The sequence below is a fragment of the Cetorhinus maximus genome, unplaced genomic scaffold (genome assembly GCF_964194155.1).
Source record: "Cetorhinus maximus unplaced genomic scaffold, sCetMax3.hap1.1 HAP1_SCAFFOLD_1127, whole genome shotgun sequence".
NCBI classification, from domain to species: domain Eukaryota; kingdom Metazoa; phylum Chordata; class Chondrichthyes; order Lamniformes; family Cetorhinidae; genus Cetorhinus; species Cetorhinus maximus.
In genome coordinates this window covers 31,570-103,314 of record NW_027597069.1, presented here as the reverse complement: position 1 = coordinate 103,314, position 71,745 = coordinate 31,570, and the positions used below count along the sequence as shown (strand labels likewise).

Here is a 71,745-nt window from a genome sequence, read left to right as displayed (position 1 = left end):
GAGATAGGGTGAGTTGTAGGGGCTGGAGGAGGTTACAGAGATAGGGAGGGTTGTAGGGGCTGGAGGAGGTTACAGAGATAGGGTGGGAGAGGCTGGAGGAAATTTCAGAGATAGGGAGGATTGTAGGGGCTTGAGGAGGTTGCAGAGATAGGGAGGGATGTAGGGGCTGGAGGAGGTTACATAGATAAAAAGGGAGGGTTGTAGGGGCTGGAGGACGTTACAGAGATAGGGAGGGTTGTAGAACTGGAGGAGGTTACAGAGATAGGGAGGGATGTAGGGGCTGGAGGAGGTTACATAGATAAAAAGGGAGGGTTGTAGAGGCTGGAGGAGGTTACAGAGATATGGAGGGTTGTAGGGGGCTGGAGGAGGTTACAGAGATAGGTAGGTTTGTAGGGGCTGGAGGAGGTTAGAGAGATAGGGAGCGATGTAGTGGCTGGAGGAGGTTACAGAGATAGGGAGCGTTGTAGGGGCTGGAGAGGTTACAGAGATAAGGAAGGATGGAGTGGCTGGAGGAGGTTACAAAGATAGGAAGGGATGTATGGGCTCGAGAGGTTACAGAGATAGGGAGGGTAGTAGGGGCTGGAGGAGGTTACAGAGATAGGGACGGTGAAGGGGCTGGAGGAGGTTACACAGATAGGGAGGGTTGTAGAACTGAAGGAGTTTACAGAGATAGGGAGGGTTGTAGGGGCTGGAGGAGGTTACAGAGATAGGGAGGGATGTAGGGGCTGGAGGAGGTTACAGAGATAGGGAGGGATGTAGGGCTGGAGGAGGTTACATAGATAAAAAGGGAGTGTTGTAGGGGCTGGAGGAGGTTACAGAGATAGGGAGGGTTGTAGGGGGCTGGAGGTGGTTACAGATAGGGAGGGTTGTAGGTGCTGGACGAGGTTACAGAGATAGGGAGGGATGTAGGGGCTGGAGGAGGTTACATAGATAGGGAGCGTTGAAGGGACTGGAGAGGTTAGAGAGATAGGGAAGGATGGAGGGGCTGGAGGAGGTTACAGAGATACAGAGGGTTTAAGGGGCTGGAGGAGGTTACAGAGATAGGGAGGGTGGTAGGGGCTGGAGGAGGTTACAGAGATAGGTAGGGATGTATGGGCTCGAGAGGTTACAGAGATAGGGAGGGTTGTAGGGGCTGGAGGAGGTTACAGAGATAGGGAGCGTTGTAGAACTGGTGGAGGTTACAGAGATAGGGAGGGATGTAGGGGCTGGAGGAGGTTACATAGATAAAAAGGGAGGGTTGTAGAGGCTGGAGGAGGTTACAGAGAAAGGGAGGGTTGTAGGGGGCTGGAGGAGGTTAGAGAGATAGGGACGGTTGAAGGGGCTGGAGGAGGTTACAGAGATAGGGAGGGTTGTAGAACTGGAGGAGGTTACAGAGATAGGGAGGGATGTAGGGGCTGGAGGAGGTTACATAGATAAAAAGGGAGGGTTGTAGCGGGCTGGAGGAGGTTACAGAGATAGGGAGCATTGTAGGGGCTGGAGGAGGTTACAGAGATAGGGAGGGTTGCAGGGGCTGGAGGAGCTTACACGGATAGGGAGCATTGTAGGGGCTGGAGGAGGTTACAGAGATAGTGAGGGTTGTAGGAGCTGGAGGAGGTTACAGAGATAGGGAGTGTTGTGGGGGCTGGAGGAGGTTACAGAGATAGGGAGTGTGGTAGAGCCTGGAGGGGGTTACAGAGATAGGGAGTGTGGTAGGGCCTGGAGGAGATTACAGAGTTAGGGAGGGTTGTAGGGGCTGGAGGAGGTTACAGAGATAGGAAGGATTGTAGGGGCTGGAGGAGGTTACAGAGATAGGGAGGGTTGTAGGGGCTGGAATAGGTTACAGAGATAGGGAGTGTGGTAGGACCTGGAGGAGGTTACAGAGATAGGGAGGGTTATAGGGGCTGGAGGAGATTACAGAGAAAGGAAGGATTGTAGGGGCTGGAGGAGTTTACAGAGATAGGGATGGTTGCAGAGGCTGGAGGAGGTTACAGTGATTGGGAGGGGCGTAGGGACTGGAAGATGTGACAGGGATAGAGTGGGTTGCAGAGGCTGGAGGAGGTTACAGAGATAGGGAGTGTAGTGAGGGCTGGAGGGGGTAACAGAGATAGGGAGCATAGTAGGGGCTGGAGGAGGTTACAGAGATAGGGAGAGTTGTAGGGGCTGGAGGAGGTTAGAGAGATAGGGAGTGTTGCAGAGGCTGGAGGAAATTTCAGAGATGGGGAGGATTGTAGGGGCTGGAGGAGGTTACAGAGATAGGGAGCATTGAAGGGGCTGGAGGAGGTTACAGAGATAGGGAGGATTGTAGGGGCTGGAGGAGGTTACAGTGATAGGGAGGATTGTAGTGGCTGGAGGAGGTTACAGAGATAGGGAGGATTGTAGGTGCTGGCGGAGGTTACAGAGATATGGAGGTTTGTAGGTGCTGGAGGATTTTACAGAGATAGGGAGGATTGCAGAGGCTGGCGGAAGTTACAGAGATAGGGAGGGTTGCAGAGGCTGGTGGAGGTTACAGAAATAGGGGGGGTTGCAGAGGCTAGCGGAGGTTACAGAGATAGGGAGCATTGCAGAGGCTGGAGGAGGTTACAGAGATAGGGAAGATTGCAGAGGCTGGAAGAAGCTATGGAGATGGGGAGGTTTGTGGGCACTGGATGAGGTTACAGACAGAGTGAACGTTGTTACTGTACTGACGCAGCACTGCACTGTCACAGGGTCAGGAATGCGGAGGGGGTGCCATACTGTCGAAGGCGTAGCGCTGAGGGTGTGCTGCATTGCTGGAGGGAACGTTGTGAGAAATCTCCTTTGCAAACCGATTGGTCTCCTTTTTGTTTTTAGGTTGTTTATGTGGCTGGGAATGCTGCTGAATGCATCCACATTCTTGTAATCAAGCCAATGTTCGGTCAGAAACCTTCACTGGTGAAAATCGAGACTAACAAGAAACTATCCGACGAGATTACTTATATCGTTTAAAAGCCAGGCCCAGGCCACCGCCTGCTTCTCTCTCTCTGCTCATCTTAGAAAGCCCTTTCAAAATAAACATTACATTTCCCCTCCCTTTCCCTCAGCACCTTTCACAAACTTCAGCCCTTAATATCCAACTCCCTCACCTGCTTCGTCTCTGTTACACAGGAATAAGAGGAGGCCATTCAGCACCCCCCGAGCCTGCATGCAGGACAAAGCTGTCCATCCATCACCTTAAACATTCACTCCCCCAACTATCGACGTGCGTTGGCAGGAGTGTGTACCATCTACAAGATGCACTGCAGCAACTCAGCAAGGCTCCTTCAACAGCACCTTCCAAACCCTCGACCACTACCACCTAGAAGGACAAAGGCGGTGGATAGATGGAAACACCACCACCTACAAGTTCCTCCCCAAGTCACTCACCAACCTGACTTGGAAATATATCACCGTTCCTTCACTGTCGCTGGGTCAAAATCCTGGAACTCCCTCCCTAACAGCACTGTGGGTGTACCTACAACACATGGACTGCAGCGGCTCAAGAAGGCAGCTCACCACCACCTTCTCATGGGGCAATTAGGGATGGGCAATAAATGTTGGCCTCGTCAGCGTTGCCAATGCAACCCCGAGAATGAATGATACAAAGCCAGAAACCCTGTTCCTCTTCCAAATAAATCACCTCCAGCAAGCAAAAGCCTAATGATATGCTCATGGAATCTTGCTGTGCACAAAGGTGTTTTAGTCCCCAAAGGAACACAAATTACTGAAGGGCATTTGAAGATCTAAACAGGACAAGTGGTACAGCGAACTCCCCTGAAAAACCCCATACCAGTGATTGAGGTATTCAACTGCAATTGCATCGTACAGCATTCAATAAAAGAATCCTGAAGCTTTTACTTGTTGATTCTTTTTGATTTGGGGCTGGGGCTTAATGGAGGGTCTAAAGGATCCGGTGGGGGGGATTTGCATTAACCTGCGTTCCTCCCACTGCCTGGGTGCTGGCGGGGGTTGGGGTGGGCGTGAAGGTTCCACGGCTGGTCCACCAGTTCTGGAGGTGTCCAGACTTTGAACTAATTGGCCTCTGTCTCCCTCAGGGATGAGTGAGGGTTTCAGCAGTAGATCAGCTGAGATGGGGCCAAAGTCAGCGTTGGCCTGGAGGTGGAAATAGGCGGTGATAGTGAGGGCAGGAATATGAGGTCGGAAGCTCATCTCGTGACAACAACGTTGTGGACAGACCGGCTTAATCTCAGACTCAGGTCGAAGCCGCCACTGGAGTGTGACACACGTGTCGGAACGGCGATCGTGCGCACAGCGGGTCACACGTGAACGAAAAGGGATGCGTGCGCAGAGTTGGTCACATGTTTCGGAACGGCGTTGTGTACGCAAAGCGGGTCACACGTGACCGAAAGGCGATGCGTGCGCAGAGCGGGTCACATGACAACGGCGAAGCGTTCGTAGTGGTCGCACGTGACAGCACAGCGATGCGTGCGCAGAGCGGGTCACACGTGACGGAAAGGCGCTTCGTGCGCAGACCGAGTCAGGTGACGGAACGCCAATACGTGTGGAGCGGCTCACGTGACGGAACGGCGGTGCGTGCGCAGAGCTTGTCACACGTGATGGAACGGCGGTTTCTGCGCAGAGCTGGTCACACGTGACGAAATGGTAGTGCGTGCCCACAGCGGGTCACACGTGGTGAAAGGAACCCAAGTGCGCATAGCATGTCGCCTGTGGGAGCCAAGACGGAGAGCCGCATGCGAAGTGCCCGCCCTTATTGCCCTGTGGCAGGAGAGGCTCCGGGTCACGGGCTGTTTCCCCTCGAGCTGCCCGCCAGCACATTGGGGCTCAGGGGTGCCTTGGCGCAAAGTGCGTTTCTCTGCCTTCTCACGTGACCATACCTGTAGGGGAACGTGGTGACATCGTCCCGCTTGTGCGCGCGCAGCAGTAGCTCATTGTTGGAGGCAGTCTGTGTAGACGCCATCACGCTCGATGGGCAGAATGTTGGCTACATTGCGCTTCCGCGTAAATTCAAACAAATTCTGCCGTTATTTCGGTTAATGCGAGAGACGTCCTTGCGCGTGCGCAGCGCGACGAGGAAAGAGCGCCAAATCAGAGCAGAAGGAGTTTTATTCCAGTTATTGGGCACCTGAGACATTTATCCTTTATTTCTCACATCGAGACAATTTTAAAGGCAACTAAGATGAGTGTTGCTTGCTGGCTGAACATTTCATTTTCTTTTCATCAACAGAGCCAATGGCCGCCGAAGCCACATTCCGCCCTTTTTCCCCTGGGTCCAAATCTATTTCCATCCACTGGATTTTTAACCTGTCCTTCCCTGTGGTATAAAGGGTCAACAGAATGGATATGTCGATCTTTGGGTCACATGACGGTGTGACATTGATACCAGGCAGTCGTGTACCAGGTCTCCGTAGGGACGGGGAATTGGGCAGCCCTGGGGTGGGGGTGGGGGGGGGGGGGGGATGTGCCTGCCCGGGTCACTCGCGACGTAAACGCTGTAAATAGGGTCAATAAACTGGCTTTCAAGTCGATAGCCGGATACGCCCCTGGCTCCTTCCTCACGACAATCCTGGCCTCGCACGTCCTACAACATTCCCCGGGTCACCAGAACCTTCAGGGCACAGAAGGAGGCCGTTCGGCCCATCGTGCCTGCGCTCGCTCTCCAAAGGAGCATCATGACCTGGTGCCATTGCCCTGCCTTTTCCCCGTTCCCCCTGCACCGCCTGCGTTGTTCGGGTTGGGGGGGTTATTGTTACGGTCGACCCTCTTGTGCCTTCCACAACTGGAGGCCGCCCTCAGTATTGGAAGGTAACCTGTGTTAGTGTTTGTCGTGAGGAAGCTCGGCGTTACCCATCCCCGCCCTCCAACCCCTGCCAGGCTACTCCCTGGATTACCGGCCGGGAACTGCTTTCCTGCGCCGGGCTCCATTTTAATTCCGCCCCCAACCCCCCCCTCATGAACAAACCACCTGCGTCCCTCGGCCCATGTTTCCTGCGTTATCCGATGGCAGCCTTCCCGATGGCCGCATCCTTCAGTGGACCCACCTGAGCCGGTTCCCCGCCCACTCTCGCAAGCCTGGACTCGGAGAGAGAGAGGGAACTGCAACCCTTTCAGTTGGGAATCGGGGGGAGGGGTGCGTTTTGGCGGGTAACGTGGCCTGTTTGCGCATCCTGTAATGTGCCTTACTTTGCCTCGCTGTGTTAAGGCTGCTGTTTGAATGCGGGTTAATTTTGTGGTCACAGGCCACGCGGATCCTCTCCCAGTTCATCAGCTCCCGACCCCCGCACCCCCTCCGCTCGAGAGGGAGGACAAGAGACGGTGAATCCAGATCCCCAGCCACTTTAAATAGACCTCGGTGAAGCTGCACAGCGTCCAGTGCGGGCAGCCACACGCCCGTCCCGCTGGAATGAGACCGAATCAGAGGCGGGTGGGCCTTGAGTTAAGGTCAGGTTTGCAGCACCGATGCAGTTTTGCATTGAGATGCCGAACCCACCCCTGCTTCCAGCGGCTCCTCCTGGTAACAATCTGTGTTGCCGTCAGGGTGCTGCAGTGGCTGGTGGGCCATGCTGACTGGCCATGGCTGGCAGTAGTATGGGCACCTCTTTACCTCTCAGCAGCTGGGCAGGGCACCGGAAGTACTGGCGCAACTGAACCCCCAAGGCCTTCGTATGTTGTGTCGAACATACCCTAGATCTTTGCTTTAAGTCGCCCCACTTGGCGTTATTTATGAATCTCAGCCTCTCCTTTCACTGCCTTGAATCCTCTGTGTCCTCGTCCATTGCTTCAGTGTATCAGCAATGTGGGCTCTTGTCTCATCTTCATGCTGCTCCACAGACTTTTCCATGTCTCCCTCCCAACCTCACTCACTGGCTCAGCCTCCAGTTGCGTCTTCCAACCCGATCCGAAACCTTAGCTCACAGTCATGGCTCTCAGCCTTTTCCCGTTTTGCACCAGCTTCTTTCAGCTCTCACCGTTTGTCAGCCAAACAGCTGCACCCTCCCTGTCCCCAAACATTCCCAGACACCAATCTGAAGACTATATCCTGTTTAACACACATTTTCTCCCTTTCCCACCAGCATGGTACCTTCATTCAGTCATTAATAATTGTGTTTCAAACATATCTCTGTGGGAAAGCGCTGCCGAGATCAATGAATCGGTTTGCGCCATTCGATGCAGCGACAAAGCTGGAAATTTCACCACAGATCGTTTCAAACTGTTGCTTCGATCAGTAATTTATCTCCTTCCTTTTCTTTCTCTTCCAGTTAACTCGGTGATGATTGTGATCGCCTGGTGAAAGCACGGTCTCTCGAAATGTGTCACTCACTATGTGGTGGGAATGGCAGTGGCCCGAACCCCTGGTCATTTTCACTAATCCCATATTGAGCTGAACCGTTCCGATGTGTTTCCCAAGTACGTTTCTGTTCATTATTCCCATGTGTAGTCTTATTCTCTGCTTTGATTTTGCCCAACTGCTGTTTTCTGTGTGGCTCACAGTCACTTTTACCTTTGCTTGATTTCTGGCCACATGTTGTGAGAATCTGAAAAGCAAATGTTGCACTGAGAAAATGGAAGATGTGGTTCTAGGAACAGTGAGTGTGCTGGGTTGTTCAGAGTCTGTCCCCTGGCATTTCACACAGGATATACAGATGATATAATTGATAATGTTTCTGGGTGTTGTGTCCATAAAATGAGCTTTTTTTACTTTCCACATATGGGTCACATTTGAAATGTTAGACAACATGTTAACCCCTTGTCCCCCTTTCTTTCTGATTTTTCTGCTCAATATTCCGACGGTCAGACATACTTTAGTGACCAGTTAAGTCTGCAGGGGAGTCTGAGTCCGCAGCAGTGGAGAGAATCACAAGGACCCAGAGATGGAGAACCAAAGAAATCCATCATTTTACTCTTCAGCATATCCAGCAGTTTTATACTGTTGTTGGTGACCTGGGTTGTATATAACACTTATGCGTGAATTATATAATCAGTGTTATTACTCCTACACTGATCCTGATTTTATCACAGAACAAACATGAAAGGCGCCGCAGGTTCTCATTTCCTGCACCGACAAGGGTGACCCAGATTAAAATAAGGGCTCTCCCATTTAAGAAAGATAAGAGGAGGAATTTCTTCCTTCAGGGGATCGTTATTCGTTGGAATTCTCTCCCCCAGTGAGAAGTGGAGCCTGAGCCATTTAATATATTCAAGACTGAGTTAGGCAGATAATTGATTGATAAGGGAGCCAAGGATTATTGGGGATGGGCAACGAAGTGGAGTTAAAGTCACAATCAGATCAGCCATATTTTTTATTCCTTTATGTGATGTGGGTGTCGCTGGCTAGCCAGCATTTATTGCCCACCCCTAATTGCCTCATTGTTCAGAGGGCATTTAAAAGTCAAGCACATAGCTGTGGGTGTGGTGCCACATGTAGACCATGAATGGCAGAGCAGGCTTGAGGAGTCGAATGCCTACTCCTGCTCCTGTTTCTTATGTTCTTGGGAGCTCAAGAACACAGTGAAATATCCACTCAAGCTCATTGTTAAATCAGGAGGAGCTAAAGGGTTTCAAACACTGGAACTCAATCCCATTTCATAGTCGATCTCCTGCACTCCTCACAGGGACAGAAAGTACATTTAAATGAGCAGCACAGAGCCTGAAATAATCATAAATCTGATTCTTGTTACATCAATAAGACATGAAAAGAAATCAAAACTGTATGTATCAAAACTTTATTCTTTTTGCTGTTTTAAAATGGACTTCTGATGAACCACAAGATGGCTGCTACAGGTCATATGAGTCACAAGATTGGCCATCTGTTCTGGAAGGTCCTAACAAAGACTACAAGAAAAAAGGAGTTCCAACTCCCATCCTTGTGTAATCTCACACCCGAAGGCCACATTATTATCACAAAATTAGATGGCCAACAGGCAAACTGACTCTCCCAGCTGGGACGATAACAAAGACAGACTCATCAAAACTCTTGATACCTGAAGAAGTGTTAACAGCCACCATTTTTCTCATAAGGCAAACAGTGGATTTTAGCCAGGAGTGCAGAAAGCTGCTTGCGAGGCTGCAATTAACTCATTAATGTGCCATTTAAAAAAATGTGTTCATGGAATGTGTGCTGGGCCAGCATTTATTGCCCATCCCTAATTGCTCTTGTTCAGAGGGCATTTAAGAGTCGAGCACATTGCTGTGGGTCTGGAGTCACATGTTGGCCAGACCATGCAAGGACAGCAGATTTCCTTCCCTAAAGGGCATTCGTGAACCAGATGGGTTTTTACGACAATCGACAATGGTTTCTACGTCATCATCAGACTTTTAACTCCAGATTCAAATTTCAGCATGTGCCCAGAGCATTACCCTGGTTCTCTGGATTACAAGCCTAGTGTCAATACCACTATTCCACCACCTCCCCATGTGTTACATGACGCCATGCGTCTGGCCTTTTGGATGATTTTAATATTACATTTCTAGCCTCACAGCTCTGACTGCTGCTTTAACACCAATATTGACCCTCTGATAGTGCAGAACTCCCTCAGTACTGACCCTCTGACAATGCAGAACTCCCTCAGTACTGCCCGCTGACAGTGCAGCACGCCCTCAGTACTGATCCTCCGACAGTGCAGCACTCCCTCAGGAGTGACTCTCAGTGTGTTCAGCACTCCCTCAGTACTGACTCTCTGACAATGCAGCACTCCCTCGGTACTTACCCTCTGACTATGCAGCTCTCCCTCAGTACTGATCCTCCGACAGTGCAGCACTCCCTCAGTAATGACCCCAGACAGTGCAGCACTCCCTCGGTACTGACCCTCTGACAATGCAGCGCTCCCTCGGTACTGACCCTCTGATAGTGCAGCACTCCCTCAGTACTGGTCCTCTGGCAGTGCAGCACTCCCTCAGGAGTGATTCTCCGTGTGCAGCACTCCCTCAGTACTGACCCCCAGACAGTGCAGCGCTTCATCAGTCCTGACCCTCCGACAGTGCAGCACTCCCTCAGTAGTGACCCTCTGACAGTGCAGCACTCCCTCAGTGCTGACCCTTCGACAGTGCAGCACTCCCTCAGTATTGACCCTCTAACAGTGCAGCACTCCCTCAGTACTGACCATCCAACAGTGCAGCACTCCCTCAGTGCTGACCCTGAAACAGTGCATTATTCCCTCAGTGCTGACCCTCTGACAGTGCAGCAGTGCCTCAGTACTGAAACTCAGGCAGTGCAGAACTCCCTCAGTACTGACCCTCCGACAGTGCAGCACTCCATCAGTACTGACCCTTCCACGTTGCAGTAGTCACTCAGTATTGAACCTCCGATCATGCAGCGTTCCCTTAGTAGTGACCCTCCAAGAGTGCAGCATTCCTTCAGTACTGACACTCTGTGTGTAGCACTCCTTCAATATAGTTCTTCCGACAGTGCAGTTCTCCCACAATACTGACCCTCCCACAGTGCCGTGTTCCCTCAGTACTGATGCTCTGATAGTGCAGCACTCCCTCAGTGCAGACCCTCCGACAGTGCAGAACGCCCTCAGTACACCACTTCCAACAGTTCAGCACTCCTTCAGCACTGACCCCCGGATAGTGCAGCACCCCCTCAGTACTGACCCTCTGACAGTGCAGCACTCCCTCAGCACTGACGCCCGGATAGTGCAGTCCCTCAGTACTGACCCCCGGATAGTGCTGCGTTCCCACATTACTGACCCTCCGACAGTGCAGCACTCCCTCAGTACTGACCCCTGGATAGAGCAGCACCCCCTCAGTACTCGCCTTCCAACAGTGCAGCACTCCCTCAGTGCTGACCCCCGGATAGTGCAGTATTCTCTCAGCACTGACCCCCCGACAGTGCAGCACCCCCTCAGTACTGACCCTCTGTGTGCAGCACTCCCTCAGCACTGACCCTCCGACAATGCATAACTCCCTAAGTACTCACGTTCTGACAGTGCAGCACTCCCTCAGTACTCACCTTCCAAGAGTGCAGCACTCCCTCAGCACTGACACCCGGATAGTGCAGTGTTCCCTCAGTCCTGACACTCCGACAGTGCAGCACTCCCTCAACACTGACTCGCCGACAGTGCAGCACTCCCTCAGCACTGACCCTCCGACAGTGCAGCACTCCCTCAGCACTGACCCCTGAATAGTGCAGAACTCCCTCAGTACTGATCCTCTGACAGTGCAGCACTCCCTCAGTACTGAGCCTTCAACATTTCAGTACTCACTCAGTACTGAACCTCCGACCATGCAGCGTTCCCTCAGTAGTCACCCTCCAACAGTGCAGCACTCCCTTCAGTACTGACCCTCTGTGTGCAGCACTCCTTCAATATAGTCCTTCCGACAGTGCAGTTCTCCCTCAGTACTGACCCTCTGACAGTGCAGCACTCCCTCAGTACTCCCCTTCCAACAGTGCAGCACTCCCTCAGCACTGATCCCCGGATAGTGAAGCACTCCCTCACTACTGATCCTATGACAGTGCAGTGCTCCCTCAGTACTGACCCTCTGACAGTGCAGCACTCCCTCATTACTGACCCTCTGACAATGCAGAACTCCCTTAGTACTGACCCCTGGATAGTGCAGCACTCGCTCAGTACTGATCCTCCGACAGTGCAGCACTCCCTCAGTCCTGACTCTCTGACAGTGCAGTACTCCCTCAGTACTGACCCGCTGGCAGTGCAGAACTCCTTCAGTACTGACCCTCCGATAGTGGAGCACTCCCTCAGTCCTGACACTCCGACAGTGCAGTACTCCCTCAGTACTGACCCTCCGACACTGCAGCACTCCCTCAGTCCTGACTCTCCAACAGTGCAGCACTCCCTCATTACTGTCCCTCCAACAGTGCAGCACTCCCTCAGTACTGACCGTCCGACAGTGCGGTATTCCCTCAGTACTGACCCACGGATAGTGCTGCGTTCCCACATTACTGACCCTCCGACAGTGCAGCCCTCCCTCAGTACTGACCCCCAGATAGTGCAGCACTCCCTCAGTACTGTCCCTCCGACAGTGCAGTACTCCCTCATTACTGACCCTCAGTGTGCAGCACTCCTTCAATATAGTACTTCCAACAGTGCAGTTCTCCCTCAGTACTGACCCTCCGACAGTGCAGCACTCCCTCAGTACTGACCCTTCAACATTGCAGTACTCACTCAGTACTGAACCTCCGATCATGCAGCACTCCCTCTGTACTGACGCTCTGACAGTGCAGCACTCCCTCAGTACTGATCTTCTGACAGTGCAGCACTCCCTCAGTTCTGACGCCCGGATAGTGCAGCACTCCCTCAGTACTGATCCTCTGACAGTGCAGCACTCCCTCAGTGGTGATCCTGCGCGTTCAGCAGGTGTTCAGAAAATCTGAAATGTTCTATTTGTTATCGTATCTATCCAGTTGAAGGATCGAATTGAAGAGGAGTCGAAAAGGAAAGTGGAATTTCTTCATGCACTCTTACATTGCTCGCAAGTTGTAGCTGGGATGAATTACTTCGTGAAGGTATGAAAACAGAAATAACTTGCAGTTATCTAGCAATTTGAACTCACTAAAATGCCTCAGGTTACTTGGGGTGTTACTCAGACAGAAATTTGACAGCGACCTACAGAAATATGGAACATGTTCGGTGTAGCTACATGAAAGATGAAAGGTTTAGGGAAAATCTTAAGTTAGGACACAAAGATGGAGCGGTTCAGGGAGGGATCTCCAGGGCTTAGGGTACAGGCTGGGGAAGTTAGGGCAGAAAATTGGGGGAAATCATGGGATTAACAAGAAACCAGAACTGTGCGAGCTCAGAGACAAGTGAGGAATATTGGTGCTGGAGGAGGTTACAGAGATAGGGAGAGTGGTAGGGGCTGGAGGAGGTTACAGAGATAGGGAGGGATGTAGGGACTTGAGGTGGTTACAGAGATAGGGAGGGATGTAGGGGCTGGAGGAGGTTACAGAGATAGGGAGCGTTGTAGGGGGCTGGAGGAGGTTACAGAGATAGGCAGGGATGTAGGGGCTGGAGGAGGTTACATAGATAAAAAGGGAGGGTTGTAGGGGATGGAGGAGGTTACAGAGATAGGGGGGGTTGTAGGGGCTGGAGGACGTTACAGAGATAGGGAGGGTTGTAGAACTGGAGGAGGTTACAGAGATAGGGAGCGATGTAGGGGCTTGAGGAGGTTACAGAGATAGGGAGGGATGTAGGGGCTTGAGGAGGTTACAGAGATAGGGAGGGATGTAGGGGCTGGAGGAGGTTACAGAGATAGGGAGGGTTGTAGGGGGCTGGAGGAGGTTACAGAGATAGGGAGGGACGTAGGGGCTGGAGGAGGTTACATAGATAAAAAGGGAGGGTTGTAGGGGCTGGAGGAGGTTACAGATATAGGGAGGGTTGTAGGCGGCTGGAGGAGGTTACAGAGATAGGGAGCATTGTAGGGGCTGGAGAGGTTACAGAGATAGGGAAGGATGGAGGGGCTGGAGGAGGTTACAGAGATAGGGAGGGTTTTAGGGGCTACAGGAGGTTACAGAGATAGGGAGGGTGGTAGGGGCTGGAGGAGGTTACAGAGATAGGAAGGAATGTATGGGCTCGAGAGGTTACAGAGATAGGGAGGGTAGTAGGGGCTGGAGGAGGTTAGAGAGGTAGGGAGGGTTGAAGGGGCTGGAGGAGGTTACACAGATAGGGAGGATTGTAGGGGCTGGAGGAGGTTACAGAGATAGGGAGGGTTGAAGGGGCTGGAGGAGGTTACACAGATAGGCAGGATTGTAGGGCCTGGAGGAGGTTACAGAGATAGGGAGTGTGGTAGTGCCTGGAGGATGTTACAGAGATACGGAGGGTTGTAGGGGCTGGAGGAGGTTACAGGGATAGGATGGATTGTAGGGGCTGGAGGAGGTTACAGAGATAGGGAGGGTTTTAGGGGCTGGAGGAGGTTACAGAGATAGGGAGGGTTGCAGAGGCTGGAGGAGGTTACAGTGATTGGGAGGGGCGTAGGGACTGGAAGATGTGACAGGGATAGAGTGGGTTGCAGAGGCTGGAGGAAGTTACAGAGATAGGGAGTGTAGTGGGGGCTGGAGGGGGTAACAGAGATAGGGAGCATGGTAGGGGCTGGAGGAGGTTACAGAGATAGGGAGGGTTGTAGGGGCTGGAGGAGGTTACAGAGATAGGGAGGGTTGCAGAGGTTGGAGAAAGTTTCAGAGATAGGGAGGATTGTAGTGGCTGGAGGAGGTTACAGAGATAGGATTGTAGGGGCTGGAGGAGGTTACAGGCATAGGGAGGATTGTAGGGGCTGGAGGAGGTTACAGAGATAGGGAGGATTGTAGGGGCTGGAGGAGGTTACAGAGATTGGGAGGATTGTAGAGGCTGGCAGAGGTTACTGAGATATGGAGGTTTGTAGGGGCTGGAGGCGTTTACAGAGATAGGGAGGATTGTAGAGGCTGGCGGAGGTTACAGAGATAGGGAGGGTTGCAGATGCTGGCGGAGGTTACAGAGATAGGGAGGGTTGCAGAGGCTGGCGGAGGGTACAGAGATAGGGAGGGTTGCAGAGGCTGGAGGAGGTTACAGAGATAGGGAGGGTTGCAGAGGCTGGCGGAGGGTACAGAGATAGGGAGGGTTGCAGAGGCTGGCGGAGGGTACAGAGATAGGGAGCATTGCAGAGGCTGGAGGAGGTTACAGAGATAGGGAGCATTGCAGAGGCTGGAGGAAGCTATGGAGATGGGGAGGATTGTGGGCGCTGGATGAGGTTACAGACAGAGTGAACGTTGTTACTGTACTGACGCAGCACTGTACTGTCACAGGGTCAGGGATACGGAGGGAGTGTCATTCTGTCGAAGGCGTAGCGCTGAGGGTGTGCTGCATTGTCGGAGGGACAGTTGTGAGAAATTTCCTTTGCAAACCGATTGGTCTCCTTATTGTTTTTAGGTTGTTTTTGTGGCTGGGAATGCTGCTGAATGCATCCATATTCGTGTATTCAAGCCAGTGGCCGGTGAGAAACCTTCATTGGTGAAATTCGAGACTAACAAGAAAGTATCCGACGAGATTACTTCCTTCGGTTAAAAGCCAGGCCCAGGCCACCGCCTGCTTCTCTCTCTGCTCAGCTTAGAAAGCCCTTTCAAAATAAACATTACATTTCCCCTCCCTTTCCCTCAGCACCTTTCGTAAAGTTCAGCCCTTAATATCCAACTCCCTCACCTGCTTCGTCTCTGTTACACAGGAATAAGAGGAGGCCATTCAGCACCCCCCGAGCCTGCATGCAGGACAAAGCTGTCCATCCATCACCTTAAACATTCACTCCCCCAACTATCGATGTGCGTTGGTAGGAGTGTGTACCATCTACAAGATGCACTGCAGCAACTCAGCAAGGCTCCTTCAACAGCACCTTCCAAACCCTCGACCACTACCACCTAGAAGGACAAAGGCGGTGGATAGATGGAAACACCACCATCTACAAGTTCCTCCCCAAGTCACTCACCAACCTGACTTGGAAATATATCACCGTTCCTTCACTGTCGCTGGGTCAAAATCCTGGAACTCCCTCCCTAACAGCACTGTGGGTGTACCTACACCACATGGACTGCAGTGGCTCAAGAAGGCAGCTCAGCACCACCTGCTCAAGGAGCAATTAGGGATGGGCAATAAATGATGGCCTCGTTAGCGATGCCAATGCAACCCTAGAATAATGATACAAAGCCAAAAACCCTGTTCCTCTTCCAAATAAATCACCTCCAGCAAGCAAAAGCCTAATGATATGCTCATGGAATCTTGCTGTGCACAAAGGTGTTTTAGTCCCCAAACGAACACAAATTACTGAAGGGCATTTGAAGATCTAAACAGGACAAGTGGTACAGCGAACTCCCCTGAAAAACCCCATACCAGTGATTGAGGTATTCAACTGCAATTGCATCGTACAGCATTCAATAAAAGAATCCTGAAGCTTTTACTTGTTGATTCTTTTTGATTTTGGGGCTGGGGCTTAATGGAGGGTCTAAAGGATCCGGTGGGGGGATTTGCATTAACCTGCGTTCCTCCCACTGCCTGGGTGCTGGCGGGGGTTGGGGTGGGCGTGAAGGTTCCACGGCTGGTCCACCAGTTCTGGAGGTGTCCAGACTTTGAACTAATTGGCCTCTGTCTCCCTCAGGGATGAGTGAGGGTTTCAGCAGTAGATCAGCTGAGATGGGGCCAAAGTCAGCGTTGGCCTGGAGGTGGAAATAGGCGGTGATAGTGAGGGCAGGAATATGAGGTTGGAAGCTCATCTCGTGACACGAAAGTTGTGGACAGACCGGCTTAATCTCAGACTTAGGTCGAAGCCGCCACTGGAGTGTGACACACGTGTCGGAACGGCGATGGCGCGCACAGCGGGTCACACGTGAAGGAAGTGGGATGCGTGCGCACAGCCGGCCAGACGTGTCGGAACGGCGATCGTGCGCACAGCGGGTCACACGTGAACGAAGAGGGATGCGTGCGCAGAGCTGGTCACATGTGACGGAACGGCGTATGTACGCAAAGCGGGTCACACGTGACCGAAAGGCGATGCGTGCGCAAAGCGGATCACACATGACATATCGGCGATGCGTGCGCAAAGCGAGTCACACGTGACGGAAAGACGATGCGTGAGCAGACCGGGTCAGGTGACGGAGCGGCGATGCGTGCGCAGGGCTGGTCACATGTGATGGAACGGCAGTTTGTGCGCTCAGCTGGTCACACGTGACGGAACCGCGGTGCGTGCGCAGAGCTGGTCACACGTGACGGAACGGCTGTGCGTGCCCACAGCGGGTCACACATGGTGAAAGGAACCCAAGTGCGCATAGCATGTCGCCTGTGGGAGCCAAGACGGAGAGCCGCATGCGAAGTGCCCGCCCTTACTGCCCTGTGGCAGGGGAGGCTCCGGGTCACGGGCTGTTTCCCGTCGAGCTCCCCGCCGGCACATTGGCTCAGGGGCGCCTTGGCGCTAAGTGCGTGTCTCTGCCTTCTCACGTGACCATTCTTGTAGGGGAACGTGCTGACATCGCCCCGCTTGCGCGCGTGCAGAAGTAGCTCATTGTTGGACGCAGTGTGTGTAGACGCCATCACGCTAGATGGGCAGAATGTTGGCTACCTTGCGCTTGCGCATAAATTCAAACAAATTCTGCCGTTATTTCCGTTAATGCGAGAGACGTCCTTGCGCGTGCGCAGCGCGACGAGGAAGGAGCGCCAAATCAGAGCAGAAGGAGTTTTATTCCAGTTATTGGGCACCTGAGACATTTATCCTTTATTTCTCACATCGGGACAATTTTAAAGGCAACTAAGATGAGTGTTGCTTGCTGGCTGAACATTTCATTTTCTTTTCATCAACAGAGCCAATGGCCGCCGAAGCCACATTCCGCCCTTTTTCCCCTGGGTCCAAATCTATTTCCATCCACTGGATTTTTAACCTGTCCTTCCCTGTGGTATAAAGGGTCAACAGAATGGATATGTCGATCTTTGGGTCACATGACGGTGTGACATTGATACCAGGCAGTCGTGTACCAGGTCTCCGTAGGGACGGGGAATTGGGCAGCCCTGGGGTGGGGGTTGGGTGGGGGGGGGGGATGTGCCTGCCCGGGTCACTCGCGACGTAAACGCTGTAAATAGGGTCAATAAACTGGCTTTCAAGTCGATAGCCGGATACGCCCCTGGCTCCTTCCTCACGACAATCCTGGCCTCGCACGTCCTACAACATTCCCCGGGTCACCAGAACCTTCAGGGCACAGAAGGAGGCCGTTCGGCCCATCGTGCCTGCGCTCGCTCTCCAAAGGAGCATCATGACCTGGTGCCATTGCCCTGCCTTTTCCCCGTTCCCCCTGCACCGCCTGCGTTGTTCGGGTTGGGGGGGTTATTGTTACGGTCGACCCTCTTGTGCCTTCCACAACTGGAGGCCGCCCTCAGTATTGGAAGGTAACCTGTGTTAGTGTTTGTCGTGAGGAAGCTCGGCGTTACCCATCCCCGCCCCCCAACCCCTGCCAGGCTACTCCCTGGATTACCGGCCGGGAACTGCTTTCCTGCGCCGGGCTCCATTTTAATTCCGCCCCATGAAAGAGCGAGGCTGATTTCATGAACATATTTAAATTTAAGTATGATTGAATATATAAGTTGAGTTTGTTGAACATATTTTACACTCAGCGAGCTATTTTCTAACACAAGTGCAAAGATTAATCATTGACTGTGTTAATTGAGTTGTGTTACTCGGATGTAACCCACATTTTCTCCCTTCCCCACCAGCATGGTACCTTCACTCAGTCATTGATAATTGTGTTTCAAACATATCTCTGTGGGAAAGCGCTGCCGAGATCAATGAATCGGTTTGCACCATTCGATGCAGCGACAAAGCTGGAAATTTCACCACAGATCGTTTCAAACTGTTGCTTCAATCAGTAATTTATCTCCTTCCTTTTCTTTCTCTTCCAGTTAACTCGGTGATGATTGTGATCTCCTGGTGAAAGCACGGTCTCTCGAAATGTGTCACTCACTATGTGGTGGGAATGGCAGTGGTTCGAACCCCTGGTCATTTTCACTAATCCCATATTGAGCTGAACCGTTCCGATGTGTTTCCCAGGTACCTTTCTGTTCATTATTCCCATGTGTAGTCTTATTCTCTGCTTTGATTTTGCCCAACTGCTGTTTTCTGTGTGGCTCACAGTCACTTTTACCTTTGCTTGATTTCTGGCCACATGTTGTGAGAATCTGAAAAGCAAATGTTGCTCTGAGAAAATGGAAGATGTGGTTCTAGGAACAGTGAGTGTGCTGGGTTGTCCAGAGTCTGCCCCCTGGCACTTCACACAGGATATGCAGACAATATAATTGATAATGTTTCTGGGTGTTGTGTCCATAAACCGAGCTTTTTTACTTTCCACATATGGGTCATATTTGAAATGTTAGACAACATGTTAACCCCTTGTCCCCCTTTCTTTCTGATTTTTCTGCTCAATACTCCGACGGTCAGACATACTTTAGTGACCAGTTAAGTCTGCAGGGGAGTCTGAGTCCGCAGCAGTGGAGAGAATCACAAGGACCCAGAGATGGAGAACCAAAGAAATCCATCATTTTACTCTTCAGCATATCCAGCAGTTTTATACTGTTGTTGGTGACCTGGGTTGTATATAACACTTATGCGTGAATTATACAATCAGTGTTATTACTCCTACACTGATCCTGATTTTATGACAGAACAAACATCAAAGGTGCCGCAGGTTCTCATTTTGTGCGCCAACACGGGTGACCCAGATTAAAATAAAGGCTCTCCCATTTAAGAAGGATAAGAGGAGGAATTTCTTCCTTCAGGGGATCGTTATTCTTTGGAATTCTCTCCCCCAGTGAGAAGTGGAGCCTGGGCCATTTAATATATTCAAGACTGAATTAGACAGATAATTGATTGACTAGGGAGCCAAGGGTTATTGAGGATGGGCAGCAAAGTGGAGTTAAAGTCACAATCAGATCAGCCATATTTTCTATTCATTTATGTGATGTAGGTGTCGCTGGCTAGCCAGCATTTATTGCCCACCCCTAATTGCCTCATTGTTCAGAGGGCATTTAAAAGTCAAGCACATAGCTGTGGGTGTGGTGCCACATGTAGGCCATGAGTGGCAGAGCAGGCTTGAGGAGTCGAATGCCTACTCCTGCTCCTGTTTCTTATGTTCTTAGGTCCTTTGGAGCTGATGAACACAGTGAAATATCCACTCAAGCTCATTGTTACATCAGGAGGAGCTAAAGGGTTTCAAACACTGGAACTCAATCCCATTTCATAGTCGATCTCCTGCACTCCTCACAGGGACAGAAAGTACATTTAAATGAGCAGCACAGAGCCTGAAATAATCATAAATCTGATTCTTGTTACATCAATAAGACATGAAAAGAAATCAAAACTGTATGTATCAAAACTTTATTCTTTTTGCTGTTTTAAAAATGGACTTCTGATGAACCACAAGATGGCTGCTACAGGTCACATGAGTCACAAGATTGGCCATCTGTTCTGGAAGGTCCCAACAAAGACTACAAGAACAAAGGAGTTCCAACTCCCATCCTTGTGTAATCTCACACCCGAAGGCCACATTATTATCACAAAATTAGATGGCCAACAGGCAAACTGACTCTCCCAGCTGGGACGATAACAAAGACAGACTCATCAAAACTCTTGATACCTGAAGAAGTGTTAACAGCCACCATTTCTCTCGTAAGGGAAACAGTGGATTTTAGCCAGGAGTGCAGAAAACTGTTTGGGAGGCTGCAATTAACTCATTAATGTGCCATTTAAAAAAATGTGTTCATGGAATGTGTGCTGGGCCAGCATTTATTGCCCATCCCTAATTGCTCTTGTTCAGAGGGCATTTAAGAGTCGAGCACATTTCTGTGGGTCTGGAGTCACATGTTGGCCAGACCATGTAAGGACAGCGGATTTCCTTCCCTAAAGGGCATTCGTGATCCAGATGAGTTTTTACGACAATCGACAATGGTTTCTTGGTCATCATCAGACTTTTAACTCCAGATTCAAATTTCAGCGTGTGCCCAGAGCATTACCCTGGTTCTCTGGATTACTAGCCCAGTGTCAATACCACTATTCCACCACCTCCCCATGTGTTACATGACGCCATGCGTCTGGCCTTTTGGATGATTTTAATATTACATTTCTAGCCTCACAGCTCTGACTGCTGCTTTAACACCAATCGGAAAGTACTCCCACAGCTCCCGGATGATCAAGCAGCCGGCCACCATCTTTCAACTCCTCAAAGCCTGTTTGCTTTTAATCATTTCTGATCATCTCCAGCCAAGCAGCCTGAGCACAGAAAGCCCTGTCTGCTGAAACCTCATTTGTTCCAAGGATTTTCGTGTTGCTATCTCAATCCAGGAACTCATCTGGACTGAACTCTGCCACAAAGGAGACACCGTCTGAACTTTTCACTTCCCGGACTTTGGAAATCATATGAACTGATACTCATTTCTGTGATTCTTTTACTGTTGTTGCACATAGTTGTAAATCTTCCTCTATCTTTTCCATACCCCCCTTCTGTATATGTGTGTGTGCGAGTGTGAGGTTACGAACATTGGAGGAGGGTAATGCTGCAGCCCCACTGGGTTTTAAGAGGGAGAGAGTTCTCGCGACACTGCGCATCTTGAGTGGTGGATAACTGACACTGCAGCCCCGCTGTGTTTAAAGTAGGGGAAAGTGCTTCGGACACAGTTCATCTTGAGGTGGGAGGGTGACACTGCACGCACACTGTCCGCTAACACACATGCACAGTTTTAATTTTCTCCCCTCGTTGGAATCTATGTGCATCACACATTATCCACACTCACTCACACCTTGGACAATCGCCCCTCTGCTGGAGTATGTCTGTCACATTTTTTTCCGAAAAATATACTTTAATCATAAAATTTGTGAAAGTACATTACAAAGCATTTTGACTGAAAAATTAGCAAATACAATAAAATTCAACTTTTCTCCATACAACATGTCACCTTTCCCCACAGTACATGTGCAGCGGCTGCCCCATGATTTAGTGTGTCCCTCAGCTCATTGCCCTGGACCTAGGAATGTGCAAGTCTGCACCACTCGGTCCAGGACAATTCTTTGCACTGGAAGACCAGCAAGTTTCGGGCAGACCAAAGAGCATTTTTCACCGAGTTGATGGTCCTCCAGCCACAGTTGATGTTTATCTCAGTGTGCATCCCTAGGAACAATCTATGGAGTGCAAGAGTCCTGTGTGACAGAGCTGCTTGGGATGAACCTCGACAAAAACCACTGCGTCTCTCTCCAGACATTCTTTGCAAAGGCACATTGTAGAAGGAGGTGGACAACAGTCTATCCCAGGTAATGTCCACAAACATAACTAACAATCTTTTTTGTAAAAGTATACTTCTTTCAGATATTTTATGAATAAACATTACAAAACATTTCAAAATAGCCATCACAAAAGTGCAATAATATTCAACAATACCCTTAACAATCTCCCCTCTGCTGGACATTCTCTGTATGGCACGCATTATCCAAACACACATGCCACACGTGCACAGACACAAACAACTTTAACAACGTACCCTCTGTTGGACTCTGTTTTACACACACTGTCCCCACAAACACACAAATTGATACACACACACACACACACACACAGAGTCCCCACACACATGCTTTAAAAATGTACCCTCTGCTGGACTCTCTCTGTATTATACACACTGTCCCCACACACATACATTGATACACACACACAGTCCACACACACACCTTTAACAATTCACCCTCTGCTGGACTCCCTCTGCATTACACACACTGCCCACACACACCTTTAGCAATGGTATGAGGAAGGTTTGTAGTGGAGTTCCCCAGGGGTCAGTATTGGGACCCTTGCTTTTCCTGATATATATTAATGATCTAGATCTTTGTGTGCAGGGGACAATTTCAAAGTTTTCAGGTGATACATCAGAGAAGACCGATGAGGCTAATGCTGTTGATGTGGTCATAAAATATCTGAAAGAACATTACTAAACATTTCAAAATGTCCATCATCAAAAGTACAATAATATTCAACAATTCCTTGAAGAAGGAAGTGAGAGTAGAATTTGCAGGGGCACTGGCCGTAATTTTTCAGTCTTTCCTCGGCACAGGGGAGGTGCAAGAGGACTGGAGAATTGCAAACATTACACCCTTGTTCAAAAAAGGTTGTAAGGATAAGCCCAGCAATTACAGACCAATCAGTTTAAGTTCAGTGGTGGGCAAGATTCTGGAAACAATTATTTGGATAGAATTAGTAGTCACATGGAAAAATATGGATTGCTGAGGAAGAGCCAGCATGGATTTCTAAAGGGGAAATTCTGTTTAACTAACTTGCTGGAGTTTTTTGAAGAGGTAACAAAGAAGACCGATGAGGCTAATGCTGTTAATGTGGTGTACATGGACTTTCAAAAAGCATTTGATGTAGTGCCACACAACAGATTTGTGAGAAAAGTTATTGCCCATGGAATAAAAGGGACAGTTGCAATGTGGATACAAAATTAGCTGAAAAGTAGGAAGCAGAAGTAGAATGGTGAATGGATATTTTTTGGTCTGGAGCAAGGTTTGTAGTGGAGTTCCCCAGGGGTCGGTATTGGGACCCTTGTTTTTCCTGCTATATATTAATGATCTAGATCTTGGTGTGCAGGGGACAATTTCAAATTTTTCAGATGATACAAAGCTTGGGAGTGTTATAAACTGTGAGGAGGACAGTGTAGAACTTCCGAAAGAAATAGACAAATTGGTGGAGTGGGCAGATAGGTGCCAGATGAAGTTCAATGCGGAGAAGTGTGAGGTGATTCATTTTGGTAGGAGGAACATGGACAGACAATATAAAATAAGGGGTGAAACTTTGAAGGGGGTGCAGGAGCGGAAAGACCTGGGTGTATATGTGCATAGATCATTGAAGGTGGCAGGACAGGTGGAGAGAGCAATTAATAAAGCATTTGGTATCCTGGGCTTTATTAATATGGACAAGAACAAGGAGTTTATGCTGAATTTATATAAGATACTCGTTAGACCTCAGCTGGAATACTGTGTACAGTTCTGGGCACCATATTATAGGAAGGATGTGAACACATTGGAGAGAGTGCAGAAGAGGTTTCCGAAAATGGCTCAAGGATGAGAAACTTCAGTTATGAAGATAGATTGGAGAGGTTGGGACTGTTCTCCTTGGAGAGAAGAAAGCAGAGAGGAGATTTGATAGAGATGTTCAAAATCATGAGGGGGTTGGTCAGAGTCGATCGGGAGAAGCTGATCCCACTCGTAATCAAGAACGAGAGGGCACAGATTTAAAGTGATTTGCAAAAGAAGCAAATGTGACGTGAGAAAAACTTTTTCACAACGAATGTTTTGGGTCTTTAATGTGCTACCTGGAAGTGTGGTGGAGGCAGGTTCAATCGAGGCATTCAAGAGGATGTTAGATGATGATTTGAATAGAAACAATGTGCAGGTGTACAGAGAAAAGGCGGGGCAATGGCACTAGGTCATAATGTTCATTTGGAGAGCCAGTGTAGGGGCTGAATGGCCGCCTTCTGTGCCATTGAAATTCTGTGATTCTGTGATCTCCCCTCTGCTGGACACTTTGTGACACACATTGTCCAAACACATGCACACGCACACACAAACACACACCTTCAACATTGTACCCTCTGCTGCACTTTTTATGTATTACACACACTGCCCCCCCACCCCCGCCCACACACAGACACACTGTCCACACACACACTGTCCGCACACACACACTCACACACACGAAACTTTAACAATGTACCCTCTGATGGACTCTATTATACACACTGTCCACAACATACATAAAACTTTAACAGTATACCCTCTGCTGGACTCTGTATTATACACACTGTCCACACACATGCACTAACACACCTTTAACAATGTACACTCTGCTGGATTCTCTCTGCATTACACACACCGTCCGCGCACACACTGTCCACACAGGCACACAGATTTTAACAATGCACCCTCTTGCTGGATTCTCTCTGCATTACACACACTGTCCACACACACACTGTCCACACAGGCACGCAGACTTTAACAATGCACCCTCTTGCTGGACTCTCTCTGCATTACATACACTGCCTACACACATAGACAGACACACACTGCCCCCCCTCCCCACACACACACGTACATAGACACACAAACATGTGGCCAGGGTGGGTGTGAACCCAGAGGGGATTCTGCCCCTTTTAGGTGGGCGGGCTAGCCCACCTAAAAACCCACTGGTGAGTGAGTGTAAAACTCTGCCCTTTGTGTGTATAAGTGTTTCTGAACTGTGTTTCCTAACTTCACTCATGAAAGACTGACTCTAATTTTTTATACTATGCCCCAAGTCCTAGGTACTCCAGCTGGAAGAAATAGTTTCTCTCCATCTAACCTCTCAGTTCCCCTTAATACCTTGAAAAACTCCATTAAATCGCTCCTTTAAATTCCACCTTGAATGTGTTTGTGTCCCTGTGCCTATCTTCGGTGACAGTGCTATTCCTAAATAAAGTAGTGACTAATCATGATCTAAATAAATTCAGGAAAATTAGATGCAAGACTGTTTAATGATTCCTGTGTGCCATAAGAAAGCAAATAGTGGAATAATATCCTTAAAGGAGAGGCCTGGCCTACATTTGACTCCAGTCACGGAGCTACCGTCCGCACAGCAACATAGGGATTGACACCCATAAGAACTAGAACATTAACAGAAACATTTATATAGCTCCTTTAATGTAATGAAACATACAAAGCATTTCGCAGGAGCATTATTAAAGAAAGTGTGACCCTGAGTTACAGAGGAAGGGGAATCAAAGACAAGAACAAAAGACAGAAAGCGGAATAAGAAGAGTGATAGTCAGAGAAATCAAGGGCAAGAATCAAACAAGGTCTCAGTGAAAAATAGTGGGAATGGGACAAGTAATGTGAAAAGGACAAGCCTTAAGGCTTTGTGCCTTAATGTGAGGAGCATTCGCCATAAAGTGGATGAATTAACCGCGCAAATAGATGTAAACAGGTATGATATATTGGTGATTACGGAGACATGGCTGCAGGGTGACCAGGGATGGGAACTGAACATCCAGGGGTATTCAGTATTTAGGAAGGACAGACAAAAAGGAAAAGACGATGGAGTTGCGTTGCTGGTTAAAGAGGAAATTAACGCAATAGTGAGGAAAGATATTAGCTCCGACGATGTGGGATCTGTATGGGTAGAGCTTGGAGAAACACTAAGGGGCGAAAAATGTTAGTGGGGGTTGTTTATAGATCCCCAAACTGTAGTGGTAATGTTGGGAATGGCATTAAACAGGAAATTAGAGACGCATGTAATAAAGGAACATCTGTAATTATGGGTGACTTTAATATGCATATAGATTGGGCAAATCAAATTAGTAACAATACCGTAGAGGAGGAATTCCTGGAGTGTATACGGGATGTTTTTCTGTACCAATACGTTGACTGGGTATTGTGTAATGAGAAAGGAATAATTGGCAATCTGGTTGTGTGAGGCCCCTTGGGGATGAGCAAACATAATATGATAGAATTCTTCATCAAGATGGAGAGTGACGTAGTTGTTTCTGAGACTTGGGTCCTGAATCTTAATACAGGAAACTACGATGGTATGAAGCGCGAGTTAACTATGATGGATTGGGAAACGTTACTTAAAGAGATGACGGTGGATAGGCAATGGCAAAGATTCAAAGGGCGCATGGGTGAATTGCAACAATTGTTTATTCCTGTCTGGCGCGAAAGTAAAACAGGAAAGGTGGCCAAACCATGGCTTACAGGAGAAATTAGAGATAGTATTAGATGCAAAGAAGAGGCATACAAATTGGCCAGAAAAATCAACAGACCTGAGGATTGGGAGCAGTTTAGAATTCAGCAATGGAGGATCAAGGGATTGATTAAGAAGGGGAAAATAGAGTGCGAGAGTAAGCATGCAGGCAACATAAAAACTGACTGTAAAAGTTTCTATAGATATGTGAGGAGAAAAAGATTGGTGAAGACAAATGTAGGTCCCTTACAGTCAGAAACAGGGGAATTTATAATGGGGAACAAAGAAATGGCTGACCAACTAAATATATACTTTGGTTCTGTCTTCACAAAGGAGGACACAAATAACATACCAGAAATGTTGGGGAAACACAGGATTTAGTGAGAGGGAGGAACTGAAAGAAATCAGTATTAGTAGAGAAATGGTGTTGGGGAAATTGAATGGATTGAAGGCCGATAAATCCCCGGGGCCTGATAATCTACTTCCCAGAGTACTTAAGGAAGTGGCCCTAGAAATAGTGGATGCATTGGTGGTCATCTTCCGAGATTCTATAGACTCTGGGATAGTTCCTACAGATTGGAGGGTAGTCAATGTAACCCCACTATTTAAAAAGGGAGGCAGAGAGAAAAGGGAATTATACACCAGTCAGCCAGACGTCGGTAGTGGGGAAAATTCTACAGTCCATTATAAAAGATTTAATAGCTGAGCACGTGGAAAACAGTGGCAGAATCGGACAGAGTCAGCATGGATTTATGAAAGGGAAATCATGCTTGACAAATTACTGGAATTTTTCGAGGATTTAACTGGTAAAGTTGATGAGGGGGAGCCAGTGGATGTGGTTTATTTGAACTTTCAGAAGGCTTTCGACAAAGTCCCACATAAGAGATTGGCGTGTAAAATTAAAGCGCATGGTATTTGGGGGTAGTGTATTGAGATGCATAGAAAACTGGTTGGCAGACAGGAAACAAAGAGTAGGAATAAACGGGTCTTTTTTCTGAATTGCAGGCAGTGACTAGTGGGGTACCGCAGAGATCAGTGCTGGGACCCCAGTTATTCACAACATATATTAATGATTTAGATGAGGGAATTAAATGTAATATCTCCAAGTTTGCAGATGACACAAAGCTGGGTGGGAGGGTGAGCTGTGAGGAGGATGCAGAGTGATTTGGACAAGCTGAGTGAGTGGGCAAGTGCATGGCAGACGCAGTATAATGTGGATAAATGTGAGGTTATCCATTCTGGTAACAAAAACTAGAAGGCAGATTATTATCGGAATGGCTCTAAATTGAGAGAGGGGAATGTGCAACGAGACCTGGGTGTCCTTGTACACCAGTCGTTGAAGGTAAGCATGCAGGTGCACCAGGCGGTAAAAAAGGCAAATGGTATGTTGGCCTTCATAGTCAGAGGATTTGAGTACAGGAACAGGGATGTCTTGCTGCAATTGTACAGGGCCTTGGTGAGACCACACCTGGAATATTATGTGCAGTTTTGGTCTCCTTATCTGAGGAAAGATGTACTTGCTATAGAGGGAGTGCAGCGAAGGTTTACCCGACTGATTCCTGGGATGGCGGGACTGACAAATGAGGAGAGATTGAGTCGATTAGGATTATATTCGCTGGAGTTCAGAAGAATGAGGGGGGACCTCTAGAAACCTATAAAATTCTAACAGGACTAGACAGGGTAGATGCAGGAAGGATGTTCCCGATGGTGGGGGAGTCCAGAACCAGGGGTGACAGTCTGAGGATATGGGGTAGACCATTTAGGACTGAGGTGATGAGAGTGGTGAGCCTGTGGAAATCGTTACCACAGAAAGTAGTTGAGACCAAAACATTGTGTGCTTTCAAGAAGGAGTTAGATATAGCTCTTGGTGCGAAAGGGATCAAAGGGTATGGGGAGAAAGCGGGAGCAGGCTATGGAGTTGGATGATCAGCCATGATCATAATGAATGGCGGAGCAGGCTTAAAAGGCCGAATGGCCAACTCCTGCTCCTAGTTTGCATGTTTCTATGCCTTTCCTCATGGATTCTGACATGCTGCCGGCAAGAAGCATACGCTCGTACACTTCTAGCAGGTCTGGGCCCATCCAGTCCAACAGAGCTGAATACAACTCAGCCGGCAAGCTGTCGCTTCCGGGCGTCTTACTCTTCTCGAAGGACTCAAGGGCCTTAGTCAATTTGTCCGGAGTTAGCGGTTTGTCCAGGCTCTCCCTTGTACTGTCGTCTAAGACCTCCGTGATAGAGGACAGGAAGGACTGGGAGGCCACGCTGTCTGTGGGCTTCACCTCATATAATCTGGCATAAAAGGATTTGCTGATCCTCGAAACGTCAGACTGCGATGGCTTTACTGAGCCGTCTTCCTCCTTCAGGCTGCTGATCACAGAGCTCTCTCTGTGTACATTTTGGAAGAAGAAACGTGAGCACGTCTCATCCTGCTCCATGGAGCGGACTCTGGACCGGGAGATGATCTAGGAGGCCTCCGAGGCAAAGAGCGAGGCTTGCTGGCTCTTCACCTCTTGGAGTTCTTCCTTGACATCAACCCACATCGACTGCAACCGGAGCAGGTTCTGCATGTTTTTCTGGAGTTGGGACATTTCCCTCTGTTCCTTTCTAGCTTTCTGGATGCCTTTGAGGATGAAAAAGCTCTTGATGTTCTCCTTGATCGCTTCCCACCAGTGTGTCAGGGACTCAAAGAGGGGTTTCATGGTTCTCCATTGTAATCCCTCTTGAGCTCCTCAATGTTCTCTGGGGTCAGCAGTTACACGTTCAGCTTCCATGCCCCCCTGCCAACCCTCTGGTTTTCCTGTAAGTGACAGTCAGCCAGTAGGAGGCAGTGGTCAGAGAAGAACACTGGCTTGACATCGGTGGATCTGACTGTGAACGCACGGGACACAAAGAGGAAGTCTATCCTGGAACAGATGGACCCGTCTGGCCGTGACCAGGTGTATCTACGCCGCGCTCCGTCTGCAGGGTTGCTGAAGACATCGTGCAGCTTGGCATCCTTTACAGTTTCTATCAGGGATCTGGACGTTGCGTCCAATCTGCTGTCGGCCCTGCTGGATCGTCCAGCCGCATCGATGATGCAGTTGAAGTCACCGCCCAAAATAACCGGCCTGGAGGTCGCCAGCAGCTGTGGGAGCTGCTGAAAGACCGCCAGCCACTCGCCCTTTTGTGCCGGGGCATACACGTTAATTAAGCGGAGTGGAGCATTCTTGTACATTACGTCTGCAACGAGGAGGCGCCCGCCCACCACCTCCTTAACCTCGGAGGCAAGGTTCCCTCCCCGCAGCAGAATTCCCAGGCCGGAGGAACGTGAGTCGTTTCCTCCCGACCAGATCGATGGCCCCTGGGACCACTATCGTGACCATTGCCTGTAGGAGCTGTGGTGCGGTATCGCACACTCCTGTAGAAACAGCAGGTCAGCTTTGACCTTGGCAAGGTAGTCCAAGGTCGCAACACATCGCGTAGTCGATTTAATGCTACGCACATTTATGGATACAATCTTTATCCCCATTTTTAAAGCACTTTGTCGCTTAGCAAACCTGCTGTCTTTGACAGTTCCGGACCTTTGGTCTGCTCTTGCATACCCATAGTGTTCACAAATTGTCTCAGTTTGGATGGGCTGAGGAAACTGTCCTGAACCACCCCATTGGAGATGTCCCACTCAGGTGGCATCTGGGGGTTTGTGCAAGGAACGAGCTTTGAATTGTTCTCTGTTGGTGAAATCTCTCCGATCCTCATCCCCTCTGGGGTGTCGCTGCTCCCGGCTCCCCGGAGCTGGAGTGCGCTTAGTGCTTCACTGCTTGCAGATTCCTGGGGCTGGGGTGCGCTGGCCTCTTTGGGTTGTGGGCAAAGTTGGAGTGCGCTGCTCTCCTCATTGTCTCCAATGTTCTGGAGCTCGGGTGTCTCGTCCTCCTACTCCCTAGAGCTTTGCTGCTTCTTCTGTAGGTGCCGCCCTTACCCTTCTTCGTCGGAAGAGCAGCACCCCTTGTCATCCGTGTCGGATGGGAGATGCCTCTTGCCACTCGTCTGGGAAGTGGCTTGGTCCCTTCTGAGCCCCTTCTTCATTTTGGCTGTCTTCACCAGCTGCCACTCCCTCTGCTGATTTTCTGCTGCTTCCTCCTCCATTGATACGCTCTGCTGAGGAGTGGGAGGATCAGGGGGCAGTGCATTTGTTTGGCTGTCTGCTGCCTCAGTCATGTCTCTCTCCGTGTCCTCCTTTGTCCCATTGTTCTCATTGGAAGCCTCGGTGGTTGGAGGATTGCAAGTGTCCTTGGTAATAGTGACACCAAGTATTCCATCCGCTCCTCCCTCGTTGGCTTTGGCTGCCTGTGCATAAGTGAGGCAATGTTTGTGGCAGGGGTTTGTGGCAGGTCTTATCGAGGTAGCCTGCCTCACCACACAGGCTGCAGCATTTAGTCTGTTTGCAGTCCTTTGTCTGATGCCCTTCCTGCTCGCAATTCTTGCAGAGGATGGCGTTGCAGTTGGCCGCCGCATGAACAGGTGACATTAAACAAGCAAGGAATTTGAGGGAAGTGTAAGCGTAGAATGATATCACACAGCGCAGGACATTCAGCCCATGATGGTTGCTGAGGGAGTGATTTACTGTCACAGGGTCAGTCCTGAGGGAGTTCTGCAGTGTCGGAGGGTCAATACTGAGGGAACGCTTCAATGTCGGTCTGAGGGAGTGCTGCAGTATCACAGTTTCTGTACTGAGGGAGCACTGGGCTTTCGGAGGGTTAATACTGTGGGAGCGCTTCAGCCTTGGAGGGTCGGTAGTGAGGGAGCATGACACTCTTGGAGGATCAAGACTGAGGGAGTGCTGGAGTGTCGGACGCAAGCTGCATGGGAGCACTGCATTCTTTCAGCTTTTGTACTGAGGGAATGCTGCACTGTCAGAGGGTCAGTGCTGAGGCAGTGCTGCATTTTCATAGGGTCGGTACTAAGAGGAGTGCTGGGCTGTAAGAGGGTCATTACTGAGGGAGTGCTGCACTGTAACAGTCATTACAGAGGGAGTGGTGCACTGTGAGAGGGCCAGTACTGAGGGCGTGGTGCACTGCGAGAGGGGCAATACTGAGGGAGTGGCCAGTACTGAGGAAGCACTGCACTGATGGTGGGTCAGTACCGACGGATTGCTGCATGTTTGGAGCTGTTGTCTATTGGTTCGATTGTGGTACCAGTCTCTACAGTTGAGGCTTGAACCCATGACCCTCCTTCAGAACGAGTGAGTGAAACCCACTTAGACACAATGTAAATGTTGTGGCCATTAACATGGAACTGACAGTGCCATCAGTTTAACATCTCCTTTTACCGCTAATCATTCTGTCACTCGAATCAATGAACAGACTTCATTGGGTTCGAGTTCAAACTAATTCCAGTGTGTCTCTCTCTCATCATAGCCCTGAATCAATCCCAAACACATTCCACAGTGTCTCTCTCTCATCATAGCCCTGTATCAATCCCAAACTCATTCCACTGTCTCTCTCCCTCATCATAGCCTTGTATCAATCCCAAACACTTTCCACTGTCTCTCTCTCTCTCTCTCCCATCATTGCCCTGTATCAATCACAAACTCACTCCACAGTCTCTCTCTCTCTCTAATCATAACCATGTATCAATCCCAAATAATCCTGCTCAATTCCTACTATCCTCTATCGAACCCAAATGAATCCCTCTGCCCCCCTCTCACAACATACCTCTAAATCAATCACAGGTTGCGCCCATTACCTCCTTACACTCCTGTATTAATCCAAAATTAGTCCCACTACCCAGGGTTTTGATGACTGATTTTGAGCTGCTAGATCTGTTCTCAGTCTATCCCACTGAGCACCATGGTCGTGGCACAATACCCAGTATGTGCTCCATTTTCATTTCTGGTGGCTCGGTCGATGCTTGGAAGTTCACCATCCTTATTCTGATTGGAGCTTTTCTGACACTGTTCAATATAACTAAGTATGTTATGAGGGCAGTTCAGGGGGTAGTCATGAGTCAAGCACATTGCTGTGAGTTTGGAGTGACAGATTGGCCAGACTGGGTAAGGCCACCAGATTTTCTGCTCTAAAGGGTATTAGTGATCCAGATGGGTTTCCATGAGATTGCAATATTGTCAAATCTGTCATTTCAAATACCAGCCTTTATTGCCGAATATCTTATTTCCTTCAATTTATATTTGCAAAGTGCCAGTTAGGATTTGAACGCAAGTTCCAGGTCTCTAGAATACAAGCACCTGAAAACAAATCACTATACTGCAACAGTACAATAATATGGTGTACTGTTGGAATGTTGGCACTGCCGGTGTGCTGTACTGTCAGAGTGACAGTACTGAGGGAGCACTGCACTGTTGCAGTGACAGTACTGGGGGAGTGCTCCACTGTCAGAAGGGCAGTGCTGAGGTAGCACTGCACTATCAGAGGGTCAGTACTCCTGGTAGCAGACGTAATGTACAAGAACGCTCCACTCCGGTTAATTAACGTGTACGGCCCGGCACAAGGGGCTGAGCGGCTGGAGGTTTTTCAGCAGCTCCCACTGCTGCTGGCGACCTCCAGGCCGGTCATTCTGGGCGGGGACTTCAACTGCATCATCGATGCGGCTGGACGATCCGGCAGGGCCGGAAGCAGATTGGACGCTACGTCCAGATCCCTGATGGAAACAGTTAAGGATGCCAAGCTGCACGACGTCTTCAGCAACCCTGCAGACGGAGCGCAGCGTAGATACACCTGGTCGCGGCCAGACGGGTCCATTCGTTCCAGGATAGACTTCCTGTTTGTGTCCCGTGCATTCACAGTCAGATCCACCGACGTCAAGCCGGTGTTCTTCTCTGACCACTGCCTCCTACTGGCGGACTGCCACTTGGAGGAAGACCTGAGGGTGGGCAGGGGGGCATGGAAGCTAAATGTGCAACTGCTGACCCCAGAGAACATTGAGGAGCTCAAGAGGGATTACAAAGGTTGGAGAACCGTGAAACCCCTCTTTGAGTCCCTGACACACTGGTGGGAAGTGATCAAGGGAAGCATCAAGAGGTTTTTCATCCTCAAAGGCACCCAGAAAGCTAGAAAGGAACAGAGGGAAATGTCCCGACTCCAGGAAAAGATGCAGAATCTGCTCCGGCTGCAGTCGATGGGGGTCGATGTCAAGGAGGAGCTCCAAGAGGTGAAGGGCCAGCAAGCCTCGCACTTTGCCTCGGAGGCCTCCAAGATCATCTTCCGTTCCAGAGTCCGCTCCGTGGAGCAGGATGAGACGTGCTCACGTTTCTTCTTCCAAAAGGTACACAGAGAGCGCTCTGTGATCAGCAGCCTGAAGGAAGAAGACGGCTCAGTAAAGTCATCACGGTCCGACATTCTGAGGATCAGCAAATCCTTTTATGCCGGACTGTATGATGTGAAGCCCACGGACAGCACGGCCTCCCAGTCCTTCCTGTCCTCTATCACGGAGGTCCTAGACCACAGTACTCGGGAGAGCCTAGACAAACCGCTAACCCCTGACGAACTGACTAAGGCCCTCGAGTCCTTCGAGAAGAGTAAAACCCCCGGAAGCGACGGCCTGCCGGCGGAGTTGTATTCGGCTCTGTGGGACTTGATCGGCCCAGACCTGCTAGAAGTGTACGAGAGTATGCTCCTGGCCGGCAGCATGTCAGAATCCATGAGGAAAGGCATCATCACCCTCATCTACAAGCACAAGGGGGAAAGGGAGGAAATTAGAAATTGGCGACCCATTTCACTGTTGAATATGGACTATAAGATTCTGTCCAAGGTCATCGCCAACCGGGTCAAATCCACTCTGGAATTGGTGATTCACCCTGACCAGACCTGCTCTGTGCCAGGCAGGAAGATCTCTGACAGCCTGGCGCTGCTCAGGGATACGATTGCCTATGTACAGGACAGGGGTGTGGATACCTGCCTCATCAGCTTGGATCAGGAGAAGGCCTTTGACAGAATATCGCACACCTACATGGGGGATGTGCTCTCCAAAATGGGGTTTGGGGAGGGAATTCGAAATTGGATCCAACTGCTCTACACTAACATCAGTAGCGCAGTCTCAATCAATGGGTGGGAAACAGATAGCTTTCCGATTAAATCTGGAGTCAGGCAGGGCTGCCCTCTCTCGCCTGTCCTTTTTGTGTGCTGCATAGAACCCTTTGCCGAGTCCATCAGGAAGGATCCGGGCATAAGAGGAGTGACGATCCCAGGCAGTGGAGGCACTCAGGTAAAAGCCTCCCTGTACATGGACGACGTCGCCGTCTTCTGCTCGGATCCGCTGTCGGTGCGCAGACTGATGCACGTCTGCGACCAGTTCGAACTGGCCTCGGGAGCCAAGGTAAATCGTGGGAAGAGCGAGGCCATGTTCTTTGGGAAGTGGGCTGACCGATCCTTTGTCCCCTTCACTGTCAGGGCTGACGGCCTGAAGGTGCTGGGGATATGGTTCGGAGGGACCGGGGCATGCGTTAGAAACTGGAAGGAGCGAGTGGCTATGGTGAAAAGGAAACTGGGCATGTGGGAGCGACGCTCCCTCTCCATTGCGGGTAAGAACCTGGTCATCAGGTGTGAGGTACTCTCGCTGTTGCTGTACGTGGCGCAGGTCTGGCCCATTCCACACTCCTGCGCGATGGCGATCACTCGAGCCATCTTCCGCTTTATCTGGAGGTCGAAAATGGATCGTGTCTGCAGGGACGCGATGTACAAGCCTCTAGATAAAGGGGGAAAAAACGTGCCCAACATCGCCCTCATACTGATGGCCACCTTTGTGTGCGGCTGCATCAAGCGGTGCGTAGACCCTCAGTACGCAAACACCAAGTGTCACTACGTGCTGAGGTTCTACCTGTCCCCGGTGTTGCGAAGGATGGGTCTGGCCACGCTGCCGCGGAACGCTCCAAGTAGTTGGACCGTGCCGTACCACCTGTCCCTGGTGGAAAAATTTATGCAGAAAAACACCTTTGACCACAAGTCCATCAGGCAGTGGTCAGCACGTAACGTCCTAGAGGCCCTGAGGGATAAGGAGAGGGTGGACCCTGTGGGATAGTTCCCCGAGCAGACTGTTAAAGTCATTTGGCAGAATGCCTCATCGCCAGAACTTTCCAACAAGCACCAAGACGTAGCTTGGCTGGTGGTGAGAAAGGCCCTCCCCGTCAGATCCTTCCTACACGCCAGGAGTCTCACCCCCTCTGCACGATGCCCTCGAGGTGGCTGTGGTGGGGAAGAGACCGTTGTTCACCTCCTGGTGGATTGTGCCTTTGCAAAGAAAGTCTGGAGAGAGATGCAGTGGTTGCTGTCGAGGTTCATCCCGAGCAGTTCTGTGACACAGGACTCTGTGCTCTACGGGCTGTTCCCAGGGACACACACCGAGACAAACATCAACTGCAGCTGGAGGATCATCAACTCGGTGAAAGACGCGCTTTGGTCTGCCCGAAACTTGTTGGTCTTCCAGCACAAAGATTTGTCCCCGACCGATTGTTGCGGACTGGCACAATCCAAAGTCCAGGACTACGTGCTGAGGGACGCACTAAAGCTTGGGGCAGCTGCCGCAAAGGCGCAATGGGGAAGGGTCGCTGTCTAAGACCTTTCTACCACAGCGCACCGAGAGACTGGGAACTGTTTAGAGCCCCTCGGGCTGTACAGATCAAAATGAAAGGCTGTAAATGACTGTAATATTGTTTGTACTGATGCACCTGGTGATACATTTTGTAAAAGTTTAACCTGGATTGTACCCTTGTAATGTTGTTTTTGAAATGGTTTTGAATGTGATTGAAGATTTTTATGAATAAAGTATATTTTTACAAAAAAAAAAAAAAAAAAAAATCAGAGGGTCAGTACTCGCTTCTCGGCCTCTTGGCTAAGATCAAGTGTAGTGTTGCAGGGGCAACACCATGGTCCTGCCATGGCAAGGTCGGGATGGAAGGGCGAAAACCAATCGCAATCCGAATTCATACCGTGGGTTACCTATCACCGTCCGAGTCACGGTGAACCACAGCGACGAAGGAGGATCACCTATGGATCGGGGCTTCTTCACCAGGAGGATCCTGTTGAAGGCGTGCGGCTTCCAAGCTACGGAGATCTTCACCCTGCACGACTCCCGCAAAGGTGGTTATTTTGACGTGACGTTCAAGCAAGTGGCAGACTGCGTCCGGCTCCTGAGGGTGTTCGAGGAGAAGAGAGACCTGCCGGAGATGAAGATCCTGACGGCGGAGCCGCACTTTTCTCTGCCGTTGCAACGGGAACGTGAGGTGATGGTACATGTGTACAACCCCTTCGTCCCTGTCGCCGACGTGGTCACCTTCCTCACCAGGTACTTCGATAAGGTGGGGAGCGGCACTGAGATTCGAGACGACTTGGGGATCTGGACAGGCAAACGCCTGTTTAAGGTCACGCTAAAGACCGATGGTAAGGGAGCCATTTTCCACCCTCCTTCCAGTTTCGCTATCGGGGGAAACCGTGGCTACCTGGTCTACGCTGGGCAACCCAAGCATTGTCGCTCATGCGGCAAGGCTGGTCATGTGGCGGCCAACTGCAGCGCCTCCCTCTGCAAGATCTGCAAACAGGAAGGGCACCAGACAAAAGACTGCAAACAGGCCAAGTGCTGCAACCTGTGTGGCGAGGCAAGTCACCTCTACAGGACCTGCCCCAAACGCTGCCGTACTTACGCACAGGCAGCCAAAGCCGACCACGGGGAAGCAGAAGAAATGTTCCGTGTCACTCCAACCACCAAGGCCCCCAGGGAGCTCAACGGGACAAAGGAGGACACAGAGAGAGACAAGGTGGAGAAAGAGATTGAGGCAACAGAGAGCAAATCAACAGCACTACCCCCTGAACCTTCCAGTCCTCAGGACAGCGAATCAATGGAGGAGGAGGCAGCAGTGGAAAAGCAGCAGGGGGAGTGGCGGACGGTGAAGAACAAGAAAAGTAAGAGGGAGCGAAGAAGAAGCAAAGGCGTTTCCCAGAGAAGCGGCAAGAGGCGTCTCCCATCCGACACGGATGACAAGGGCAGCAGCTCTTCGGATGATGAAGTGCCAGAGCGGCACCGACAGAAGAGGCGGCAAAGCTCCAGGGCGTTGGAGGACGAGACACCCGAGCTCCAGAAAATTGGAGACAACAAGGAGCCCAGCGCACCCCAACTTGGCCTGCAACCTGAGGAGGCCAGTGCACCACAGCCCCTGGAATCTGGGAGCAGTGAGGCAATCATCGCACCCCAGCTCCAGGAAGCCGGGAACAGCAACCCCCCAGAGGGGGTGAGTTTTGGAGAAGCTTCTCCAGCAAAGGTCATCTCAAAATCCGCTCGCTACGTGAACCTCCAGATGCCACTGGAGCAGAACACGGCCAAGGAGATCTACCTCAGCCCATCCAAAGTGAAGGAATTTGAGCTCACTACGGGTATGAAGGAGCAGACTAAAGGTTTGGGACTCTCAGAGACAGTGGGTTTGGTAGGAGAATAAATGCTTTAATATGGGTTTAAAGATTGTATCCATAAATGTGCGTAGCATTAAATCTACTACGCGATGTGTTGCGACCTTGGACTACCTAGCCAAGGTCAAAGCTGACCTGTTGTTTCTGCAGGAGTGTGCGATACCGCACCTCAGCTCCTACAGGCAATGGTCACGATGGTGGTCCCACGGGCCATCGATCTGGTCGGGCGGAAACGACTCTCGTTCCTCCGGCCTGGGTATTCTGCTGCGGGGAGGCAACTTCACCGTCTCCGAGGTCAAGGAGGTGGTGGGCGGGCGACTCCTGGTAGCAGACGTAATGTACAAGAACGCTCCACTCCGGTTAATTAACGTGTACGGCCCGGCACAAGGGGCTGAGCGGCTGGAGGTTTTTCAGCAGCTCCCACTGCTGCTGGCGACCTCCAGGCCGGTCATTCTGGGCGGGGACTTCAACTGCATCATCGATGCGGCTGGACGATCCGGCAGGGCCGGAAGCAGATTGGACGCTACGTCCAGATCCCTGATGGAAACAGTTAAGGATGCCAAGCTGCACGACGTCTTCAGCAACCCTGCAGACGGAGCGCAGCGTAGATACACCTGGTCGCGGCCAGACGGGTCCATTCGTTCCAGGATAGACTTCCTGTTTGTGTCCCGTGCATTCACAGTCAGATCCACCGAGGTCAAGCCGGTGTTCTTCTCTGACCACTGCCTCCTACTGGCGGACTGCCACTTGGAGGAAGACCTGAGGGTGGGCAGGGGGGCATGGAAGCTAAATGTGCAACTGCTGACCCCAGAGAACATTGAGGAGCTCAAGAGGGATTACAAAGGTTGGAGAACCGTGAAACCCCTCTTTGAGTCCCTGACACACTGGTGGGAAGTGATCAAGGGAAGCATCAAGAGGTTTTTCATCCTCAAAGGCACCCAGAAAGCTAGAAAGGAACAGAGGGAAATGTCCCGACTCCAGGAAAAGATGCAGAATCTGCTCCGGCTGCAGTCGATGGGGGTCGATGTCAAGGAGGAGCTCCAAGAGGTGAAGGGCCAGCAAGCCTCGCACTTTGCCTCGGAGGCCTCCAAGATCATCTTCCGTTCCAGAGTCCGCTCCGTGGAGCAGGATGAGACGTGCTCACGTTTCTTCTTCCAAAAGGTACACAGAGAGCGCTCTGTGATCAGCAGCCTGAAGGAAGAAGACGGCTCAGTAAAGTCATCACGGTCCGACATTCTGAGGATCAGCAAATCCTTTTATGCCGGACTGTATGACGTGAAGCCCACGGACAGCACGGCCTCCCAGTCCTTCCTGTCCTCTATCACGGAGGTCTTAGACCACAGTACGCGGGAGAGCCTGGACAAACCGCTAACTCCTGATGAACTGACTAAGGCCCTCGAGTCCTTCGAGAAGAGTAAAACCCCCGGAAGCGACGGCTTGCCGGCGGAGTTGTATTCGGCTCTGTGGGACTCGATCGGCCCAGACCTGCTAGGAGTGTACGAGAGTATGCTCCTGGCCGGTAGTATGTCAGAATCCATGAGGAAAGGCATCATCACCCTCATCTACAAGCACAAGGGGGAAAGGGAGGAAATTAGAAATTGGCGACCCATTTCACTGTTGAATGTGGACTATAAGATTCTGTCCAAGGTCATCGCCAACCGGGTCAAATCCGCTCTGGAATTGGTGATTCACCCTGACCAGACCTGCTCTGTGCCAGGCAGGAAGATCTCTGACAGCCTGGCGCTGCTCAGGGATACGATTGCCTATGTACAGGACAGGGGTGTGGATACCTGCCTCATCAGCTTGGATCAGGAGAAGGCCTTTGACAGAATATCGCACACCTACATGGGGGATGTGCTCTCCAAAATGGGGTTTGGGGAGGGAATTCGAAATTGGATCCAACTGCTCTACACTAACATCAGTAGCGCAGTCTCAATCAATGGGTGGGAAACAGATAGCTTTCCGATTAAATCTGGAGTCAGGCAGGGCTGTCCTCTCTCGCCTGTCCTTTTCGTGTGCTGCATAGAACCCTTTGCCGAGTCCATCAGGAAGGATCCGGGCATAAGAGGAGTGACGATCCCAGGCAGTGGAGGCACTCAGGTAAAAGCCTCCCTGTACATGGACGACGTCGCCGTCTTCTGCTCGGATCCGCTGTCGGTGCGCAGACTGATGCACATCTGCGACCAGTTCGAACTGGCCTCGGGAGCCAAGGTAAATCGTGGGAAGAGCGAGGCCATGTTCTTTGGGAACTGGGCTGACCGATCCTTTGTCCCCTTCACTGTCAGGGCTGACGGCCTGAAGGTGCTGGGGATATGGTTCGGAGGGACCGGGGCATGCGTTAGAAACTGGAAGGAGCGAGTGGCTATGGTGAAAAGGAAACTGGGCATGTGGGAGCGACGCTCCCTCTCCATTGCGGGTAAGAACCTGGTCATCAGGTGTGAGGTACTCTCGCTGTTGCTGTACGTGGCGCAGGTCTGGCCCATTCCAGACTCCTGCGCGACGGCGATCACTCGAGCCATCTTCCGCTTTATCTGGAGGTCGAAAATGGATCGTGTCCGCAGGGACGCGATGTACAAGCCTCTAGATAAAGGGGGAAAAAACGTGCCCAACATCGCCCTCATACTGATGGCCACCTTTGTGTGTGGCTGCATCAAGCGGTGCGTAGACCCTCAGTACGCAAACACCAAGTGTCACTACGTGCTGAGGTTCTACCTGTCCCCGGTGTTGCGAAGGATGGGTCTGGCCACGCTGCCGCGGAACGCTCCAAGTAGTTGGACCGTGCCGTACCACCTGTCCCTGGTGGAAAAATTGATGCAGAAAAACACCTTTGACCACAAGTCCATCAGGCAGTGGTCAGCACGTAACGTCCTAGAGGCCCTGAGGGAAAAGGAGAGGGTGGACCCTGTGGGATGGTTCCCCGAGCAGACTGTCAAAGTCATTTGGCAGAATGCCTCATCGCCAGAACTTTCCAACAAGCACCAAGACGTAGCTTGGCTGGTGGTGAGAAAGGCCCTCCCCGTCAGATCCTTCCTACACGCCAGGAGGCTCACCCCCTCTGCACGTTGCCCTCGAGGTGGCTGTGGTGGGGAAGAGACCGTTGTTCACCTCCTTGTGGATTGTGCCTTCGCAAAGAAAGTCTGGAGAGAGATGCAGTGGTTGCTGTCGAGGTTCATCCCGAGCAGTTCTGTGACACAGGACTCTGTGCTCTACGGGCTGTTCCCAGGGACACACACCGAGACAAACATCGACTGCAGCTGGAGGATCATCAACTCGGTGAAAGACGTGCTTTGGTCTGCCCGAAACTTGTTGGTCTTCCAGCACAAAGAGTTGTCCCCGACCGATTGTTGCGGACTGGCACAATCCAAAGTCCAGGACTACGTGCTGAGGGACGCACTAAAGCTTGGGGCAGCTGTCGCAAAGGCGCAATGGGGAAGGGTCGCTGTCTAAGACCTTTCTACCACAGTGCACCGAGAGACTGGGAACTGTTTAGAGCCCCTCGGGCTGTACAGATCAAAATGAAAGGCTGTAAATGATTGTAATATTGTTTGTACTGATGCACCTGGTGATACATTTTGTAAAAGTTTAACCTGGATTGTACCCTTGTAATGTTGTTTTTGAAATGGTTTGGAATGTGATTGAAGATATTTTATGAATAAAGTATATTTTTACAAAAAAAAATCAGAGGGTCAGTAGTGAATGACTGCTGCACGATCTGAAGGTCAGTACTGAGGGAGTGCTGCTCTGTCGGAGGGTGAGCACTGTGGGAGTGCTGCACTGTCGGAGGGTCAGGACTGAGGGAACGCTGCACTGTCGGAGGGTCAGTACTGAGGAAGTGCTGCAGTGCCAGAGGACCAGCACTGAGGGATCAATGCATAACTGGTGCCAAAGTGGTAAGCGCTGTTTCATGGGGCTGAAACCTCTCGAGTATTTTCCTGTGCCGACGAACTTCAGATTCAGAGATGAGGGGGCGCGATTGAGGTCCACTTGAAACAGACCGAAATCTCATGGGCGTGGTATCCAAAACTGCTAAATGAAACCTTTGGCCGGCAATGTGTTTACGCAGGCATGTTTTTCTAAAATAGTTTTTTGCCCTGGAGCCATCCCTTCCCATAGAAGCTGAGAAACAACATTCAATCTGGTGCAGGGAGATCACTATCAGATTGTCGTAGGAATAGGTATGAGGGAGTCAGTACTTTACGCAACGAGCCGTTCCAAGGGAAGAATTGGGAAACAGAATGGTGGAATTTTTTGCCTTCAATAATTATTGAATTCCTATTTGTCCGCTCCATTCAGACAGCAGGTTCCAGTTCACAACACCTCGCTGCGGGGAATCACTTCTCCTTAGCTCTGGACCTTTTAGCCTTTATCTTCAATCTATGTCCTCTGGTCACCAATAATCCTGCCAGTGGGATCACCATTAAACTTTTCATGATTTTGAAAGCCTCCATTAAATCTCCTCTTAGCCTCCTCTGCTCTCAGGAGGAGATTTAATAGAGGCTTCAGTCTCTCCACATTAACTGAAGTCCTTCCTCCCTGATGCCGGTCCAGCCAGTCCAATCTCACACCCTCTCCAAAGCCCTTCAGATCCTTCCTCAAGTATTTTATCCCAAAAATATGAAACTATCTTGTAAGGATGGTATTCTAAAGGGTGTGCAGGAGCAGAGAGTCCTGGGTGGATATGTGCATAAGCCATTGAAGTTGGCAGGACAGGTAGAGAGAGCTGTTTCTAAAGCATGCAGTATTCTAGACTTCATTAATAGGGACATAGAGTACAAGAGCAGGGAGGTTATGATGAACTTATATAAGATGCTGGTTAGACCTCAGCTGGAGTACTGTGCATAGTTCTAGATGCCACACTATAGGAAGGAGCAGTTGGGACTGAGAAGAATTGATGGAAGATTTAAAAATCATGAGGGGTCTGGACAGAGTATATAGGGAGAAACTGTTCAAAATCGTAAACAGGTCGAGAACCAGAGAGCACAGTTTCAAAGTGTTTTGCAAACAAAGTAAATGCGAGGTGATAAAATGTTTTTTCACACAGCGAGCAGTTAGGGTTTGGAATGCACTGCCTGGAAGTGTGGTGGAGGCAGGTTTGATTGAGGCATTCAAGAGGGCATGGGATAGTTATTTAAATAGAAACAATGTGCTGGGGTACGGGGAACAGGCAGGAGATTGGCACTAAGTTAAAATGCTCAGAGAGCCGGTGCAGACACGATGGGCCGAATGGCCTCCTTCTGCACGGTTACTATCCTGGGATCCTGTGATTGTTAGAATGTTGCGTCGCCCCCGCAACAATTGCTAACTGAAAATGTTCAGTTTATTCCTATCTCTGTTTATTGTCCAATAAGAATTCCTCAAACCAAGTTAATATATCACCCCCAATACCAGATGACAGAGAGTGTGATTAAAGAGACTTTCTTCAACTGTAAAGCTTCATTGATTAGCCCCCAGCCCTTTCCTTAGGGTTTGTGTTTCCTGCTGAGCCAGCAACTGGGTTCATCACTCTCCTGGGCCACAATACATTTCTCCACTGCACTGTATCAATCCCAAACTCATTCCACTGTGTCTCTCATCATAGCACTGTATCAATCCCAGACTCATTCCACTGTGTCTCTCTCTCATCATAGCCCTGTATCAATCCCAAACTCATTCCACTGTCTCTCTCTCTCTCATCATAGCCCTGTATCAATCCCAAACTTATCCTAACATTCTGCTCATTTCCTACTGTCCTCTATCAAATCCAAATGAATCCCTCTGTCCCCCTCTCACACCATACCCCTGAATCAATCATAGGCTGCGCCCATTCCCTCCTTACACTCCTGTATTAATCCCAAATTAGTCCCACTACCCAGTGTTTTGATGACTGATTTTGAGCTGCTAGATCTGTTCTCAATCCATCCCACTGAGCACCATGGTCGTGCCACAATACCCAGTGTGTGCTCCATTTTCATTTCTGGTGCCTCGGTCGATGCTTGGAAGTTCACCATCCTTATTCTGATTGGAGCTTTTCTGTCATTGTTCAATATAACTAAGTATGTTATGAGGGCAATTCAGGGGGTAGTCATGAGTCAAGCACATTGCTGTGGGTTTGGAGTGACAGATTGTGCAGACGGGGTAAGGCCACTAGATTTTCTGCTCGAAAGGGTATTAGTGATCCAGATGGGTTTCCATGAGAATGCAATATTGTCAAATCCTCCATTTCAGATACCAGCCTTTATTGCCTTATATCTTAATTACTTCAATTTCCATTCGCAAATTGCCCAGATGGGATTTGAACTCAAGTTCCAGGTCTCTGGAGTACTAGCACATGAGAACATTCACTCTGCTGCAACAGTACAATAATATGGTGTACTATTAGAATGATGGCTCTGCCTGAGTGCTGTACTGTCAGAGCAACAGTACTGAGGGAGCACTGCACTGTTGGAGTGACAGTACTGGGGGAGTGCTCCACTGTCAGAGGGGCAGTGCTGAGGTAGCGCTGCACTATCAGAGGGTCAGGAATGAGGGACTGCTGCACGGTCAGAAGGTCAGTACTGAGGGAGTGCTGTGTGTCGGAGTACCAGCACAGAGGGAGCGATGCATAACTGGATCCAAAGTGGTAAGCGCTGTGTCATGGGGCTGAAACCTCTCTGAATAGTTTCCTGAGCCCACGACCTTCAGATTCAGAGATGAGAGAGTGTGTTTGAGGACCATTTGAACCAGACCGATATTTCATGGGCGTGGCATCCAAAACTGCTAAATGAAACCTTAGGCAGGCAACATATTTGCACAGGGATATTTTTCTAAAATAGATTTTTTACTCTGGAGTCATTCCTTCCCGTAGACGCTGAGAAACAACATTCAACCTAGTGCAGGGAGGTCACTGTCAGATTGTTGTAGGAGTAGGTATGAGGGAGTCATTACTTTACGCAATGAGCAGTTCCAAGGGAAAAACTGGGAAACAGAATGGTGGAATTTTTTGCCTTCAATTCAATTCCTATTTGTCCGCTCCATTCAGGCAGCAGATTTCAGTTCACAACACATAGAAACATAGAAACGAGGAGCAGGAGTAGGCCATTTGGCCCTTCGAGCCTGCTCCGCCATTCATCATGATTATGGCTGATCATCCAAATCAATAGCCTGCTACCGCTTTCTCCCCATACCCTTTGATCCCTTTTGCCCCAAGAGCTATATCTAACTCCTTCTTGAAAGCATACAATGTTTTGAGCTCATCTACTTTCTGTGGTAGCGAATTCCACAGGCTCACCACACTCTGTGTGAAGAAATTTCTCCTCATCTCAGTCCTAAATGGTCTACCCCATATCCTCAGACTGTGACCCTTGGTTCTGGACTCCCCCACCATTGGGAACATCCTTCCTGCATCTACCCTGTCTAGTCCTGTTAGAATTTTATAGGCTTCTATGAGATCCCTCCTCATTCTTCTGAACTCCAGTGGATATAATCCTAATCGACACAATCTCTCCTCATATGTCAGTCCCGCCATCCCAGGAATCAGTTGGGTAAACCTTCGCTGCACTCTCTCTGTAGCAAGTACATCCTTCCTCAGATAATGAGACCAAAACTGCACAAAATATTCCAGGTTTGGTCTCACCATGGCCCTGTACAATTGAGGCAAGACATCCCTGTTCCTGTACTTGAATCCTCTGGCTATGAAGGCCACATATCATTTGCCTTCTTTACCGCCTGCTGCACCTGCATGCTTACCTTCAGCGACTGGTGTACAAGGACACCCAGGTCTCGTTGCACATTCCCCTCTCTCAATTTATAGCCATTCAGATAATAATCTACTTTCCTGTTTTTGCTATCAAAATGGATAACCTCACATTTATCCACATTATACCGCATCTGCCATGGATTTGCCCACTCACTCAGCTTGTCCAAATCACACTGAAGCATCTCTGCATCCTCCTCACAGCTCACCCTCCCACCCAGCTTTGTGTCGCCTGCAAATTTGGAGATATTACCATTAATTCCCTCATCTAGATCATTAATATATATTGTGAATAGCTGGGGTCCCAGCACCGATCCCTACGGTACCCCACCAATCACTGCCTGCCCTTTGGAAAAAGGCCCGTTTATTCCTACTCTTTGTTTCCTGTCTGCCAACCAGTTTTCTATCCATCTCAATACACTACACCCAATCCCATGCGCTTTAATTTTACACGCCAATCTCTTATGTGGGACTTTGTCGAAAGCCTTCTGAAAGTTCAAATAAACCACATCCACTTGCTCCCACTCATCAACTCTACTAGTTACATCCTCAAAATTCTAGTAGATTTGTCAAGCATGATTTCCCTTTCATAAATCCATGCTGACTCTGTCTGATTCTGCTACTGTTTTCCACGTGCTCAGCTATTAATTCTATTATAATGGACTCTAGAATTTTCCGCACTACCGACGTCAGGCTGACTGGTCGAAAATTCCCTGTTTTCTCTCTGCCTCCCTTTTTAAATAGTGGGATTACACGAGCTACCCTCCGATCTTTAGGAATGCTTCCAGAGTCTATAGAATCTCAGAAGATGACCACCAATGCATCCACTATTTCTAGGGCCACTTCCTTAAGTACTATGGGATGTAGATTATCGGGGATTTATCGGCTTTCATTCCCATCAATTTCCCCAACACATTTTCCCTACTAATGCTGATTTCTTTCACTTCCTCCCTCTCACTAAGCCCTGTGTTCCCCGACATTTCTGGTATGTTATTTGTGCCCTCCTTTGTGAAGACAGAACCAAAGTATGTATTTAGTTGGTCAGCCATTTCTTTGTTCCCCATTATAATTTCCCCTGTTTCTGACTGTAAGGCACTTTTAAAGCATCGTCTGGCAATTTGACAGTGGTAGCCATCACAGCTGCAGAGAGAAGTCTACAAGCTCAAGACCTTCACTTCAGACAACGCAACACCTCGTCCTCAAAATATATGAGGCCTGCACTGAACAATAGTGTAGCGGGGCCCTCCTGGAGCAGGTGGCAATGGTGGGGGAGGGCACTGGGCAGCTGAACTGGTTGGCCCCCTGTGCGACACTGAGCAGTGCCTTTAACAAACTAAGGGGTGGAACCAACAGCCGTGAGGTAAGGGGAGAAAGCAGCCAGGACAAAGCCAGGACTGGTGAGTGGCCAATGTGACAGGAGCCTCGGGCAGCTGAGGGCCCTGAGGGTGTCTGAATAGCCAGGGAGGGGAATTGGGACCTAGTCAGACTGACTGGCTGCACCCCTGTGTCTGAGAAGCCTGATGGAGAGAGAGAGGGGAGCAGGCAGCTGCCAGGAGCTGGGCAGCAGGGAAAGACTGAACACACCCTGGTGAGTGACAGCATTGAGGAGACGAGGCCCTGACAAGGACAGAAATCGGGAGCATTGGCAGTGAATATTCTCTGTAAATCGCTGTTTTTGGAGTTAGCCTTTCCCTTGAACGTTTACACAGTTTTGATGCTGGTGAAATAAAGGAACCTTGTTTTTTATCCTTCTTGTAGTCCTTGTGCTTAAACCTCACTTTACAATAGGGAGACTGAATTGGTCCAATTTTTAAAAGCATTATTTTCATCTTCATCTGTAACTAATTTGTGTGTGTGTGTGTGTGTCAATAACTTTGGCCTGAATTTCCCACCCCCGCCCCCCCCACCCGGCAAGCGGCGGGTCCCACCGCTGCTGGAATGGAGAGTTATTGAAATCCGGATTCACCGTAAGGTCCTGCTGGTGTGGGGGGGCTGGAAAATTATGGCCTTTATCTTTTCTGAGGTAACTTCCAGAGCAATTGTGTGAAATAAATTGACCTGTGGTTTTTTGAACGATATAGCTTTGCTGCTGAGATATTTTGAAATTGAATTACTCACTCAAGGATAAAATATACACACACACACACTCACTCACACACACACACTCACACACTCAACACACACACACACTCACACACACACACACACTCACACACACACACTCACTCACACACACACACTCACTCACACACACACACTCACTCACACACACACACACACTCAACACACACTCACACACACTCACACACACACACTCACTCACACACACACACACACTCAACACACACTCACACACACTCACACACACACACTCACACACACACACACACTCACACACACACACACACACTCAACACACACACACACACACACACACACTCAACACACACACACACACACACTCACTCACTCACACACACACACACACTCACACACTCACACACACACACACACTCAACACACACTCACACACACTCACACACACACACACTCACTCACACACACACACACACTCAACACACACTCACACACACTCACACACACACACACTCACTCACACTCACACACTCACACACACACTCACTCACACTCACACACTCACTCACACACACACACTCACACACACACACTCACACACTCACTCACACACACTCACACACACACACTCACACACTCAACACACTCACACTCACACACACTCACACACACACACACACACTCAACACACACACACTCACACACACTCACACACACACTCACACACACTCACACACACACTCAACACACACACACTCACACACACACACACACACACACACACTCACACACACACACACACTCACTCAACTCACACACACACACACACACACTCACACACACACTCACACACACTCACACACACACTCACACACACTCACACACACACAAACTCACACACTCAACACACACACACTCACACACACACACACACTCACACACACTCACACACACACTCACACACACTCAACACACACACACTCACACACACTCACACACACACACACACTCACTCAACACACACACACACACACTCACACTCACACTCACACACACACACACACACACTCACACACACACTCACACACACTCACACACACACTCACACACACTCAACACACACACACTCACACACACACACACACACACTCACACACACTCACACACACACTCACACACACTCAACACACACACACTCACACACACTCACACACACACACACACACACTCAACACACTCAACACACACTCACTCACACACACACACACACTCAACACACACTCACTCACACACACACACACACTCAACACACACACACTCACTCACTCACACACACACACTCACACACTCAACACACTCATGCACATACTCACACTCAACACACACACACTCAACACACACACACTCACTCACACACACAAACTCACACACTCAACACACTCATGCACATACTCACACTCAACACACACACACTCAACACACACTCACTCACACACACACACACTCAACACACATGCACATACACTCAACACACACACACTCAACACACACTCACTGAACACTCACGCACACACACACTCAAACACTCACGCACACACACACTCAACACACACTCACTCAACACACACACGCACACACACTCACACACGCACACACACTCATGCACATACACTCAACACACACGCACACACACACACTCAACACACACTCATGCACACACACATACACTCTCACGCACTCTCACTCTCTCACAAACACAGACTCACACATAGACTCTCTCAAACACACACACGCACACACATACACTGACACACATATACACAGATGCACACAGACTCTCTCTCTCTCACACACACACACAAACAGAGGGGAGAGAGGAGGAGAGAGAGAGAGGATGGGGAGAGTGTAAGTGGTGAGAGGGGGCAGGGAAGAGGGTAGGGAAACCTATAGAGAGAGGGGAGCCGAGGGGGAGAAGGGAGGGGAGAGAGAGAGAGGTAGAGAAGGGGGAGAGATGAGGAGTGGGGGAGAGAGGAGAGGGAGGGGGGGTTTGAGGGGGAAGAGATTAGAGGAGAGAGGTAGAGGAGGTAAAGAGTGGAGGATGTGGGGGGACAGTGAAGATGGTGGGAGAGTGGTACAAAGAGGGGGAGAGGAGTGGGAGGAGAAAGGAAGGGTAGAGGGGAGAGAGGAGGTGAAGAGGAGAGGGGAATGGAGGAGGGGGAGAGTAGGGGTAGTGAGGAGGGGGAGAGTAGGGGTAGTGAGGAGGGGGAGGGGATGAGAGGGGGGAATTGGGAGAGGGGAGTAGGAGGGAGGTGGAGAAAGAGGATGGTGGTAGAGGTGAAGGAGAGTGGAGGAGGAGAGCAGAGTGGGGAGAGAGAAGGGTGGGGGAGAGAGTGAGGTAGAGAAGTGCAGGGAGAGAGAGGAAGGGGAGATGGTAGGAGAAAGAGGTGTGGGGAGAGCAGGGCAGGGAAAGGGACAGGCGAGGGAGGAGGGGGCATGGAGGGGCTGGCGAGAGAGAGGCCAGAGAGGGGGCAGAGACGGGTGGTGAAGAGGGTGGGAGAAAAAATGGGACAGAGAGGGAGTGGAGGGGGAAGAGGAGGAGGAGAGGAGGGAGAGAGGAGGCGTAGGGGGTGGAAGAAAGGAGGGGGAAGGGGAGAGAGCAGGAAGAGGGAGGGAGAGAGGAGGGGGACAGGAGGAAAGGGGGAAGAGGTGGAGAGGGTTGGGAAGAGAGAGGGCGGGGAGAGAGAGAGAGGTAGGCAGGGAGAGAGGGAGGGAGGAGCAGGCGGGTGTTAGAGAGAGAAGGACGGAGGGAGTGAGGCAATCACAAACAGGAGCGAGCACCTTCCACCCAGCCCAGCTTTCGTATCAAACAAATATCTGGAGACAGAGGGTGGAGCCAAGACAATGAGAGATTTCCCTGACAACGAGGAACATCACTGAGGGGTGGAGTAAAAATAAAGAATAAAAAGGAGGAACACTGGGCAGAAAGACAACGAGAGTTGATTAAGAGAGAGATAGAGAGAGCCAGAGACAGAGAAAATGGCAGGAAAGATGCACGGTTCAATCTCCACTTCACCTGTAACTGATGAGGTTCAGGAAATTGTCCAGTCGGTAAGTATCCACCATTCTCAATATCCTCTTTATCTCTATGACGAAGAACATTAGTCGCCCTGACTCCTGCCGCTTTGACCATCTCAGGACATCTCAAAGCACTCGACAAACAATGAAGTATTTTACTCAGTTTTGGCTACTGCTGTAATGTAGGAAACGCCAACTGGCAGACAGCAAACTCCTAGAAGCAGCAATGAGAGAATGACCAGGTAAATTGTTTCAGTGATGTTGCTTGAGGGATAAGCGTTTCTTCCCCAGGACACTGTAGAGAAACTGTGTATTGTTCTTCATTCAATAATGCTCGTGGGATCTTTCACAGCAACCTGAGAGGACAGAGGGGAATTTGGCAATATGTCAAATCGACAGACAAGACCTCCAACAGTGCAGCACTCCCTCAGTACTGACCCTCCGGCAGTGCAAAACTCATTCAGTACTGACCCTCCGATAGTGGAGCACTCCCTCAGTCCTGACACTCCGACAGTGCAGTACTCCCTCAGTACTGACCCACCGACACTGCAGCACACCCTCAGTCCTGACACTCCAACAGTGCAGCACTCCCTCAGTACTGTCCCTCCGACAGTGCAGCACTCCCTCAGTACTGACCGTCCGACAGTGCGGTACTCACTCAGTACTGACCCACGGATAGTGCAGCGTTCCCTCAGCAGTGACCCTCCGACAGTGCCGAACTCCCTCAGTACTCACCCCCGGATAGTGCAGCGTTCCCTCAGTACTCCCCTTCCAACAGTGCAGCACTCCCTCAGCACTGACCCCCAGATAGTGCAGCACTCCCTCAGTACTGTCCCTCCGACAGTGCAGCACTCCCTCATTACTGACCCTCAGTGTGCAGCGCTCCTTCAATATAGTACTTCCAACAGTGCAGTTCTCCCTCAGTACTGACCCTCCGACAGTGCAGCGCTCCCACAGTACTGACCCTTCAACATTGCAGCACTCACTCAGTACTGAACTTCCGATCATGCAGCACTCCCTCAGTACTGACCCTCTGACAGTGCAGCACTCCCTCAGTGGTGATCCTGCGCGTTCAGCAGTTGTTCAGAAAATCTGAAATGTTCTATTTGTTATCATATCTATCCAGTTGAAGGATCGAATTGAAGAGGAGTTGAAAAGAAAAGTGGAATTTCTTCATGCACTCTTACATCGCGCGCAAGTTGTAGCTGGGATCAATTACTTCGTGAAGGTATGAAAACAGAAATAACTTGCAGTTATCTAGCAATTTGAACGCACTAAAATGCCTCAGGTTTCTTGGGGTGTTACTCAGACAGAAATTTGACAGCGACCTACAGAAATATGGAACACGTTCGGTGTAGCTACATGAAAGACGAAAGGTTTAGGGAAAATCTTAAGTTAGGACACAAAGATGGAGCGGTTCAGGGAGGGATCTCCAGGGCTTAGGGTACAGGCTGGGGAAGTTACGGCAGAACATTGGGGGAAATGATGGGATTAACAAGAAGCCAGAACTGTGCGAGCTCAGAGACAAGTGAGGAATATCGGTGGTGGAGGAGGTTACAGAGATAGGGAGGGTTGTAGGGGCTGGAGGAGGTTACAGAGATAGGGAGGGTTGCAGGGGCTGGAGGAGCTTACACAGATAGGGAGCATTGTAGGGGCTGGAGGAGGTTACAGAGATAGCGAGGGTTGTAGGGGCTGGAGGAGGTTACAGAGATAGGGAGTGTGGTAGGGCCTGGAGGAGGTTACAGAGATAGGGAGGGTTATAGGGGCCTGAGGAGGTTACAGACATAGGAAGGATTGTAGGGGCTGGAGTAGGTTACAGAGATAGGGATGGTTGCAGAGGCTGGAGGAGGTTACAGTGATTGGGAGGGGCGTAGGGACTGGAAGATGTGACAGGGATAGAGTGGGTTGCAGAGGCTGGAGGAAATTACAGAGATAGGGAGTGTAGTGGGTGCTGGAGGGGGTAACAGAGATAGGGAGCATAGTAGGGGCTGGAGGAGGTTACAGAGATAGGGAGGGATGCAGGGCTGCAGGAGGTTACATAGATAAAAAGGGAGGGTTGTATGGGCTGGAGGAGGTTACAGAGATAGGGAGGGAAGTAGGGGGCTGGAGGTGGTTACAGATAGGGAGGGTTGTAGGTGCTGGAGGAGGTTACAGAGATAGGGAGGGATGTAGGGGCTGGAGGAGGTTACAGAGATAGGGAGCGTTGTAGGCACTGGAGAGGTTACAGAGATAGGGAAGGATGGAGGGGCTGGAGGAGGTTACAGAGATAGAGAGGGTTTAAGGGGCTGGAGGAGGTTACAGAGATAGGGAGGGTGGTAGGGGCTGGAGGAGGTTACAGAGATAGGTAGGGATGTATGGGCTCGAGAGGTTACAGAGATAGGGAGGGTTGTAGGGGCTGGAGGAGGTTACAGAGATAGGGAGCGTTGTAGAAATGGTGGAGGTTACAGAGATAGGGAGGGATGTAGGGGCTGGAGGAGGTTACATAGATAAAAAGGGAGGGTTGTAGAGGCTGGAGGAGGTTACAGAGATAGGGAGGGTTGTAGGGGGCTGGAGGAGGTTACAGAGATAGGGAGTGTTGTAGGGGCTGGAGGGGGTAACAGAGATAGGGAGGGTTTTAGGGGCTGGAGAGGTTACAGAGATAAGGAAGGATGGAGGGGCTGGAGGAGGTTACAGAGATAGGGACGGTTTTAGGGGCTGCAGGAGGTTACATAGATAGGGAGGGTGGTAGGGGCTGGAGGAGGTTACAGAGATAGGAAGGAATGTATGGGCTCGAGACGTTACAGAGATAGGGAGGGTAGTAGGGGCTGGAGGAGGTTACAGAGATAGGGATTGTGGTAGGGCCTGGAGGAGGTTACAGAGATAGGGAGGGTTGTAGGGGCTGGAGGAGGTTACAGAGATAGGGAGGGTTGCAGGGGCTGGAGGAGCTTACACAGATAGGGAGCATTGTAGGAGCTGGAGGAGGTTACAGAGATAGCGAGGGTTGTAGGGGCTGGAGGAGGTTACAGAGATAGGGAGTGTGGTAGGGCCTGGAGGAGGTTACAGAGATAGGGAGGGTTATAGGGGCTGGAGGAGGTTACAGAGATAGGAAGGATTGTAGGGGCTGGAGGAGGTTACAGAGATAGGGATGGTTGCAGAGGCTGGAGGAGGTTACAGTGATTGGGAGGGGCGTAGGGACTGGAAGATGTGACAGGGATAGAGAGGGTTGCAGAGGCTGGAGGAGGTTACAGAGATAGGGAGTGTAGTGGGGGCTGGAGGGGGTAACAGAGATAGGGAGCATAGTAGGGGCTGGAGGAGGTTACAGAGATAGGGAGGATGGTAAGGGCTAAAGGAGGTTACAGAGATAGGGAGAGTTGTAGGGGCTGGAGGAGGTTACAGAGATAGGGAGCGTTGTAGGGACTGGAGAGGTTACAGAGATATGGAAGGATGGAGGGGCTGGAGGAGAATACAGAGATAGGGAGGGTTTTAGGGGCTGGAGGAGGTTACAGAGATAGGGAGGGTTGTAGGGGCTGGAGGAGGTTACAGAGATAGGAAGGGATGTAGGGGCTCGAGAGGTTACAGACATAGGGAGGGTAGTAGGGGCTGGAGGAGGTTAGAGAGATAGGGACGGTTGAAGGGGCTGGAGGAGGTTACAGAGATAGGGAGGGATGTAGAAATGGTGGAGGTTACAGAGATAGGGAGGGATGTAGGGGCTGGAGGAGGTTACATAGATAAAAAGGGAGGGTTGTAGAGGCTGGAGGAGGTTACAGAGATAGGGAGGGTTGTAGGGGGCTGGAGGAGGTTACAGAGATAGGGAGTGTTGTAGGGGCTGGAGGGGGTAACAGAGATAGGGAGGGTTTTAGGGGCTGGAGAGGTTACAGAGATAAGGAAGGATGGAGGGGCTGGAGGAGGTTGAGAGATAGGGACGGTTTTAGGGGCTGCAGGAGGTTACATAGATAGGGAGGGTGGTAGGGGCTTGAGGAGGTAACAGAGATAGGAAGGAATGTATGGGCTCGAGACGTTACAGAGATAGGGAGGGTAGTAGGGGCTGGAGGAGGTTACAGAGATAGGAAGGGATGTAGGGGCTCGAGAGGTTACAGACATAGGGAGGGTAGTAGGGGCTGGAGGAGGTTAGAGAGATAGGGACGGTTGAAGGGGCTGGAGGAGGTTACAGAGATAGGGAGGGATGTAGGGGCTTGAGGAGGTTACAGAGATAGGGAGGGATGTAAGGGCTGGAGGACGTTATATAGATAAAAAGGGAGGGTTGTAGGGGCTGCAGGAGGTTACAGAGATAGGGAGGGTTTTAGGGGCTGGAGGAGGTTACAGAGATAGGGAGCGTTGTAGAACTGGAGGAGGTTACAGAGATAGGGAGGGATGTAGGGGCTGGAGGAGGTTACATAGATAAAAAGGGAGGGTTGTAGAGGCTGGAGGAGGTTAGAGAGAGAGGGAGGGTTGTAGAACTGGAGGAGGTTACAGAGATAGGGAGGGATGTAGGGGCTGGAGGAGGTTACATAGATTAAAAGGGAGGGTTGTAGAGGCTGGAGGAGGTTACAGAGATAGGGAGTGTTGTAGGGGGCTGGAGGAGGTTACAGAGATAGGGAGGGTTGTAGGGGCTGGAGGAGGTTACAGAGATAGGGAGCGTTGTAGGGGCTGGAGAGGTTACAGAGATAAGGAAGGATGGAGGGGCTGGAGGAGGTTACAGAGATAGGGAGGGTTGCAGGGGCTGGGGGAGCTTACAGAGATAGGGAGTGTGGTAGGGCCTAGAGGTGGTTACAGAGATAGGAAGGATTGTAGGGGCTGGAGGAGTTTACAGAGATAGGGATGTTTGCAGAGGCTGGAGGAGGTTACAGTGATTGGGAGGGGCGTAGGGACTGGAATATGTGACAGGGATAGAGTGGGTTGCAGAGGCTGGAGGAAATTACAGAGATAGGGAGTGTAGTGGGTGCTGGAGGGGGTAACAGAGATAGGGAGCATAGTAGCGGCTGGAGGAGGTTACAGAGACAGGGAACATGGTAGGGGCTGGAGGAGGTTACAGAGATAGGGTGAGTTGTAGGGGCTGGAGGAGGTTACATAGATAGGGAGGGTTGTAGGGGCTGGAGGAGGTTACAGAGATAGGGTGGGAGAGGCTGGAGGAAATTTCAGAGATAGGGAGGATTGTAGGGGCTTGCGGAGGTTGCAGAGATAGGGAGGGATGTAGGGGCTGGAGGAGGTTACATAGATAAAAAGGGAGGGTTGTAGGGGCTGGAGGACGTTACAGAGATAGGGAGGGTTGTAGAACTGGAGGAGGTTACAGAGATAGGGAGGGATGTAGGGGCTGGAGGAGGTTACATAGATAAAAAGGGAGGGTTGTAGAGGCTGGAGGAGGTTACAGAGATATGGAGGGTTGTAGGGGCTGGAGGAGGTTACAGAGATAGGGAGGGTTGTAGGGGCTGGAGGAGGTTACAGAGATAGGGAGGGATGTAGCGGCTGGAGGAGGTTACAGAGATAGGGAGCGTTGTAGGGGCTGGAGAGGTTACAGAGATAAGGAAGGATGGAGGGGCTGGAGGAGGTTACAGAGATAGGGAGGTTTTTAGGGGCTGCAGGAGGTTACAGAGATAGGGAGGGTGGTAGGGGCTGGAGGAGGTTACAGACATAGGAAGGGATTTATAGGCTCGAGAGGTTACAGAGATAGGGAGGGTAGTAGGGGCTGGAGGAGGTTACAGAGATAGGGACGGTGAAGGTGCTGGAGGAGGTTACACAGATAGGGAGGGTTGTAGAACTGGAGGAGTTTACAGAGATAGGGAGGGTTGTAGGGGCTGGAGGAGGTTACAGAGATAGGGAGGGATGTAGGGGCTGGAGGAGGTTACAGAGATAGGGAGGGATGTAGGGCTGGAGGAGGTTACATAGATAAAAAGGGAGTGTTGTAGGAGCTGGAGGAGGTTACAAAGATAGGGAGGGTTGTAGGAGGCTGGAGGTGGTTACAGATAGGGAGGGTTGTAGGTGCTGGAGGAGGTTACAAAGATAGGGAGGGATGTAGGGGCTGGAGGAGGTTACAGAGATAGGGAGCGTTGAAGGGACTGGAGAGGTTACAGAGATAGGGAAGGATGGAGGGCTGGAGGAGGTTACAGAGATACAGAGGGTTTAAGGGGCTGGAGGAGGTTACAGAGATAGGGAGGGTGGTAGGGGCTGGAGGAGGTTACAGAGATAGGTAGGGAGGTATGGGCTCGAGAGGTTACAGAGATAGGGAGGGTTGTAGGGGGCTGGACGAGGTTACAGAGATATGGAGGGATGTAGGGGCTGGAGGAGGTTACAGAGATAGGGAGTGTTGTAGGGGCTGGAGAGGTTACAGAGATAAGGAAGGATGGAGGGGCTGGAGGAGGTTACAGATATAGGGACGGTTTTAGGGGCTGCAGGAGGTTGCAGAGATAGGGAGGGTGGTAGGGGCTGGAGGAGGTTACAGAGATAGGAAGGAATGTGTGGGCTCGAGACGTTACAGAGATAGGGAGGGTAGTAGGGGCTGGAGGAGGTTACACAGATAGGGAGGGTTGTAGAACTGGAGGAGGTTACAGAGATACGGAGGGTTGTAGGGGCTGGAGGAGGTTACAGAGATAGGGAGGGATGTAGGGGCTGGAGGAGGTTAAAGAGATAGGGAGCGTTGTAGAGGCTGGAGGAGGTTACAGAGATAGGGATGTTTGCATGGGCTGGAGGAGCTTACACAGATAGGGAGCATTGTAGGGGCTGGAGGAGGTTACCGAGATAGTGAGGGTTGTAGGGGCTGGAGGAGGTTACAGAGATAGGGAGTGTGGTAGGGCCTGGAGGAGGTTACAGAGATAGGGAGGGTTATAGGGGCTGGAGGAGGTTACAGAGATAGGAAGGATTGTAGGGGCTGGAGGAGGTTACAGAGATAGGGATGGTTGCAGAGGCTGGAGGAGGTTACAGTGATTGGGAGGGGCGTAGGGACTGGAAGATGTGACAGGGATAGAGTGGGTTGCAGCGGCTGGAGGAGGTTACAGAGATAGGGAGTGTAGTGGGGGCTGGAGGCGGTAACAGAGATAGGGAGCATAGTAGGGGCTGGAGGAGGTTACAGAGATAGGGAGCATGGTAAGGGCTAAAGGAGTTTACAGAGATAGGGAGAGTTGTAGGGGCTGAGGAGGTTACAGAGATATGGAGCGTTGTAGGGACTGGAGAGGTTACAGAGATATGGAAGGATGGAGGGGCTGGAGGAGGTTACAGAGATAGGGAGGGTTTTAGGGGCTGGAGGAGGTTACAGAGATAGGGAGGGTTGTAGGGGCTGGAGGAGGTTAGAGAGATAGGGACGGTTGAAGGGGCTGGAGGAGGTTACAGAGATAGGGAGGGATGTAGGGGCTTGAGGAGGTTACAGAGATAGGGAGGGATGTAAGGGCTGGAGGACGTTATATAGATAAAAAGGGAGGGTTGTAGGGGCTGCAGGAGGTTACAGAGATAGGGAGGGTTTTAGGGGCTGGAGGAGGTTACAGAGATAGGGAGCGTTGTAGAACTGGAGGAGGTTACAGAGATAGGGAGGGATGTAGGGGCTGGAGGAGGTTACATAGATAAAAAGGGAGGGTTGTAGAGGCTGGAGGAGGTTAGAGAGATAGGGAGGGTTGTAGAACTGGAGGAGGTTACAGAGATAGGGAGGGATGTAGGGGCTGGAGGAGGTTACATAGATTAAAAGGGAGGGTTGTAGAGGCTGGAGGAGGTTACAGAGATAGGGAGTGTTGTAGGGGGCTGGAGGAGGTTACAGAGATAGGGAGGGTTGTAGGGGCTGGAGGAGGTTACAGAGATAGGGAGCGTTGTAGGGGCTGGAGAGGTTACAGAGATAAGGAAGGATGGAGGGGCTGGAGGAGGTTACAGAGATAGGGAGGGTTGCAGGGGCTGGGGGAGCTTACACAGATAGGGAGGATTGTATTGGCTGGATGAGGTTACAGCGATAGCGAGGGTTGTAGGAGCTGGAGGAGGTTACAGAGATAGGGAGTGTGGTAGGGCCTAGAGGTGGTTACAGAGATAGGAAGGATTGTAGGGGCTGGAGGAGTTTACAGAGATAGGGATGTTTGCAGAGGCTGGAGGAGGTTACAGTGATTGGGAGGGGCGTAGGGACTGGAATATGTGACAGGGATAGAGTGGGTTGCAGAGGCTGGAGGAAATTACAGAGATAGGGAGTGTAGTGGGTGCTGGAGGGGGTAACAGAGATAGGGAGCATAGTAGCGGCTGGAGGAGGTTACAGAGACAGGGAACATGGTAGGGGCTGGAGGAGGTTACAGAGATAGGGTGAGTTGTAGGGGCTGGAGGAGGTTACATAGATAGGGAGGGTTGTAGGGGCTGGAGGAGGTTACAGAGATAGGGTGGGAGAGGCTGGAGGAAATTTCAGAGATAGGGAGGATTGTAGGGGCTTGCGGAGGTTGCAGAGATAGGGAGGGATGTAGGGGCTGGAGGAGGTTACATAGATAAAAAGGGAGGGTTGTAGGGGCTGGAGGACGTTACAGAGATAGGGAGGGTTGTAGAACTGGAGGAGGTTACAGAGATAGGGAGGGATGTAGGGGCTGGAGGAGGTTACATAGATAAAAAGGGAGGGTTGTAGAGGCTGGAGGAGGTTACAGAGATATGGAGGGTTGTAGGGGCTGGAGGAGGTTACAGAGATAGGGAGGGTTGTAGGGGCTGGAGGAGGTTACAGAGATAGGGAGGGATGTAGCGGCTGGAGGAGGTTACAGAGATAGGTAGGGAGGTATGGGCTCGAGAGGTTACAGAGATAGGGAGGGTTGTAGGGGGCTGGACGAGGTTACAGAGATATGGAGGGATGTAGGGGCTGGAGGAGGTTACAGAGATAGGGAGTGTTGTAGGGGCTGGAGAGGTTACAGAGATAAGGAAGGATGGAGGGGCTGGAGGAGGTTACAGATATAGGGACGGTTTTAGGGGCTGCAGGAGGTTGCAGAGATAGGGAGGGTGGTAGGGGCTGGAGGAGGTTACAGAGATAGGAAGGAATGTGTGGGCTCGAGACGTTACAGAGATAGGGAGGGTAGTAGGGGCTGGAGGAGGTTACACAGATAGGGAGGGTTGTAGAACTGGAGGAGGTTACAGAGATACGGAGGGTTGTAGGGGCTGGAGGAGGTTACAGAGATAGGGAGGGATGTAGGGGCTGGAGGAGGTTAAAGAGATAGGGAGCGTTGTAGAGGCTGGAGGAGGTTACAGAGATAGGGATGTTTGCATGGGCTGGAGGAGCTTACACAGATAGGGAGCATTGTAGGGGCTGGAGGAGGTTACCGAGATAGTGAGGGTTGTAGGGGCTGGAGGAGGTTACAGAGATAGGGAGTGTGGTAGGGCCTGGAGGAGGTTACAGAGATAGGGAGGGTTATAGGGGCTGGAGGAGGTTACAGAGATAGGAAGGATTGTAGGGGCTGGAGGAGGTTACAGAGATAGGGATGGTTGCAGAGGCTGGAGGAGGTTACAGTGATTGGGAGGGGCGTAGGGACTGGAAGATGTGACAGGGATAGAGTGGGTTGCAGCGGCTGGAGGAGGTTACAGAGATAGGGAGTGTAGTGGGGGCTGGAGGCGGTAACAGAGATAGGGAGCATAGTAGGGGCTGGAGGAGGTTACAGAGATAGGGAGCATGGTAAGGGCTAAAGGAGTTTACAGAGATAGGGAGAGTTGTAGGGGCTGAGGAGGTTACAGAGATATGGAGCGTTGTAGGGACTGGAGAGGTTACAGAGATATGGAAGGATGGAGGGGCTGGAGGAGGTTACAGAGATAGGGAGGGTTTTAGGGGCTGGAGGAGGTTACAGAGATAGGGAGGGTTGTAGGGGCTGGAGGAGGTTACAGAGATAGGAAGGAATGTAGGGGCTCGAGAGGTTACAGACATAGGGAGGGTAGTAGGGGCTGGAGGAGGTTAGAGAGATAGGGACGGTTGAAGGGGCTGGAGGAGGTTACAGAGATAGGGAGGGTTGTAGGGGCTGCAGGAGGTTACAGAGATAGGGAGGGTTGTAGGGGCTGGAGGAGGTTACAGAGATAGGGAGGGTTGTAGAACTGTAGGAGGTTACAGAGATAGGGAGGGATGTAGGGGCTGGAGGAGGTTACATAGATAAAAAGGGAGGGTTGTAGCGGGCTGGAGGAGGTTACAGAGATAGGGAGGGTTGTAGGGGGCTGGAGGAGGTTACAGAGATAGGGAGGGATGTAGGGGCTGGAGGAGGTTACAGAGATAGGGAGCGTTGTAGGGGCTGGAGAGGTTACAGAGATAAGGAAGGATGGAGGGGCTGGAGGAGGTTACAGAGATAGGGAGGGTTGCAGGGGCTGGGGGAGCTTACACAGATAGGGAGGACTGTATTGGCCGAATGAGGTTACAGCGTTAGCGAGGGTTGTAGGAGCTGGAGGAGGTTACAGAGCTAGGGTTGCAGAGGCTGGAGGAAATTTCAGAGATAGGGAGGATTGTAGGGGCTTGAGGAGGTTACAGAGATTGGGAGGGATGTAAGGGCTGGAGGAGGTTACAGAGATAGGGAGGGATGTAGGGGCTGTAGGAGGTTACATAGATAAAAAGGGAGGGTTGTAGAGGCTAGTGGAGGTTACAGAGATGGAGGGTTGTAGGGGGCTGGAGGAGGTTACAGAGATAGGGAGGGTTGTCGGGGCTGGAGGAGGTTACAGAGATAGGGAGGGATGTAGTGGCTGGAGGAGTTTACAGAGATAGGGAGCATTGTAGGGCTGGAGAGGTCACAGAGATAAGGAAGGATGGAGGTGCGGGAGGAGGTTACAGAGATAGGGAGGGTTTTACGGGCTGCAGGAGGTTACAGAGATAGGGAGGGTCATAGGGGCTGGAGGAGGTTACAGAGATAGGAACGGATGAATGGGCTCGAGAGGTTACAGAGATAGGGAGGTAGTAGAGGCTGGAGGAGGTTAGAGAGATAGGGACGGTTGAAGGGGGCTGGAGGAGGTTACATAGATAAAAAGGGAGGGTTGTAGCGGGCTGGAGGAGGTTTCAGAGATAGGGAGGGTTGTAGGGGGCTGGAGGAGGTTACAGGGATAGGGAGGGTTGTAGGGGCTGGAGGAGGTTACAGAGATAGGGAGCGTTGTAGGGGCTGGAGGTGGTTACAGAGATAGGGAGGGTTGCAGGGGCTGGAGGAGCTTACACAGATAGGGAGCATTGTAGGGGCTGGAGGAGGTTACAGAGATAGCGAGGGTTGTAGGAGCTGGAGGAGGTTACAGAGATAGGGAGTGTTGTGGGGGCTGGAGGGTGTAACAGAGATAGGGAGGGTTGTAGGGGCTGGAGTAAATTACAGAGATAGGGAGTGTGGTAGGGCCTGGAGGAGGTTACAGAGATAGGGAGGGTTGTAGGGGCTGGAGGACGTTACAGAGATAGGAAGGATTGTAGGGGCTTGAGAAGTTACAGAGATAGGGAGGGTAGTAGGGGCTGGAGGAGGTTAGAGAGATAGGGACACTTGAAGGGGCTGGAGGAGGTTACAGAGATAGGGAGGGATGTAGGGGCTTGAGGAGGTTACAGAGATAGGGAGGGATGTTGGGGCTGGAGGACGTTACATAGATAAAAAGGGAGGGTTGTAGGGACTGGAGGAGGTTACAGAGATAGGGAGGGTTGTAGGGGCTGGAGGAGGTTACAGAGATAGGGAGCGTTGTAGAACTGGAGGAGGTTACAGAGATAGGGAGGGATGTAGGGGCTGGAGGAGGTTACATAGATAAAAAGGGAGGGTTGTAGAGGCTGGAGGAGGTTACAGAGATAGGGAGGGTTGTAGAACTGGAGGAGGTTACAGAGATAGGGAGGGATGTAGGGGCTGGAGGAGGTTACATAGATAAAAAGGGAGGGTTGTAGAGGCTGGAGGAGGTTACAGAGATAGGGAGGCTTGTAGGGGGCTGGAGGAGGTTACCGAGATAGGGAGGGTTGTAGGGGCTGGAGGAGGTTACAGAGATAGGGAGGGATGTAGGGGCTGGAGATGGTTACAGAGATAGGTAGCGTTGTAGGGGCTGGAGAGGTTACAGAGATAAGGAAGGATGGAGGGGCTGGAGGAGGTTACAGAGATTGGGAGGGTTGTAGGGGCTGGAAAAGGTTACAGAGATAGGGAGGGTTGCAGGGGCTGGGGGAGCTTACACAGATAGGGAGGATTGTATGGGCTGGATGATGTTACAGCGATAGCGCGGGTTGTAGGAGCTGGAGCAGGTTACAGAGATAGGGAGTGCTGTGGGGGCTGGAGGGTGTAACAGAGATAGGGAGAGTTGTAGGGGCTGGCGGACGTTACAGAGATAGGGAGTGTGGTAGGGGCTGGAGATGGTTACAGAGGTAGGGAGTGTGGTAGGGCCTGGAGGAGGTTACAGAGATAGGGAGTGTTGTAGGGCCTGGAGGAGGTTACAGAGATAGGGAGGGTTGTAGGGGCTGGAGGAGGTTACAGAGATAGGAAGGATTGTAGGGGCTGGAGGAGGTTACAGAGATAGGGAGGGTGTAGGGGCTGGAGGAGGTTACAGAGATAGGTAGTGTGGAAGGGCCTGGAGGAGGTTACAGAGATAGGGAGGGTTATAGGGGCCTGAGGAGGTTACAGAGATAGGAAGGATTGTAGGGGCTGGAGGAGGTTACAGAGATAGGGATGGTTGCAGAGGCTGGAGGAGGTTACAGTGATTGGGAGGGGCGTAGGGACTGGAAGATGTGACAGGGATAGAGTGGGTTGCAGAGGCTGGAGGAGGTTACAGAGATAGGGAGTGTAGTGGGGGCTGGAGGGGGTAACAGAGATAGGGAGCATAGTAGGTGCTGGAGGAGGTTACAGAGATAGGGAGCATGGTAGGGGCTGGAGGAGGTTACATAGATAGGGAGCATGGTAGGGGCTGGAGGAGGTTACAGAGATAGGGAGTGTGGTAGGGCCTGGAGGAGGTTTCAGAGATAGGGAGTGTGGTAGGGCCTGGAAGAGGTTACAGAGTTTGGGAGGGTTGTAGGGGCTGGAGGAGGTTACAGAGATTGGGAGCGTTGTAGGGGCTGGAGAGGTTACAGAGATAAGTAAGGATGGAGGGGCTGGAGGAGGTTACAGAGATATGGAGGTTTGTAGGTGCTGGAGGATGTTACAGAGATAGGGAGGATTGCAGAGGCTGGCGGAAGTTACAGAGATAGGGAGGGTTGCACAGGCTGGCGGAGGTTACAAAAATAGGGAGGGTTGCAGAGGCTGGCGGAGGTTACAGAGATAGGGAGCATTGCAGAGGCTGGAGGAGGTTACAGAGATAGGGAGGGTTGTAGAACTGGAGGAGGTTACAGAGATAGGGAGGGTTGCAGGGGCTGGGGGAGCTTACACAGATAGGGAGGACTGTATTGGCCGAATGAGGTTACAGCGTTAGCGAGGGTTGTAGGAGCTGGAGGAGGTTACAGAGCTAGGGTTGCAGAGGCTGGAGGGGCTGGAGGAGGTTACAGAGATAGGGAGGGATGTAGGGGCTGGAGGAGGTTACAGAGATTGGGAGGGTTGTAGGGGCTGGAGAAGGTTACAGAGATAGGGAGGATTGCAGGGGCTGGGGGAGCTGACACAGTTAGGAAGGATTGGATGGGCTGGATGAGGTTACAGCGATAGGGAGTGTTGTAGGGGTTGGAGGAGGTTACAGAGATAGGAAGGATTGTAGGGGCAGGAGGAGGTTACGGAGATAGGGAGGGTTGTAGGGGCTGGAGGAGGTTACAGAGATAGGTAGTGTGGTAGGGCCTGGAGGAGGTTACAGAGATAGGGAGGGTTATAGGGGCTGGAGGAGGTTACAGAGATAGGAAGGATTGTAGGGGATGGAGGAGGTTACAGAGATAGGGATGGTTGCAGAGGCTGGAGGAGGTTACAGTGATTGGGAGGGGCGTAGGGACTGGAAGATGTGACAGGGATAGAGTGGGTTGCAGAGGCTGGAGGAGGTTACAGAGATAGGGAGTGTAGTGGGGGCTGGAGGGGGTAACAGAGATAGGGAGCATAGTAGGGGCTGGAGGAGGTCACAGAGATAGGGAGCATGGTAGGGGCTGGAGGAGGTTACAGAGATAGGGAGGGTTGTAGGGGCTGGAGGAGGTTACAGAGGGAGGGTTGCAGAGGCTGGAGGAAATTTCAGAGATAGGGAGGATTGTAGGGGCTTGAGGTTACAGAAATAGGGAAGGATGTAGGGGCTGGAGGAGATTACATAGATAAAAAGGGAGGGTTGTAGGGGCTGGAGGAGGTTACAGAGATAGGGAGGGTTGTAGAACTGGAGAAGGTTACAGAGATAGGGAGGGATGTAGGGGCTGGAGGAGGTTACATAGATAAAAAGGGAGGGTTGTAGAGGCTGGAGGAGGTTACAGAGATAGGGAGGGTTGTAGGGGGCTGTAGGAGGTTACAGAGATAGGGAGGGTTGTAGGGCCTGGAGGTGGTTACAGAGATAGGGAGGGATGTAGTGACTGGAGGAGGTTACAGAGATTGGGAGCATTGTAGGGGCTGGAGAGGTTACAGAGATAAGGAAGGATGGAGGGGCTGGAGGAGGTTACAGTGATAGGGAGGGTTTTAGGGACTGCAGGAGGTTACAGAGATAGGGAGGGTGGTAAGGGCTGGAGGAGGTTACAGAGATAGGAAGGGATGAATGGGCTGGAGAGGTTACAGAGATAGGGAGGGTAGTAGGGGCTGGAGGAGGTTAGAGAGATAGGGACGGTTGAAGGGGCTGGAGTAGGTTGCACAGATAGGGAGGGTTGTAGAACTGGAGGAGGTTACAGAGATAGGGAGGGATGTAGGGGCTGGAGGAGGTTACATAGATAAAAAGGGAGGGTTGTAGCGGGCTGGAGGAGGTTACAGAGATAGGGAGGGATGTAGGGGCTGGAGGAGGTTACAGAGATAGGGAGCGTTGTAGGGGCTGGAGGAGGTTACAGAGATAGGGAGGGTTGCAGGGGCTGGAGGAGGTTACACAGATAGGGAGCATTGTAGTGGCTGGAGGAGGTTACAGAGATAGCGAGGGTTGTAGGAGCTGGAGGAGGTTACAGAGATAGGGAGTGTTGTGGGGGCTGGAGGGTGTAACAGAGATAGGGAGGGTTGTAGGGGCTGGAGGAAGTTACAGAGATAGGGAGTGTGGTAGGGCCTGGAGGAGGTTACAGAGATAGGGAGTGTGGTAGGGCCTGGAGGAGTTTACAGAGTTAGGGAGGGTCGTAGGGGCTGGAGGAGGTTACAGAGATAGGAAGGATTGTAGGGGCTGGAGGAAGTTACAGAGATAGGGAGGGTTGTAGGGGCTGGAATAGGTTACAGAGATAGGGAGTGTGGTAGGGCCTGGAGGAGGTTACAGAGATAGGGAGGGTTATAGGGGCTGGAGGAGGTTACAGAGATAGGAAGGATTGTAGAGTCTGGAGGAGTTTACAGAGATAGGGATGGTTGCAGAGGCTGGAGGAGGTTACAGTGATTGGGAGGGGCGTAGGGACTGGAAGATGTGACAGGGATAGAGTGGGTTGCAGAGGCTGGAGGAGGTTACAGAGATAGGGAGTGTAGTGGGGGCTGGAGGGGGTAACAGAGATAGGGAGCATAGTAGGGGCTGGAGGAGGTTACAGAGATAGGGAGCATGGTAGGGGCTGGAGGAGGTTACAGAGATAGGGAGAGTTGTAGGGGCTGGAGGAGGTTACATAGATAGGGAGGGTTGTAGGGGCTGGAGGAGGTTACAGAGATAGGGAGGGTTTCAGAGGCTGGAGGAAATTTCAGAGATAGGGAGGATTGTAGGGGCTTGAGGAGGTTACAGAGATTGGGAGCATAGTAGGGGCTGGAGGAGGTTACAGAGATAGGGAGGATTGTAGGGGCTGGAGGAGGTTACAGAGATAGGGAGGCTTGTAGGGGCTGGAGGATGTTACAGAGATAGGGAGGATTGCAGAGGCTGGCGGAAGTTACAGAGATAGGGAGGGTTGCAGAGGCTAGCGGAGGTTACAGAGATAGGGAAGATTGCAGAGGCTGGCGGAGTTTACAGAGATAGGGAGCATTGCAGAGGCTGTAGGAAGCTATGGAGATGGGGAGGATTGTGGGCGCTGGATGAGGTTACAGACAGAGTGAACGTTGTTACTGTACTGACGCAGCACTGCACTGTCACAGGGTCAGGAATGCGGAGGGAGTGTCATACTGTCGAAGGCGTAGCGCTGAGGGTGTGCTGCATTGCTGGAGGGAACGTTGTGAGAAATCTCCTTTACAAACTGATTGGTCTCCTTTTTGTTTTTAGGTTGTTTATGTGGCTGGGAATGCTGCTGAATGCATCCACATTCTTGTATTCAAGCCAATGTTCGGTGAGAAACCTTCACTGGTGAAAATCGAGACTAACAAGGAGCTATCCGACGAGATTACTTTTATCGTTTAAAAGCCAGGCCCAGGCCACCGCCTGCTTCTCTCTCTCTGCTCATCTTAGAAAGCCCTTTCAAAATAAACATTACATTTCCCCTCCCTTTCCCGCAGCACCTTTCACAAACTTCAGCCCTTAATACCCAACTCCCTCACCTGCTTCGTCTCTGTTACACAGGAATAAGAGGAGGCCATTCAGCACCCCCCGAGCCTGCATGCAGGACAAAGCTGTCCATCCATCACCTTAAACATTCACTCCCCCAACTATCGACGTGCGTTGGCAGGAGTGTGTACCATCTACAAGATGCACTGCAGCAACTCAGCAAGGCTCCTTCAACAGCACCTTCCAAACCCTCGACCACTACCACCTAGAAGGACAAAGGCGGTGGATAGATGGAAACACCACCACCTACAAGTTCCTCCCCAAGTCACTCACCAACCTGACTTGGAAATATATCACCGTTCCTTCACTGTCGCTGGGTCAAAATCCTGGAACTCCCTCCCTAACAGCACTGTGGGTGTACCTACACCACATGGACTGCAGCGGCTCAAGAAGGCAGCTCACCACCACCTTCTCATGGGGCAATTAGGGATGGGCAATAAATGTTGGCCTCGTCAGCGATGCCAATGCAACCCCGAGAATGAATGATACAAAGCCAGAAACCCTGTTCCTCTTCCAAATAAATCACCTCTAGCAAGCAAAAGCCTAATGATATGCTCATGGAATCTTGCTGTGCACAAAGGTGTTTTAGTCCCCAAAGGAACACAAATTACTGAAGGGCATTTGAAGATCTAAACAGGACAAGTGGTACAGCGAACTCCCCTGAAAAACCCCATACCAGTGATTGAGGTATTCAACTGCAATTGCATCGTACAGCATTCAATAAAAGAATCCTGAAGCTTTTACTTGTTGATTCTTTTTGATTTTGGGGCTGGGGCTTAATGGAGGGTCTAAAGGATCCGGTGGGGGGGATTTGCATTAACCTGCGTTCCTCCCACTGCCTGGGTGCTGGCGGGGGTTGGGGTGGGCGTGAAGGTTCCACGGCTGGTCCACCAGTTCTGGAGGTGTCCAGACTTTGAACTAATTGGCCTCTGTCTCCCTCAGGGATGAGTGAGGGTTTCAGCAGTAGATCAGCTGAGATGGGGACAAAGTCAGCGTTGGCCTGGAGGTGGAAATAGGCGGTGATAGTGAGGGCAGGAATATGAGGTCGGAAGCTCATCTCGTGACACCAACGTTGTGGACAGACCGGCTTAATCTCAGACTCAGGTCGAAGCCGCCACTGGAGTGTGACACACGTGTCGGAACAGCGATCGTGCGCACAGCGGGTCACACGTGAACGAAGAGGGATGCGTGCGCAGAGTTGGTCACATGTTTCGGAACGGCGTTGCGTACGCAAAGCGGGTCACACGTGACCGAAAGGCGATGCGTGCGCAGAGCGGGTCACATGACAACGGCGAAGCGTTCGTAGTGGTCGCACGTGACAGCACAGCGATGCGTGCGCAGTGCGGGTCACACGTGACGGAAAGGCGCTACGTGCGCAGACCGAGTCAGGTGACGGAACGCCGATACGTGTGGAGCGGCTCACGTGACGGAACGGCGGTGCGTGCGCAGAGCTGGTCACACGTGATAGAACGGCGGTTTCTGCGCAGAGCTGGTCACACGTGACGAAATGGCAGTGCGTGCCCACAGCGGGTCACACGTGGTGAAAGGAACCCAAGTGCGCATAGCATGTCGCCTGTGGGAGCCAAGACGGAGAGCCGCATGCGAAGTGCCCGCCCTTATTGCCCTGTGGCAGGAGAGGCTCCGGGTCACGGGCTGTTTCCCCTCCAGCTGCCCGCCAGCACATTGGGGCTCAGGGGTGCCTTGGCGCAAAGTGCGTTTCTCTGCCTTCTCACGTGACCATACCTGTAGGGGAACGTGGTGACATCGTCCCGCTTGTGCGCGCACAGCAGTAGCTCATTGTTGGAGGCAGTCTGTGTAGACGTCATCACGCTCGATGGGCAGAATGCTGCCAAATTGCGCTTCCGCATAAATTCAAAACAATTCGGCCGTTATTTCCGTTAATTGGAGAGACGTCCTTGCGCGTGCGCAGCGCGACGAGGAAAGAGCGCCAAATCAGAGCAGAAGGAGTTTTATTCCAGTTTTTGGGCACCTGAGACATTTATCCTTTATTTCTCACATCGGGACAATTTTAAAGGCAACTAAGATGAGTGTTGCTTGCTGGCTGAACATTTCATTTTCTTTTCATCAACAGAGCCAATGGCCGCCGAAGCCACATTCCGCCCTTTTTCCCCTGGGTCCAAATCTATTTCCATCCACTGGATTTTTAACCTGTCCTTCCCTGTGGTATAAAGGGTCAACAGAATGGATATGTCGATCTTTGGGTCACATGACGGTGTGACATTGATACCAGGCAGTCGTGTACCAGGTCTCCGTAGGGACGGGGAATTGGGCAGCCCTGGGGTGGGGGTTGGGGGGGGGGGATGTGCCTGCCCGGGTCACTCGCGACGTAAACGCTGTAAATAGGGTCAGTAAACTGGCTTTCAAGTCGATAGCCGGATACGCCCCTGGCTCCTTCCTCACGACAATCCTGGCCTCGCACGTCCTACAACATTCCCCGGGTCACCAGAACCTTCAGGGCACAGAAGGAGGCCGTTCGGCCCATCGTGCCTGCGCTCGCTCTCCAAAGGAGCATCATGACCTGGTGCCATTGCCCTGCCTTTTCCCCGTTCCCCCTGCACCGCCTGCGTTGTTCGGGTTGGGGGGGTTATTGTTACGGTCGACCCTCTTGTGCCTTCCACAACTGGAGGCCGCCCTCAGTATTGGAAGGTAACCTGTGTTAGTGTTTGTCGTGAGGAAGCTCGGCGTTACCCATCCCCGCCCCCCAACCCCTGCCAGGCTACTCCCTGGATTACCGGCCGGGAACTGCTTTCCTGCGCCGGGCTCCATTTTAATTCCGCCCCCAACCCCCCCTCATGAACAAACCACCTGCGTTATCCGATGGCAGCCTTCCCGATGGCCGCATCCTTCAGTGGACCCACCTGAGCCGGTTCCCCGCCCACTCTCGCAAGCCTGGACTCGGAGAGAGAGAGGGAACTGCAACCCTTTCAGTTGGGAATCGGGGGGAGGGGTGCGTTTTGGCGGGTAACGTTGCCTGTTTGCGCATCCTGTAAGTGCCTTTACTTTGCCTCGCTGTGTTAAGGCTGCTGTTTGAATGCGGGTTAATTTTGTGGTCACAGGCCACGCGGATCCTCTCCCAGTTCATCAGCTCCCGACCCCCGCACCCCCTCCGCTCGAGAGGGAGGACAAGAGACGGTGAATCCAGATCCCCAGCCACTTTAAATAGACCTCGGTGAAGCTGCACAGCGTCCAGTGCGGGCAGCCACACGCCCGTCCCGCTGGAATGAGACCGAATCAGAGGCGGGTGGGCCTTGAGTTAAGGTCAGGTTTGCAGCACCGATGCAGTTTTGCATTGAGATGCCGAACCCACCCCTGCTTCCAGCGGCTCCCCCTGGTAACAATCTGTGTTGCCGTCAGGGTGCTGCAGTGGCTGGTGGGCCATGCTGACTGGCCATGGCTGGCAGTAGTATGGGCACCTCTTTACCTCTCAGCAGCTGGGCAGGGCACCGGAAGTACTGGCGCAACTGAACCCCCAAGGCCTTCGTATGTTGTGTCGAACATACCCTAGATCTTTGCTTTAAGTCGCCCCACTTGGCGTTATTTATGAATCTCAGCCTCTCCTTTCACTGCCTTGAATCCTCTGTGTCCTCGTCCATTGCTTCAGTGTATCAGCAATGTGGGCTCTTGTCTCATCTTCATGCTGCTCCACAGACTTTTCCATGTCTCCCTCCCAACCTCACTCACTGGCTCAGCCTCCAGTTGCGTCTTCCAACCCGATCCGAAACCTTAGCTCACAGTCATGGCTCTCAGCCTTTTCCCGTTTTGCACCAGCTTCTTTCAGCTCTCACCGTTTGTCAGCCAAACAGCTGCACCCTCCCTGTCCCCAAACATTCCCAGACACCAATCTGAAGACTATATCCTGTTTAACACACATTTTCTCCCTTTCCCACCAGCATGGTACCTTCATTCAGTCATTAATAATTGTGTTTCAAACATATCTCTGTGGGAAAGCGCTGCCGAGATCAATGAATCGGTTTGCACCATTCGATGCAGCGACAAAGCTGGAAATTTCACCACAGATCGTTTCAAACTGTTGCTTCGATCAGTAATTTATCTCCTTCCTTTTCTTTCTCTTCCAGTTAACTCGGTGATGATTGTGATCACCTGGTGAAAGCACGGTCTCTCGAAATGTGTCACTCACTATGTGGTGGGAATGGCAGTGGCCCGAACCCCTGGTCATTTTCACTAATCCCATATTGAGCTGAACCGTTCCGATGTGTTTCTCAAGTACGTTTCTGTTCATTATTCCCATGTGTAGTCTTATTCTCTGCTTTGATTTTGCCCAACTGCTGTTTTCTGTGTGGCTCACAGTCACTTTTACCTTTGCTTGATTTCTGGCCACATGTTGTGAGAATCTGAAAAGCAAATGTTGCACTGAGAAAATGGAAGATGTGGTTCTAGGAATAGTGAGTGTGCTGGGTTGTTCAGAGTCTGTCCCCTGGCATTTCACACAGGATATACAGATGATATAATTGATAATGTTTCTGGGTGTTGTGTCCATAAAATGAGCTTTTTTTACTTTCCACATATGGGTCACATTTGAAATGTTAGACAACATGTTAACCCCTTGTCCCCCTTTCTTTCTGATTTTTCTGCTCAATATTCCGACGGTCAGACATACTTTAGTGACCAGTTAAGTCTGCAGGGGAGTCTGAGTCCGCAGCAGTGGAGAGAATCACAAGGACCCAGAGATGGAGAACCAAAGAAATCCATCATTTTACTCTTCAGCATATCCAGCAGTTTTATACTGTTGTTAGTGACCTGGGTTGTATATAACACTTATGCGTGAATTATATAATCAGTGTTATTACTCCTACACTGATCCTGATTTTATCACAGAACAAACATGAAAGGCGCCGCAGGTTCTCATTTCCTGCACCGACAAGGGTGACCC

General features: G+C 51.0%; 1 protein-coding gene across 1 annotated transcript; it reads left to right on the top strand.

Moving 5' to 3' along the window:
• Positions 1 to 50,286: 50,286 nt before the first annotated feature.
• Positions 50,287 to 67,576, top strand: LOC144675728 (cystatin-A5-like). Its single transcript, XM_078536348.1, has 3 exons — positions 50,287 to 50,468; positions 51,562 to 51,663; positions 66,555 to 67,576. Exons 1-3 carry the CDS (start codon positions 50,397 to 50,399, stop codon positions 66,687 to 66,689), a joined length of 309 nt encoding a protein of 102 aa, XP_078392474.1. The 5' UTR covers positions 50,287 to 50,396; the 3' UTR covers positions 66,690 to 67,576.
• Positions 67,577 to 71,745: the final 4,169 nt, after the last annotated feature.

Bases quoted from the DNA above. Each gene is read 5' to 3' on its own strand.
- LOC144675728 (XM_078536348.1), top strand. From the start codon at position 50,397: ATGGCAGGAAAGATGCACGGTTCAATCTCCACTTCACCTGTAACTGAT. The intron at 50,469-51,561 runs GTAAGTATCCAC...ATATCTATCCAG, and splicing joins TTCAGGAAATTGTCCAGTCG to TTGAAGGATCGAATTGAAGA. The intron at 51,664-66,554 runs GTATGAAAACAG...TTTTGTTTTTAG, and splicing joins GGATCAATTACTTCGTGAAG to GTTGTTTATGTGGCTGGGAA.